General features: G+C 38.4%; 2 protein-coding genes and 1 long non-coding RNA gene across 4 annotated transcripts in view; 2 read left to right on the top strand and 1 right to left on the bottom strand.

Annotated features, from left to right (window-relative positions):
* Window positions 1-1,296: 1,296 nt before the first annotated feature.
* Window positions 1,297-25,499, bottom strand: rab11fip4b (RAB11 family interacting protein 4 (class II) b). 2 transcript variants are annotated; one of them, XM_053333209.1, is made up of 14 exons: window positions 25,113-25,499; window positions 15,210-15,460; window positions 14,587-14,772; window positions 12,924-13,058; window positions 10,155-10,190; window positions 8,828-8,927; window positions 8,292-8,395; window positions 8,023-8,163; window positions 7,604-7,685; window positions 6,858-6,995; window positions 6,492-6,650; window positions 5,071-5,151; window positions 4,491-4,634; window positions 1,297-3,940 (listed from the first exon to the last, which is right to left on the bottom strand). In XM_053333209.1, the coding sequence occupies exons 1-14, from the start codon at window positions 25,188-25,190 to the stop codon at window positions 3,824-3,826; spliced, it is 1,752 nt and encodes a 583-aa protein (XP_053189184.1). In that variant the 5' UTR covers window positions 25,191-25,499; the 3' UTR covers window positions 1,297-3,823. The 2 variants fall into 2 exon arrangements, with proteins under 2 accessions (XP_053189184.1, XP_053189194.1); XM_053333219.1 differs by lacking the exon at window positions 5,071-5,151 and having other exon boundaries at window positions 25,113-25,498.
* A 30,986-nt stretch (window positions 25,500-56,485) lies between these two features.
* LOC128366039 (uncharacterized) lies at window positions 56,486-59,879 on the top strand. Its single transcript, XM_053326690.1, has 8 exons — window positions 56,486-56,555; window positions 56,977-57,125; window positions 57,217-57,373; window positions 58,023-58,403; window positions 58,603-58,884; window positions 58,987-59,010; window positions 59,149-59,250; window positions 59,839-59,879. The coding sequence occupies exons 1-8, from the start codon at window positions 56,486-56,488 to the stop codon at window positions 59,877-59,879; spliced, it is 1,206 nt and encodes a 401-aa protein (XP_053182665.1).
* Window positions 59,880-60,200: 321 nt separating this feature from the next.
* Window positions 60,201-60,948, top strand: part of LOC128378773 (uncharacterized) — a 4,445-nt gene continuing 3,697 nt past the window's right edge. The window contains exons 1-3 of the long non-coding RNA XR_008323371.1: window positions 60,201-60,227; window positions 60,664-60,704; window positions 60,862-60,896. This is a non-coding gene — a long non-coding RNA (uncharacterized LOC128378773). The remainder of the gene's footprint in view (window positions 60,228-60,663; window positions 60,705-60,861; window positions 60,897-60,948) is intronic.

Raw genomic sequence — 60,948 nt, 5'->3', positions numbered from 1 at the left:
ATTTAATGAGTTACCTGGATTTTCACTGCAATATTTTTACCTCTACAGGGGTTGACACTAATCAAAAATTGCAGCTGTGAATGCCCAACAACTTTCCCTCCCACCCCCATAAAAACCTCAGTTCCACGTTAGCTGCTAGGTTAGCCACCTGTTGTAGCATCCTCGGTTAGCGTGGTGATTGACAGCTATGGCTGAGTAGTTGACAGTCTGTGGACAGAGTAGACCGACACGGAGCTAGCAAAATATCAGTTACAGCCGAGGACAAACTACAGCTCCGGTAGATTTTAATTCACATTTAATTCTAAATGAACCTCTCTTTAATTTAACTACATCTCACCTGAGTTGTGGTCTGAAGCACGCCTCCTCCGTGGGGCACTGGCGTTAATTCACGGTGTGAACTAGGCGGCGACCGATAGATGGCGCCACAACACATGTAACTACTGATGTATTTGTATTGCATGCTTTTATAACCGGTTTAAAGCCTAGTGTATTATGTTTTGTGTGTCATACGTCGAGGAAATCATTCATTCGAATAATGATATAGACTAGTGACATAGCAAAAAGATTGAGTTAGGCCCCTACCTTCAAATAAGGGGAGATTATTAATGCTACAGCAGCATACAATTATATTTTTTAAGACTAGTGTGCTTCCAGTTTGGGGAAGGCTCTTTTCTATGTAACGAAGTTTGCAAAGTCGGGTCCATAATGCAGTGGATTACTGGCTTGTGGGAACTAACCTGGCCTGCACAGGACCCTGACTTCATACCTATCTAACACCAATGGATGAATTGCATGACACATTCCTGCTGTCAAGTTCCAAAATACAGTGGAAGGCCTCACAGATGAATCGAGGCTGTTAGGTCAAGATATGCATAATATTCTCATGTTCATATTTTAGTAGCTGACCATAACTATATAATATCTATGCCTCCCTCATATCTTTCCCCCTCTCTGATAAAACCCTAGTACATTTTCACGTTTTACACTATCTCTGTACTGTAGTGATATGCTTCCATACTGCTATCCATCATCATCCCAGCAAATGGCAAAAATATAGCAAAGGAAAACAATGCTTGGTATTTTTCTCTTGTAAGATTGTATCTCTGAAAAAAAGATGACCTTGCTTGAATTATGCTTTTTTCCCCAGGGCGGGGTCTAGATTATTATGTCTGACACATAATACAGAGAACATTCAAAAGAATATTATAAATTTGCTGACATCACTGAAAACCAGTGGAATACACAGTGTGAAATCAGCCATGCAACCAGATAGTAATGGGTTATTTTCATGCCAGGACAAATGTTTTTATTTACAGCACAGTATGTACATTACAATGACAGCTATGACATCAGCAGCATACACTGTAGGCAAAAAATAAGTGGTTTATTATCATAGAAATGATATTATACTGTATAAATGGAAATGAGAAGAAATAAATGTTGATCAAAATGATAGAAATTTCACGAGACAGCATCACTGCCAAAGCCATTTTTATTGCCATGTTCTGCTTATAGTAACTACAACATATTTGATAGCCCTAATAATTCATAACTTAAGAGCTGCAAGTAATGAGTTTGTGACAAATTTTATAGCTCAATGTACCCTTTTATTTTTTCAAATCTAGAGTGGCACAAGTGGCCGAGATGATTTGTGAAGCAAAACAGGACACAAATCAGCAGGTATTGGTAAATAAGTTAATATTGCTCATAATGCTCACCATTTAGTTTAAGTTAGGAAGACAGTTTACAACCATATAAAATTCCAGTTTAGAGCAAATTGAAAAGCAATGGACTTTCTATGAAAAAATTAAGAAATGCAACAAAACATTCGCCCACAGCTTCATACAATTATAAGATTGACAAAATGCTAATCTTGCCTGCGTACCATATAATGCTTTGTGCTATGCTGTTATACTAATAGGACACAATCACAATTTCTTTTCTGATAAAACTGTATAAAATAGATATCTTAGTAACAATATGAAAAAGAGTGGTGAGTGGCACATGAATACAAATTATCACTATATAATTACAACATTTACAAGTCAAGAAAATATGTCAGACGTAGACATAGAACGTACCTTGAAAAACTGTGTAAATCTATAGCAACATCATCTTGAAAAATGTTCTCAAAAGGCACAGACAGAAGAAAATGTGAATCATGCAAAAGGAACCAAACATTTTTTGTGCAATGAAGCAAAACTCAAGTTTAGACTTATTACATAATACAGCAGATTGCAATTGTTTTCCCATTTCTAAGCAATGCTCTCTTCATTACAGTACTGTATACTGTACATATGTGTTACAACATATCTTAACCAATTACAGAGATTTAAATTCAAAAAAGCCTTTTTTTGGCCACACAGAGAGTAAAATATCAAGATGTACATTCATGATATTTACAGTATCAGAGAGTTTCCGAGAGCCATTGGGGCTTCAATTACAATCTGCAACCTACAGGCTTCAATGAGATTGCTAATGTAGACTGTTGTACCAAAAAGTGAGTCTCCTGTGCATGCTCACGTCCAGTATCTGAGGTGATTTCATTGAGACATTGAGCAATGATTCAGTAAACCAAGTTACACTGGCTACTGAAACAATCTCAGTGCAGTCACAACCTAAATCCACGACACATCCTGTACATTCATATCATAACATTTCTGTGCAACATCATTGGGTCTATTGCTAGCAACAGTGCACCTTTCCAAGCTAATGCTCTGCAAGCAAATAGCATTCACGGAAGTTACAGTTAAAAGACACTCCTTGGTTGCAGCTTCTGCTCCATAAAGTGACACTCTACTGTTCATCTGAACCAAACAAGGGCCATTTCTCAGTGAAAAATGTTCACCGTTGAATTGATTGACATGGCATGTTCTGTTGCAAGGTTCCTGGAAGACATGTTCTCAAGGGTCAACAAAAGTCATCACTTTCAATGAACACTCACCAACTTCACTAAAACCCTCCTTAACCAGCATACACGGTCCATTATCTGACTCCCCCACCTCTTTAGAGAAGAGGTGTGTTACTCTTTCTTTCTGTCTTAAAATCTTAAGGGCTTCTTCTTGTTTTCTTTCTCTGACCACGTTAGCCACTTGTCTCAATCTTCTCTTAAAACGTGCCTGTCCAAATGCGCCATCAACATGTGTTCTTCCGAGAACATCTACAGTACATGACAGATAAGACTGGCAGTTTACAGATCAGGCAACACTTGACTGGTCTGCCGTTATGCCTCAGAGAGTTGGGTTTATAGTTGCTTGCCAGCTTCTACATCTGTCTTACTGTACTTTTCTAAAAATGTACACCATATCAAACTGTGTGTCTGTGGATAATACAACTAATACTATGCCAGGATACAGAAAAAAACCCATGTCCAGTTTGTTACATTGTTCCAGTTTTTATTCCAATGTCCAGTGTACCTCCTGAAGCATCCCAGAAGAAATCAGCAGTTTTGTCTTTTGAGATCAAAGTTGTGACAGTATTTTAGTTCACAGCATAGACAAAGATTAAAAACAGAACAGGTTATATCAAGTTGAAGAGTCACAGTAGTATGACCATCAGTCAGTGAGCAATCACTGGCTGAAAAAACTCCCTTTAGTCCATTGTACCTCTTTTACTATCTCTGCAAAATAAGTTATTTTCAGCCAACAAACAGCAGGGGGAGATGTGTGTCCAGTTAAAAATCTTCCACTTTTCAAGACTGCCACTGGTTTCCTCTGTTTTCCTGTACAGATTCCTGACTCAGGTTGCAAGTTCTGGTAAGACAACTGGAATGATCCTCAGTCTCCTGAAGTCAAGAGCGACTCTCATTCCAGTTGAGTCACTGCTAGTTCTTGATCTCCAGGATGGAGGGGTTGTGGTCCAAGATGGACAAAATGATTTTGTCCATGTACTGTCGCAGGCGTAAGTTGATCTCCTCCTGCTCCTTTAGGGCTTCCATTAACTGCAGAGATAGTAGTATGTCAAACACTTTAATTCAGTTGATCAAGGAGGTACAATTTCTTACATATTACCAGTTGTAAAGGGTTATAATGAAAGAGTTACTTAGTTTCACTCTGGGACTTAAATTACAGCTACAATATTCTGTACAAACTTTTAGTTACATATAGTTCTTTTTATGAGGGTGCACCTGCAAAAATCCTGTACAATGAATTGTTTGATAAACAGACATTTTGCTATAGGTGGTTCATAGTGCTTAGTTATTCAGTTTGGGTAATGTACTTCCATGGTAATGGTAAGTGCTTATGTGAAATAAGTCATGGTGATGACCTCCATAGTATGCATAATAGATTCAAATCTAGAATAATTTAATATCTAGAACACTTTCATGCTGTAATGTGTCCTAGAAATATAGTCATGCTTTAACTAATCTAGGTAACTTGTCCAGATGAAATCAATTTAAAAAGCTTCTTAGTCGCATAAAAGACATGATGTGTGATTATGCATCTCATTCTCTCTGTATACATACAGTCTGCACATTATCGTGACCTTACCTGATCTCTGGAGGCATTATCTATCTCAGCAGCAAGAGACTGGGCCTTAGTCTGTGTGGCGAACAGATTCTTTGCTTCATATAGGCTAAGGCTGAGGATCTGACCATTCAGCTCATCGTTTTGCTCCTTGAGTCGCTGGTTCTCCTAAAATACAGAAGCAGGGTGGGAGGTAGAGGAGAGAGTTATGGGAAGAGAGAGAGATAAGCATCTGGACCACACAAGTGAATCAGTAATGATAATGCTTTTCTTAAAATGGCCACTACTCAAGCCTCACTCAATCCATACCACGAAACACTGCACTGCACTGCAAATCTATTCTGGCAACACCTACAGGACATAACATGGGTTATGCGTGTTACAGAACAAACTGCTCCCCTGCATTGTCTGGTGTGTTATGAAAGCTCCATGATGAAGATGCCCTTGCCTGCTGACAAGAGGTGAGTTTGCTCTTCCCTTGCTCTATACTTTACCATTAGTAAGGGAATTGCAGCACTGACCCCAGTTCAGCTTGGGCAAGTTCACTCTACTCCATTGTGATTAGTGGTTAATCAGGAGGTCAAAGTCACAGACGCAATTTTACCATAAGACCAGGACGGAGCAGCGCCCCAGACAACACCAGGTGCTGGAATTCAGAGGGAAGAAAGTCCTGGGACACAAATCGCTGGACACACACACACATACAAACATTTACAGAGGTGCACAGGTAGGCATGAGATAGTGAGTTTATCCTTGTCAAGAATGCCACAGGGAAGTATTCTCTTGATCAAGGCTTTCACCTACGTAAGTCGACATTATTCTCCAACCCGCAAACTATCAAATTAAATTGTTCATAAACTAAAACTGCAGAAAGTAGCTGAGTTAAGATAAAGAAATACGTACATATCTGCAGATTGAAGCTGGTATAAAAACATAATTATGATCCCTCTTCTTGCTTGCCTGTACTGGAAGTATAATTTCTGATGCATATCATTTACAAGACGCGAGTATCAGTAAGACACAGCCTTCAAAGACTTCAAAGAGTGTTTCACTTTTACTTGTCTTATCATAGAGGACATCTGAAACACACTAATCTACTCCCTTATCTACAACGTTTATTTTGCAAAAGGTCTGCACAATTTCCAGGACCTGGAAACAGTAACAAGACATCTAACTGTGGCAGATAAATACCAGGAGCCAAATGTCAATGAAACTAAAAAACACGATTTTCAGAGTTTGTGTGTATACAGCAAAGATGTACGTAGCTAGTTTTCAGTGAGGGTCCAAAGTGCTAACGTCTGCAACCACACTGTATCAGCACTCTTGACAGTGGTGGCACCATATGAAAGTATTATAATTAATATTCCTTTGACAATACATGAACCAAATCCTCAGGATCCACCTATAATGCTTCTTGTTTAGAGCAAGATAAAGCGCAATGACTTCAGCATTAATGAAAATAACTCAAAGTACATGTATAGTATCATGTGAACCCATCCAAATCATTCTGCAAGCAACCCCCCCCCCCCACCCCCTCCAGGAGCTTCACACCTAATTAAAACATAAACAGACAAATGTAAAAGCATTGCGTGCCATTTTTCTGAAATATCATTAAATGCCTTGTTTAATCACAAGGCACTAATTTGGCCATTGTGTGTGAAATGATAATTCTTAAAAAATAATGCTGGGATTAACTGAATTTACATTTATTATGATGATTACAAAACTGCAAGTTCCTGGGGGACTGAGAGAGAGTGAGTCTTATAGTAAGCAGAATGTTACTCAGTCAAACATGAGCATAGTTTTTCATTGGTTAAAAATACATTTAAAAAAGCTCATGTTAAGACAAAGGCAAAGACAAACTTTGGAAATCAGATAATCATTTTAAATCCCATTCTCAGACATTTACATGAAAGAGCCTTCTGGTCATTTATTCTATAACGTTTTAAAGCACACTCTTAAAAAACCACTAGCTACAATATTTACTGAGCTAACCTCACATAATAAAGTATTAAATATCAGTACCTGCTTGAGCCTCTTGACCTCGTGCTCCAGCTCCACCTCCCTGGTCCTGTTGTTAAAGTCTGACAGGCTGGAGGAAGAGCTGCGGCTGCGGCCAGGCCTCTCTGCGTCCAGCTTGAAGAGCTGCAAATGCTCCAGCTCTCGACGCAAGTCCTCTATCAGCTACACAAAGAAAAAGGACAGATGAACAATGTTATGTAAGGTAAGCGCAGTATCTTGTGGGTGTAAGTGTGTCAACTGATCTAACTGCAGCAAGAAAGAAGAGTGAAAGAGAGTGAAAGAGAAAGGGGCAATAGACTGAGCAGTAGAACAAAAAAAACTCTGATATGTGTTTACAAGTGTCTGATTGCATAAAAGAATCCATCCCACCTCCTGCATGGCCTCCTTCTCTTTCTGGAACTGCTGTCTGTTCTGTCTCAGTTTGTCCATCATCTTCCTGTAGAGATCCATCTCATCCTTCAGACGTAAACTGGTGTCTTCCAGCTTGTCTGTCATCCTTTGCTTCTCCTGAGCATCAACAGACACACAGTTTAAAACTGAAGTTTGTTTTGTTTTATTACTGTGTTTCAGTAATCAGACAAAGAAACCCCATAGAGACACACATACTCTATCCACCTACACACAGGTTTTAAAAAACAAAAAAACAAACTCCACATACAAGTATTAACATATAGAGTAAAGTTTTTCATTGTCTGTGATGCCTTGGGTCACACATTTTGTGAGCTAGAGTTGACAACTATCTGGTTTGGTACCATTTATTATTGGTACATTCTCAAAATAGAAATGTGGTTTAACACCCAAAGACCTTTTCTAGCACCTCATCTTGAAAATAACATTACAGTTTCTCATCATTTTTGTCTATGTACACACTTTGATGATTATTTGGCTATTAAGGAAATTGCTGTTTTTGAAAGAAATAGCAGGACTGTGGTGACAAATGAAATGTCATATGGAAAATGAAAAGGCATTTTTGGTTAGAAAAAGAAACAGATAATTGCTCCAGATAAGAGCATCCACTGAGTGTGTTAAATGTACAAATAAAGACAGAATAAAGAAAGGGCAAAAATGAAAGGAAGCGAATATACAAAGAAAAACAAACAGTAAATAAATCTTACCTCATCCAGTTTCTCTGTTTGTGACCTGAGCCGGCACATGTTAACAGACATCTGATTGTTGTCATCCTCCACCTGCTTAACTCTAAAAACATAAAACCATGTCACTGTATTTTTATTTAAAAGCTCAGTGTGTCCCATAGTCAGATTAGGCACGGTTTAAGGCATTCACCATATGTATATGTATGCAGGTCTAGAGGCAACTGACTAATCTCAGCAGGAATCTCTGAGAACTGTTTAGCATACAGTTTTATGGTCTGCATTTTTTCTTAACAGGCAGGTATATCAGTTCCATTACCAGGGGATTTAAGAGCAATGCAGTATAGTAAAGTTATTTATGTTAAAAAGACACCACCACCATCATTTTGATAGAAATGAAGAAATATATAAAACTAATGAAACTGTTTGTTTGTATTTCTCACCGGTTTGTCAGAAGCTCAATCTGTGTGTTTTTGTCTCTCTCCATCTTGCTGTAGGCTTCTCTGTGTCGTCTTAGCTCCTCCTGCATATTTTGCTCTGCGCGTGTCTCCTGGTCTTTCAGCTGCTCCTCCAGCTCATTAACCCTGTCATAGTGAACAAATCACAGTTTTTAATACACTATAATAAGTGAGCTAAGTGTTATTTTAATTTAATTTTAATTGAGATGCTCATTGATTGGTTCTAAAATAAAGAAAGAGTTTTCTGACTGTACCTGTGTACTAGTTGTGTGTTGTCCTGCTTCAGCTTGGACTTGATATCACCATTCAACAAAATCTCATTTTCCAGTTCTGCCACCTTCTTCTCCAGAAAACTCACCTGATTGAAACAGAGAGTTTACTTAACACTGTAAACCTGACTAAATGTAAACATTAAGAGTTTAAAATGATGTTAACTAGAAAATACTGGTGAAAATGACAATTATGATATATCTAATGATAATAATTTGAACAGATTTGTAATGTCTGTATTGACACTAAACAACAACATTTTCCATATTTTGCAAAACTGGTTATGCAGTGTGCATGGTGCATATCATGACATTCATATATAGTGAGAGAAATGCGAACAATTCTGACGGTGAGCAATCTTAAATCTTAGATCTTTACAGTGGTCTCAACTGCCTGAGTCACTATTACTTCCCACAAGCATCTGTTCAGTGCTTAAAAGAGTTAAAATAAAAGGTCTGTTGACACAGATCGATGTATGGACAAACAACCGACACACAAATCAACACAAACACAGCCATACCTTCTCATTGATGTCGATGTCACAGGAGTCGATGCTGTCTCGGAAAAGGTCCTCTGTACTGCCGTTGCTGCTACTCAAGTTGCTATTGTGGAGCAGCTGCCTGCTCAGACACACATAGACACAGCAGAGATACACAAACGTAAGAGAAGGAATCTGCTGGGAATAGATCCAGGTGAGAATCAGCTGGTTCTGAGTGAGTGTTTGCATATGTGGAACAAATTGTGCTCAGTCCTGCGGTGATACTGCTGCAAGGTAGGACAGATGATTTAGGACTAAAGCCCTAGGACAGTGCCAAGCAGAGAAGCTGGCGCTCACAGAATTAAAATAAGCACAGACACTTTCTTACAGCATCCTCACAAAGACACCTACACAGGTGTGTGTATGTATGTATGTATGTGACATGTGACACACACTCAAGTGTGACAGTGATGCCATAATGTGACTATAGCTGCCTCCACTTTTGCTGATGGAGTCACTTGAGAACAGTGAGTTTTTGATCCATTACTGAGAGTAGCAATTGAGAGAAGAGAGGAGACAAATGAAAACAAGAGGAAACAGATAAAGACAGCAATAAAATGGGAGAAGTAATCAAAGCAGACAGAGAAAACACTACTGGGAAAAAGGAGAGCGAGCCAAACCTTATATTGCATACATAGATCAGGTCTGACAGGCCATTTTCACTCTGTCACTATAACTCAGTTACTGTGGGTGGAAATAGGACACAAGCCTAGATACAATAAAGTCCACCCAGTACAGACCAACTGGTCATGTACTGTAGATGGATGCATGGCTGCCACTGAAAACTCACTTTTCTCAAGTCTGGAACAATAAAAATAGCATGCTTGTTTACAGACATGCTGTATTTCCTCTTATTTACCAATCTGTAATTAACTGGCTGTAATGATAGGACAGCTGAGTGATAAGGAAGCAGTAACTACTAATCTCACTGTGTGTGTGTATATCAACAAATAGAGCAAACACGTGCCACAAAGGCTGTATAATGCATAAACACACAGTGTACAAGTGAGTGACCTTCCCTGTGGATACGTGCACACACACACACACACACACACACACACACACACACACACACACACACACACACACACACACACACTCACTCACAGACACACACAAAAACACACACACACAAAACTTCATTCAAACATTAACCTTAAAACTGACTCCTAACCTTTAACCAGTCCTTTTCAGGACTGAGAACCAGCCAACATGTCCTCATTAAGGTGGTGTTCAACTGAAACTGGTTCTCACAAAGATAGAAAGACAAGCACACACTTGGACACACATATAAAGGTGAATGGCATACCTTCCAAAAGCGGTGCTGGAGATTTTTCTGTTGGGGCTAAAAAGAGAAAAACAAAATGACAGAGAATTTAACAAGTGAATTGCCACAGATATGTCTAGACTAGTAGATGAACAATACACTGCAACAAACTGCTGATGGCAATTAAGATTTGGGCTATTCAGTATTTGGGATATGCTGAAAAAGAGGAAGAGAAAGAAATGCTGAAGAACGAGTCAATGATAATACGATTTCAGTCCTGGTTCAGTGAGCGGGTTTTCTGTCAGCTCAGCAACTGTCTCATGGGGACAAAAGCTGAAAGACTCTTTCAATCTCATGTGTCTGTCTGTGCCGGGCATCCAATGGATTAACAAAAAAGAGCAAACATACTTTAGAGTCAGGCAGATGAGAGCTGATGTAGACATAAGGCTAAAAAAGGCTAAATTAATATAGCAGTATTTACAAAATCAGAGCTATACAGTGCAAGAACACACATTTTATACAATCTATTCTGTGCAAATATAAAATGATCAGTCCTGTGTGTGTTTTTCAAAGATTTTGTTATGTCCTAAAAGATTATGAAAGCTGTAATCAATTGTGTCATTCACTATTTTCACTTGTTAAAGAAGGTCCAATGTTGAAAATAATGTATTTAATTCACTGATTAACAGTTACCATTTACATAGTTGTACAAACTGTGAAGAAGCTCAAAACTGACTTACTATATTCAGAGCAGAGAGTGATGGTCAGAGAATCAAGAGATGAAATAGTACTTTTAAGTGACATAGTGGTACATTAGAGAGAGACTTCACAAAAAAAAACAGACAAGGGCTGATCTTCAAGGAGGATCCTCTGCACAGTTAAACTTTTACAGGCACTGTATACCCTGAGAGATAAAACTATTCCCCTGCAGCTAAATCTAACGTCTTCTTTGAAGAGATCCAGAGTGCCAAATTGTACAGCAGAATTTATTCCAGCAGAATAAACTTTTAATCTATGAACTTCTGACTTGTCTTTCACGTATTATTAAATATATCTGTGTGAAAGTGCATGTGCTCTTGTTTTAGCCTTTCATTTACCAGTATGCTTAAAGTTCCCATTATATTAAGAATACATTTTCCCAGTTCTCATCCTGTGACCCTGTGTTAATTGGTCATTTATGTCTTGTTATAAGTCAAATATATGTCAAAAAATATCAGAGTATATTTACATCAACATCCCTTTCTTTTGTCTTCCTGTGAAAGTTTAAGCCTTGCAGCATTGTTTTCTGTGAAACGCGCTGAAGTTTCTAAGAGTGACAGCACAGTCGGACATAATAGACACAAAATATTTAACATGAAGGACTAACCACATGGGTTTAAAATAGAATATTTCCTTTCAATTGGCATGAATACCACACACCACATAGATTTTTTGTCCACCTCATCTATGACCCATTTTCAAATGAACCAAACTCCACCCACTAATTTCACCCATGCTTCTATGTGGCCAATTTAATTCAATTAACTGTGTGTAAAATAGCCTGACATGCACAAGTAATCCTTTAAATACTGTATGCTGCTTAGTGGGAAAAGCTCCTTCCTCTGTCCTTTTTTTATCCATTTTGTCATGCCAAAAATCCTTCACTTTTTGGATCCATATGGTGCCTTGTTTTACTTTTCAGACATTTTCACGTCTGTTCATATGACCTGCTACACATGTTTATCCTTCTTATTCATTTAAATTCCCACCCCCATCCTATTAACACTTCCTACTGTATGTGTTCATTCTACTCAATGTAATTTCCCAAAACGAAACACATTCATTTATTTTTTATCTCCCTAACTCAGTATTTTTGCTCTTTTCCACTCTATGGCTATTTTTTTCTACCCACTGTTACTACATTATTCATGAAGGGAAAGCATGGCTCTAATTAGGAGAACCTCGTTGGATAACAGAGCCATTCTCCTCCAGGGAGAAGTCCTGCACAGTCAGCAGGTAAAGAAGAAGAAATGACTCCACAATCAACACAATATTCAAGATCATTATTTCACAAAATGTAGTGTTTTCAAATGTGTCTGCATGTGTGAAGGTGTGCATTTGTGTTTGCAGGTAGACTGCACAGCTATTAATGGTCATCCTGGATTATGTTTCCAATAATAGGTTCCCTATGACAATGCTTGATGAGGTAAGCTCAGGAGTGACTGCCTTATGTAAGAATCAATTAGTGTTTGTGTGTGTGCCTGTGTGTGTGTGTGCATGTGAATGATGATGTGGTTGTTCATGCACGAAACTGTGGGGAGGAACCCTTTTAACGCCTCTGTTATAATACTGCATCACTCTTGATCAGTTTTACTAAAACACAGCCCACAGAGCAAGTAGTGACGCAGTGAGTCAGCGTTACTAGTCAAATGTAATTGGAACGTTACACTTCAAAGCCTGTATCTGTATTTGCATGTATCTTTAACAGAACAGCATGGTGTATAGTTCTTGTCATGTATAATTATTATGGTACTGTCTTCAGATGCCATGGTTGTATCTAAAATCACCTGCCTACCTGTTTTAAATGAGAAGCTCTTGGTTGTGGAATTGGGTATTGTGTGGCTACTTTATTCAACCATGTACAGTAGATTTAAAGTTTAAATAAGAATAGCAAGTGTATGGTGGTCAGCGGAACAAGGTTTGAGGTCAGGGAGGCGGTAACAGTTATTTAAAATAGAGTAGAGTTGTATTAGTAACTGGCATTTGGGGAGCGATGGTGAAATCCTACTTAACATTGTGTTGTGTGTGTTTGGATGCATATGTTTGTCCTACCTGTTAGCCTTGAGGTTTTTAAGGCGAGCCTCCAGGTCATTCAGCAGGTTGACCTTTTTGCTGCACTGAGAACAGTAGACATCCATCAGCTCACCGGTGTAATGTTGACGCACCTTACGAGGAGTCTGGCCCGCACTGTAAACACACACACATATAAAGTAAAATCATAAAGGTGGTATTTGCTAATATACAAAAAATGAACTTGCTTTGATTACTAGTGCTGTGTGAACAGAGTGTGTAGAGAAGTAAGGCTGATAACAACAGAGCATTGATCTGTTAAAAATGCCAATAAAAACTGAAATAGAAAATCAAAGAGTGAGAAGGAGAGAGAGAGAGAAAATTAGAACTATCTACTAGACTACACTTAAAGAAAGGCAATAAAACAATAAAACAATAGTTCCATTAACAAAACAGTTTCCAAGAAAAGCCATAATGCATTATCACTTTCAAAGTTTGACCTGAAGATACACTTCACTGATTTTGCATCAGTTTTCAATAACTCCCCAAAATCTTGTTAATTTTTCTTTAGGATGTGTGTTTATGCTTTTAAAGTCAACACAGATGAGTTTTAACTCCAACCTTAAAACTTCCCTCACAGCTCAACAATCAGCAAAATGTTTGGTTTGGAGGAACAACACCAAAACTAGTGAATGTACCTTTAACCTACTTTTTACTGTAGTTAAACTTCTTTCCCATGCTGAGTTGTCAAGACTTGTAAATCTGGGCCTCATTTTGAATTTAAATCTCCATGCCAACTCCATCTGGTGAGTTTTGTCTGCTTGGTATGCGTGGAAGGAGCATGGAGCAGTACTGCCAGTCCATCAGCCGGGAAACTTAATCCCATTAAATACAGGCCTTTGATGAATATTAATGTGGCCTTAAGGGCAAAAGCTCCTAAGATACACTCCTACAGTCAAGACTCAGAATAATATGAGTCAGGTAATGATTCTGAAGCTTGCTGATTGGAGCCTTAAGTGCATTAAATGAAAGAGAGTTGAAGATACTGAAAATGGTCAGTGTTGCATACATTTTGCTTCATCATGACTTTGAGAAACAGCACAGACACCTAAAATGAAATGTATAATTATATGCATGAAGTTTCACAATGGTACCCAACCCCAGGCTGTGGAATACTTTCTACTGATCTAGGAGGAAAGTTGATTACATACATTTAATTATATATATAAAATTCATAGGTTAATGGAAGTTATTTGTGTGGTAATTACATTGACCTTTTGCTCTGTTTGTACTGCTTTTTTCCACACCACTCCCTGTCACACCCAAAACAACAGGATTTTGAGGTAAGTCATTGGTACACAATCATCACCCACTCATCTCCTCAGTTGGCATGTGCTTAGTTCCAATAACTGCTGAAACAGGATTAGGTAAATTTAGGTACAGTAAATTAGGGGATGATCGTCTGAACAAAAGTCCCATTCATTCAATATGTGGAATATATTGGGTAAAATTATTCTTTATTTATTTTATTTCTATTAATTATTTTATGATGACCTTGTAATGGAGGTAGAGTAATGGAGGTTTCCATCACAATTGTATCCAACACAATTTTGAGGTTTGTTAGCTTAATCATATTTATAAATATACTGAGAACCAACATAAAGAACAACATTTCACAGTGTTCATCTCTTTAATGCTCTCTTACCTAGAGGGAACAGATGAACCGAGGTCAGAGTACCCGTTGGTTCGAGTCTCGTCGTCTGGACTGGGGCTGCTGGGAGTGTAGTCTGGTTCTTCCCCTTCTCCGTAGTCCTCAAACTGCTCTTCGTTGAGAGAAGCCGAAGAACGTGTTGATAGGTCAGAGGTCACTGAGATGCTAGTTTGTCCACACCTGACCATACCAGAAAAATGTGTAGAGGTTGGTATAATAGTTATTATGCAGCAATCATTCTGTGATCATCACGTTCATTTTGGGGTGGTCAATTGAAACAAAGATACTTAATGATGATATATGATTATAGAAGTAGCCCCATTATATATTTTTAGAGAATACATTTGCTTCAAAATATCACATATAGATACAGGACAGCTGATAGTGGCCGTAGGACTTTACTGGAAGTAAGCTATCTTTATTCTTAGTCTGACAGAGAAAACAGAAGTGAAGACCATAAAGCTGAATAGAAACTATGTAGAGCAACAGTTGTGAAAAACACCCTTAAGAGAAGTTCTCTACTGTACATAGCAGGGGCATCATCTGAATGTAGAATGGAGATTTACAGACAGCGAGAAAGATATAAAATCAGAAGTAAAAGATGGAGCAGTGCTTACTTCTCCCCAGGAAAGAAGAGGTCCCCCAGTGCGTCTTCCTTGTCCCCTGGTCTGGTTAGTCCCTCTGAGGTGTCTGATCCTTGTGTGCTCTCCACAGCACTGTCTCTGTCTGATTCCCTTTCCCTACCCTCGTTGGCCACCTCCTCCTCAGGCTCCTCCACCTCTCCAGGGAACAGCTGGCACTCAGGGACAGGGTCAGGATAGGCCCGCGTGCACATGATGACCGGACAAACCCGCTCCTCCTCACCGCCCTGGACAATGATGAAGGAGAATGAGAAACAGATGATGAACAAGATTAGGAAGAGAGAAAAAGCCATAAGCCAGTAAATGATGAGAATGACAACCAAACAAAAACGCTTCATGGTTCAAAGGTTTTAACATTATGCTTCTGTGTTGAGCATTCCTTATATCCCCAAAACATCCATTAAAACATCTTGCAAAATTATAATTTTAGGTAATTTGGAGCTTGGACTTGTTCTATATAATGTGGTTAACACTTGTAACTTATGTTCTGGGGTGGATTACTCCTTTAGTAATTTCCATCACTGTGGGAATTGTCTAAAGTTCACACAAGTGGTCTGAGGGTTAGAGGGGTGAAGGGGCCACTGGTCAAAGGTCATGTTTCCCCCTCCATCTAGGTGTACTCGTCAATGGGTCAAATGTGGTCTAGTGCAACAGAGAAAAGGGCCTTATCTCATACCTTAACAACCATGCACACATTTACACCATATCAAAAAGTAGTGCCCATCACAGTTTCCATAAATCCAGGATTACAGTATGTCTGTAAAATTCGGATAAATCTAAAAAACCCAAAGATTATCAGTTTATTTTCACACAAGACAAAGAAAAGGCTCACACTTTTATCTTAGCTGCTAGGCTGCAGCACATACACAGATACATACAGGCTTGTATACGTGAACACACAAACACAACTAAATTCAAAAGTACCCTTTCGACACAGATGCTCTGCACTGTTAGAAAGAGCCAACATGTGGCTAGAGAACAAAACAAAAGGATAAAGGTCTCTTTTGCATTCCTTAGACTAGTCTCCTAATTTCCCTGCAGCAGAAAAAAACACAGTGTGAGGCAAGGAAATAGGCAGCCCCCCTCTGTACCCCACCACAATAGTTAAAAAAAACACTGAACAAGCTAACACAACGGGAAAGCTTGACACCTGTTGAGTTTGTTATGTGGAAGGAAGAGGATGGTTTTCATATGTGCTGCTGATAGTTCACATAATGTTGTTGTTAGAACTTGTCAAAATGTAGGTCCATCAATGTGGACTGAAATGTGGAAAATCCTGCTTTTGCAATGAAATTTCTTAATAATATGATTGATTACATTAGATTGTTATATTAACTGGAAATGACCTCACCATTGGCAGGGTAACACATTGTCTAGCTGTAGCTGATAAAGTTGAGTAAACATTAAAAAAACATTGTACATGTTGAGAAGTCACCCATTCTCAGGATTGATTTAGGCTGCCTATTAAAGCTTTCTGAGAGTTCTTATTTCCGGAAAGACAATGGACATGAACATCTCACAGTGTTTGTGGTGGTGTGTGTTTTGAACCAGAATTGCTTTGGACTCCAACAGCCACTCTAATTTTGCACTGATGAGAACAGTAAAATGTGTGTGTGTGTGTGTGTGTGTGTGTGTGTGTGTGTGTGTGTGTGTGTGTGTGTGTGTGTGTGTGTGTGTTTGTGTCTCTATGTGTATGGTACGCCTCCTCCCATAACTGCCTGGGGGGTATAACTGCCAAAACATGAGCTTACAGAGTGTTTTGAGTTGCTTGATTCCCCACAGCAAAAAAAAAAGCTATGCTTTGCCAAACAGCGTCCCACCTGCCAATTAATTGAACTGAGAACACCAAGCTGAAGAAGCCAAGAAGAAGAAGAAGAATTAGAAGAAAAAAAATTACAAGAAGTACTTTATTGATCCAGGTGGGGAAACTGATCTTCTGCATTTGGCCCATCCTGCACACACACACTAGAGCAGTAGACAGTCACAGTGCAGTGCCAGTGGACCATCTCCAGTTTTGCCAGTGCTAGTGGTCAGGGGCACTGTATTATTGAGACTGAGTATTAACTCATAACAAGTCTTTGGTAAGCACAGCAGCGCAGCATGAGGCCTGACACACATTCACATTCCCTATGATCCTGTGATTTTCTATGGCTATTAAATGTTTGCTTCATGGTATCAACAGACCGTTCTTCATATGTTACTTATGTACAATTTTATACTGTACTAGCTTTGGGCTTTATGCCCATATCTTTGGTATTAAATAGTATTTTTTTAAATACAATTAAATCATGTTTGATCCAGTTTTTCAATAAAAATACCACATAACACCACAATACACATATACTCAAATTCAGAATCCACGATTTTCAGTCTTTGAACACCATTTAATACTCATGATGCCTTCTAGCCATAACTCATACCATACCATAAATGCTACACACTAAAGGGCTCCAATGTAGGACATAATATATTGATGAAAGAGCATCTATACAGTGTTGTACTTTGATACACATTAATGTTCATGGATCACCTTTTTTGGATGTAACAGACAAAAAAACTATACAGCTTAATATCAATGCTCACACAGCATGCATGCAGTTGTACGTACTTATTCCAGATTCTAGTTGAAATGAAATAGCAAAAATATTTTCTGATCTCTCTGTGAGCCTGTTGCTGCAGGGTCTGACCTAGTTAAAATACAGGCATTCCTATCCTGTTCTCCTTCCCACTCTCCCAGGTGAGACTACTGTCAGATGGAAAGATGAAGAAGACAAAGAGAAAGCCTTCCCTAATTTCAGGATGCTGTGTATTTGTGGTCAGTTCATGTAATGTTTTTTTATCCACATGTATACAGTATGTGACTATTACTGTTAGCAATATCTTTGTCTGTACTGTATATGAATGTTCTCCGTCTATCTAGACATCATTGCTAAATTACCAACACATGGCTTTATTCCATGTCATTCATCACGTCATATGTGGCTAAGTAATCAAACGTTCCCTGGTAAAATACAAGTTACACACCTACAGTACAGACATACACTTGAAAATCTCAGTCAAAATTTTGTGCAGCATGAATGGTTAAGTATGAGATAAACACAGCCGGGCTCCCAGGGAAGGAGGATGACAGTATATATTGAATAGTATATATTATTTACATCCACTGCAGCTGCAACATAAGCATAACAAGTGATGAATAAAGAGATAAAGGTACAGGAGGAAAAGTGTGAATACACTTGTTACTTCTTTCAGATTAGCTTACGAAAGACCACCACATGTCAGTTAGGCCTGTGCTCTTGACTGATTGAGTAGTTGGTCATGCGCTCTTTAGACCAAATTGTCATTGGTAGAACATCAATATCCTTCCAGGATAGTCCATTATTTCATGTGGAGGGAGGGACAGATTACCTGTGAAAACGGGTGTTGTCAAAACATCCCTATTGTTATCACAACTCTGAAATGTAATAGACGGTGCAACTGAATCAGAGTTTCCCCTATAGTTGGACATGTCTAGCCAGGCAAAATAAAAAGCCAAATATCCATTCATTTGGAAATCAATAGTATTTGGGAGTCTCTGTGTCACTGCCTGGGAAACTCTTGGTATTGTTGCTCTATTAGGGAATGGGGCAGTGTGTAGATGTGGCATATGTGTGCATAGCGAGTGTTTGAATGAGAGAGCAAGTGGCAGAAAAGTGACAGTGAATGTGAGCAGAGCAGAGTAAAGGGTGAGCAGTAAGTGACATTAGTTTATTATCAAAATGTACATAATGTGAATGAAGACTACTGTTACCACCGTGTTGATGCAAAACGTTGAGTAATAAATTTGTCATACAACAGTTGTTGAGCAACACTGTGAGGTTACAGTACAAAAACTGTAAATGTAAATGATGTCATCGAATTGCAGTTACTGCTACAATATTTGTTGCTACGGAGACAAACGGACAATATTTTCCCATTGCATAATTAAGTGTGTGTTCGTGTAACTTGGAGAAAACCAGATGAGCGGGAGAGTAACTGAAATGTTTATCTCAACCCATATCCAACTATTTTATTTCCTCTGGTGTGACCTGTAGTCAAATCATGAACCCTTTTAAATAGGGCAAAAATCAAAATCCAGATTAATTGAACTTCTAACCTCGATTAACATTAATGAACAATTGTGTTTTCACAGTTTCTTTTGTTTTGTATTTTACACTTTTACATATTTTCGCACCTGAGTATCTGTAGGGAGTGAAAATAATGTTTTAAGGTGTGACGCTGTGGTTAATATCTAGTTTACTTTATTAGAACTATGTAAAGATTTGAGTTAAAATGATCACTGGAGACAAGTTTTCAAATTCCTTAAATATATGCAACCTTTACTGTCATGGCAACAGTGAACACCACGATTAATTGACATGAAGTCGATTAGAGTTTCTAAATGTTGGTTTCGATATTTTTTTTATTGCCCAGCCCTACTTTCAAATTACTGATGCAAATTCCTCATGGATGTAAATATAGCAGAAGTGAATCAGTATTCTTAGGAAGTCAAGTCAAACTGACCTGATATTCATTGGAAACTAAAAATAGATGTAATAACAGAGTTTAGAGTAGCAGTAAAAGTTCAAGTGTAAAAAATAACATTAATGATGGCCACAGTAACACCTTTGCTTTTACTAGTCTGCAGTGAAAAGAGACTCTCTTAATCATCAGTTTAACGACATAGAGGAAATAAACATTTTCTTTCTCATCACTGTCTTCACTCTGATAGTTTCTCCTTTTCACAAATACAGACTCAGCTTTTCTGCCCAAATATTTAGAATCCTTTTCAGTAGCCATCAATGTACTTAGACACGGAGCGAAGACCTTACTCTTGTACCCATAAAAGCTTTACACACACACACACACACACACACACACACATACACACGAGAGTGACAAGCGTGAGACTGACAGGAACTAATTACTGAAAGGCCAATTAACTTACGGTTAGTATTCAATCTCTGAGCCATCAAAGGCCCAAACTCTATCAAGTTGAACAACAACACTGCTGCAGCCGTCATTAAAAAGACAGACTCTCAATCCAGCTCTCCTCACATCCCCTTGGTTTATGCTGAGTGCTGAGGGTCAATACTATTTTAGTGCTGAACAAATCATTAATCTGCCCTCACGACAGATTGGCGAATTATGTGGATGACCGTGCATTTCAAGCTGTATTGATCAGAATGTAAAAGAAGGGAGAAGAGGGCTTTGAACTTGTCAGACTATGGCTGGACATGAGCCTGTAGAGTGAGATTTTCATGTGCCCAATTTGAGTTTCACATATCTTTCATGAACTTGTTTTCAAACTGTTTTTCAAATATTTACATAAGCATAAAAAACTCTTTCTAATTAATGAATTAAAATACAGCAGATCATGTAATGCAAGACAAACTGATGCAAGTTTATCTACCTTAGAAATGTAAGAAATCACATTTAAAAGCTTTCAGATGAGTTGAGGGGAACATTTTTGTGATGTGTCATTTCAGCACAGCTAGATTAAAGGAATTATGCAGCTTGTAAGGTTTTAAAAGCTGGTGTACTGTTGTAGGGCTGGGCAATATATCGAAATTATATGGATATTGTGATATGACAAGATATCGTCTTAGATTTTGGATATCGTAATATCGTGATATGTCATCAGAGTTGTCTTTTCCTGGTATTAAATGCTGCATTACAGTGAAATATGTAATTTTCTGAACTTATCAGACTGTTCTAGCTGTTCTGTTATTTACTTTTTACTCACTCTTTCATTATATCCACATTACTGATAATTATTTATCAAAGATTTCATAGTGTAAATATTTTGTGAAAGCATCGACAGTAATCTCTACAATATTGTTATAATATCGATATTGAGTTATTTGGTCTAAAATGTTGTGATATTTGATTTTGTCCATATCGCCCAGCCTTAATTTGTTGTATGGCGAGTTCGAACGTTATCACCTAGTTGCCAAAGAATAAAGCAAAACAAGTGTTAGAGAACACAATACAGAGACAGAGTGCTACACCAGTGTGTGTGGGTGGGACTGGATGAGCAGACATCGACTGGATCGATCCACACTGACGAAGCTTTGATTTAGTGTGAGTCAGCAGTAAAAGGGACTAGAGGATGAGCATAGAGAGAGACATTGGAAAGGGATGGATGGATGGTGAGAGAAAAAAGAAAGAAAGAGAGGGGGATTGAGGAAGGAGAAGAAGAGCACGAGAGAGAGAGAGAGAGAGAGAGAGAGAGAGAGAGAGAGAGAGAGAGAAGGGCAGCACTGAAATAGCAGACGGAGAGCAGTAGTCTCTGCTCGTCTTTGTCAGACTGAGCTCCAGAGATAAGAGGCGTTTCTCTGCAGAGGCTTTTTCTTCATCTCTCTTTCTCTTTGTTCATTTAGCCATTTCTCTCCTCTTGCCTCCATTCCTGTCACTCCTGAGCTCCTCATGTGCTGCCACCACAAAAATATTCACCTATTAAATTAATCGTTTAATGCTTTTGCTTAGATATTCAGCAATTTAACTCACTGAAGACGGCTTCTGTCATGTCACATCCTCACAGCTGGTGCAAGAAGCTTTGGGACAGGGGGGTAGGAAAGGGCTGTATGCTTAAGCTGAGATGAATACTTGATCAATAGTTAATTAAAGGAAAAATAATGAGCAACAATTCCAATTTTCAGGAAAAAGATGATAAAAATTGGTTGATTTTTGAGCTCTGAGATACTGTCTAGACAAAAAAGTTGAAGACATCCTTTTTGTTTTGTTATTTTGCTACATACCATGAAGCAGAAGTATAAACAGTCACCATTTCACGTGTATGTATCTGCCTATGTGTCTGTATTAATCAGCTCATACGGTTAGCAAAACTCTTCCTACGCATGGACACACTGACACATTACATCAAGAGGAAGTACTGACTCATAATTCACTAACATTTTGTGGAGTTAGCGCTATGAGAATGAAAATGCACACACACCCAAGACAAATGAAAAAACAAAAGCACCTGAGACCCAAAAGCTCATGAGAGCTTTTAATCAAATTCTCTTATGCTCACAGCTCATTCATCTTCATCAGAACTGTGTGTAAAACATCAACACAGGAACCTTTTACAACAGTTTGAACACACACACACATCTAAACACTACTACTCTATCTGCACAGGTTTTAATCACACACACAAACACAGCACACACACATTTTTTCCACCTGATTCCCAAGGGGAACAGGTAGCTGCTTGGATTACCAAGAATGTTGTCTTGGACAAAGGACAATGTAGGGAGGGAGTGGAGCAGCACACTGAAGGCTGTGTGTGGAGGTATTCTCAATGAAACCCAGTTTAGATACACACAGGAAAACCCAAGAGGTGATACAGTGTTCGTGTGTGTGTTTGCTCTTGTATTTCTGAAGCTGAAATGTCCTTGAAAATGTAGAGAGATGAGAGGAAAGAACTACCGAGTGACTTTATGTCCTGACTTCATCATGGGATTAGTTAAGGGTTATGATTTGGATTTAATGAATAAATTAACATTAAGATTAGGTTTACGACCTGAGTAAAGGGTTAAAACCAGCAAGGCAGAGGTGACATTTAAGTTTAGCGGTTAGGGAATTAGTGTGGCTGCCAAGGATCCTCAGCAGTGTGTCAATCCAAATGTTTGAATGTGTGGGTGTGTGTGAGTATAGGGCTGTTAAAAACAAGGACAACTTGAAATTCATCCCAAATAGTGTTTGTCTGTTACATTTGTGGTGAGTGTGAGAGAGAGCGAGTGAACTTCATCTTTAATTACAAAGATACGATCCCTGAGATCACGATAGAACAATCTAGTTTATTAATTGTAGATTACAAAGCAGCTGCAAAGCAATCATGGTATCCCACTGACTGCTGCTAGTGTACAATAAACAGTAAATGCTGTACATGTGCAAGTATGAGTATCAGTGTGGCACAATCCAATTCAAACATTAAACTAAGTGGAATGTTTTACTTTGTTATCTTGACTTTATTTCTTGTGTGTGTTACTAATTGTGCAGTTGAGTGGCATCTACTGCATAAAAAACAAGGAAGCTTAATAACTGTGTGTGTTGAACAGTATTAGTGTCATATTGAAGTCTAATTAAGTGCCAAGTAAGGAAGTGTGTGTGTGTGTGTGTGTGTGTGTGTGTGTGGGGTGTGTGTGTTTCTAAGCGCATTTGCCCTCCAGGAGTCAACCACCTGTTTTTAACTCTTAAATGTTTGGCAACTGAACAGAGCGCAACAAGGAAATCAACATTAACCAAAAGTCAAACCAATGTCATGAGTGTGTTTTGTTTTTAGTCCAATAACAGTTGTATAATACACATTCAGTAGGTGTCCTGAACAAATTCAATGTCAATATTTAGCTTTAACTACAATACATTAACTTAATGTCTAAAAACTTGCGGATGTTTATGTATGAAGAATAATTCTTGTTTTTTCTTGAGAATACTGTTTGTCCGCTCTTGTGTTAGGAAGCATAATATAGATAATAAAAATAGGAGTGTCTGTTTTAACTGCTGCAGATTAGCCTCCATTCAACCAGTACAGCTCAGTACTGTACCACATGTTAATCTAGTTATTCTAGTCCTGGTGTACACACTGTGCTGTTTCAAACACGTGTGTGTTTCAATCTTGTTGAGGGAAACAAGACAAAAAGTTACTGTAAACTGCTAAATTCTGCAACAAAATACCCACAAACTAAACATTTAAAGTGAAATGTCTTCCAGGGATATAATGAGCCTGGGATAAATAACAGAGATTGTCCTGCTCCTGCTGAAGAAGAGTTAATCTCATTATGTAATGTCCAGTCACAGACCAGGAGTATTCAAAACGACTATAGAGTCTGATCACATGTTGCTATTGAGATTCCTACAAGACAAATCCAACTCACCTTGCCTTTCTTTTTTTGGAGTAATGAATGCATATTAAAAAGGTAAGTTCAACAAGCATCAGTTGTATTATCAACAGCATGACTGAAAAGGCCAGCGTTTGTGTATGGTCAACAGTACACTGTATTTGCTTTTTAACATCATCTATATGTCAGCATGTCAGTCAACAGTATACCCATGATCCTCTGCAGCACTGTGAGTATGGTTGTTCAAAACAGTGTTATGGTTGAAGGGTACAATTCTGTTCCTGAATGTTACCAGTAAAGCATATATATGACATAATATTTACATAGAGAAAATTTGAAAACACATGACCAAGTGAAATTTCCATATCTAAATCGGAACTGTCGACATTGCCTTGACAAATATTGTTTAAACTTATCGAATAGCAAAACTATTAGCTATTCTTTCTTTTCTGTCTGTATATGGCCAAGCTCTCTGTCCAGTTCCCTGCACACATATTTTAATCACACTCACTGTCATTCTCTGTCCTTCCAGCAACCCTGGTTTCCAATTAATCCCATTACCATCAGAGACACATGTTGAACCAGAACAGAGACGCCACAAACTGAATGAGAGAGATGGAGAGAAGGATTGAAAGTGACACTGGAAAGCATACTGGGATGTAGGAAAGATAGAGAGCGAACAGAAGAGACAAGACAGTGTAGTGAGATGACACAGACACCACCAGCTGAGCGGGACAGACAGGCAAGCTTAGAGGCAGGCTCAGCTACATACAACACACAGACACAGACACACACACACTCTCAAACACAAACCTGGAGGGGGGGTAATGGACTCTGCACTGCAATTGTGCTGCCCCCTCTTTGACTCACCAGTCTTTCCCCAACACATGAACTATCAATGCTTTCTAACACCTGCATCTCTCTATTAGCTCCTTTCTGTGTGGTGTTCTCTTTCTGTCAAGTTGCCTTTCATCACCCCATTTTCCAGCTAGTTGGGTGCAGTCTGTTCGCTTACCCCGTTCACAAGTGAGGGGAGTCCATGGTCAGCAGTCCCCCTCTTTCCACCAGCCAAATCCTCATCCACTGAAGTCATCCACTCGCCCTGTTCACCAGGGCTAAGTCCACTGTCTGTGCTATCACATACACACAAACACACTCACACGACACACACAGGTGTTCCCTTCAAAGGCAAGAGGAGGAGGAAGCGTCGGGATAGTCCAAAGGGTGAGTCCCTGTTAGTGGTATAGTCCAAAGAGAGGCAGAGGAGCACTGGCTGCGTTTCCTTGCACCGACAAAAAAATGCAACTCACACACACACATTCACACGCGCTCACACACAAACACAAGCACAGACTCTGCAACTCACACCCTAACACTTCCTCCCTCACTGGCTGGTTCGCCGGCTGACTCGCATTCACACAGTGAGAGCTCAGATCAGGCAACAGTTGTTGAATTCATGGCACCTCCTCCCCCCTCCCTGTAGGTGGTTGCCTAGCAACTGGCTTCAGTGGGTGGAGCTTGTGAGAGTACTAACATTGCTGCACACTCTGCTTTCAGCTGCCGCCTACTCAGGCTAAATTTGCATATGAAGCCCTGCCTGCCTCTGTCTGTCTCTGCTGTAGAGGAGAGGCCAGTGGCTGTGTGGGCTGTTAAGAGGGGGAGGGAGGTGAAACTGTTTGTCTTCAGTGATGCAGCAGATTCCACAAGATGGGTCAAAAAGAAAAGACATACTGGTTAGTCACAATGGAAAGGGTGGGGGGGCATTTTTGTCACCCAGATAGAACTTTCAAATTAGTTCAGAAAATGACTTGTACCTCAATGTGTGCCTTAAAGGTGCATTGTGTAGAATTTGTAGAAAATGGAATGCAATATTAATATGTAGCCTATGTTTTTATTTGTGTATAATCACCTTCAAAGGAGCCCTTTATATAAACATGGAGAGTGGGTCCTCTTCCATGGAGCCCATCATCTTACCTTCATGTTTCTACAATAGTTCAGAACAAACACACCAAACACTAGCTCCAGAGAGGGCCTTTCATGTTTCTGCAACCTCACCGCTAGCTGCCACTAAATCCTAAACACAAGAAGAGGAAAAGGCATCACATAAGCCATATTATTACATCTTGGAGCTGAAACAATTACTTGATGAATCAATTTCTCAACTGATGCAAAATTGATTTGATAATTGATTGATTCATATCAGTTCTTTTTTTAAAGCAAAACATTTAAAAGATATTCTGGTTCCATCCTATCCAAAGTGACTATAGTGTATGTGGTTAAGTTATGGTGAATTTATACAAAATCAATGGAGAGACTAGATAATGTTTAAATTTGAGCTACATATTTGCAAGTATTCTGGGGATTTATAAATCTGAATCATAAATGAGGGGAGACAACAAGGAAAAGGAGACAGACTGGAGGGAAAAAGCAGATGAAAACGAAGTGAAAATTGACTGCTTTCAGAGCAGAGCTCTAGTCTTCCATGCTGTTAAACTATTCAGACAGAACAACCTCTTTTAATATGACAATGTGGGCTTTGGTAAATGTTTTTTTAAAACATTATCTGACATTATTGGACAATTAATCAATTAACAGTGAAAATAATCAATCAATGCATCAAAAATATTTTGTTGTAGCCCTATCAGCATCAAATCCAATCTCATATAATTATACAATCTGTATCCCATATAAAATCAATACACTGCAGTTACTTCGCAACTCCCAAACAAGTGAACATACAATCTGCTGCTGTGGGCTGAAACTGTGGATAATCCCATGTTAGTGATTTACATGTTTTCATTTAATCCTCAAAATCCTTATGAAATCCTTTGAAAAATGTGGTCAACAGTGATCAATCTGTAAATAACACTGTGGTAATAGCGATGAGCAATTTAATTCCAAAGTTTTCAAAAAGAGAAGTTGAAGTTATATAAAGGTTGATTATTACTTTACACAATAGTAAAACTAAGACAAATGGCATGTATTACAATTTGATGGGTAGAATTGATGAATGGAAAATTACCTCTGCAACTTCTAAAAGGAAAAACTATTTTTGTGAAAGCTCTTACATAATTCATAACTGATAACTTTTCGTGCTATGCCATGTCTGCTTTATTACCATGTATTTTCACTCAATTTTTGTTCTTACAAATATGCTGTTCACCATATAATTTATTCCTCTACAAAGATGGGTTTCTATGTGTGGGCTGTCCATAATATTTACCATTATCTTAACTCCTATCTTAGTTCCACAGAGCACTTCAATCACTCTTTCAGCTGCCACTCCATGCTTCACTCATCAACTGTATCTTTTAAATTGCTCCTCTTCTGTCTGGATGCTGAGCAGACTCTCTTACTGGAGGCAGGATACAGAAGACAATTTTGAGTCAGCAATTCAGATCCTAGACTTGTGATTATCATGTTTGTTTCTTTTGTTAGGTGGCATCAATCCCAACAGTGGAGCATTTTCGCATTAAAAACTACACTTTTACCTATCTATTAAAAGCTGCTTAGCTTGTTAGCCTGTACCTTACAGCAGCATGTACCCTTTTAATTAGTTTGAGTTGACTGTGTGGGATTTACAGTAGCATGAAATCACATGAAATGTATTACTGTATTTAATAACTTTATACCATGTATGGGCCTCCATGCATTGTGTTTGTAATGAGTAGGAATGCACCAGTATTAAGTTAAAACCCACAGCTGTTTTCCTGTGCAGCTGTATATTTTTCAATGAAGAGAATTGAAATGACCTGGTTTCATATCACCAATAGCAATGTAAACCTCTCCCCTGTGCCTGCATATGTGATTCAGAAGTAAAAGATAGAACATTATTGTGTTTCACTACAAATAATGTCATATATATACAGTATCCACAATATTTCTGCATTATTTTGCCAGACTGAACAAACTACTATTATGATCAGCTCTCTGTTAATACTTTCATCTGAAAACTTCGCTGTCTGCCATATTGCTGCTGTCCTACTTACTCTATGTACATGTGAAAGACCTGTTCCCAGCGCTGTGGAAACATAAATCACACAAACTACTGCGATCTCAACAAATCCCCCCGGCCTCTTGAAATAAAGACATAGCTTCTGTATTTTTTTTCTATCTTTCTTTGACTTATTGTTTTCGTGCCTTTGTTTAAGTTCACCTCCTCCTGACTGTCTATCCTCCACAATGTGTTTCATTCCAACCATGGCCGTAGCTACCATTGAGGACACCGAGGTCATGTCAAGTTTTGTTTCATTGTGGAGTGAAAATAGCCTACGAGACAATTATCCTTGCATCAACGGACCATCACGTGACACGTACTTGCAGATACCACGGCCCAAGTGTTATGTCCCAACTGGTTTCCAATTTAACTGGTTTCCTTACCGAACAGCTCCAGCTGTGTTTTAAGTGTCTCAAATTACATGTTTTTCTGTTTTATGTAAAGCACATTGAGTTGCCATTGTGTGATAAGAAATAACTGAACCACAAGAGAGACCATGAGAGAGAAATGCACAGCAAGAAAGTGTTTATCATGGATTACTTGCACATAAATTGTGGTATTTTTTTACCTCAGTATTTGAAAAATCCTGGCTACGGCCTTGATTCCAACGCAAAGAAAATTAATTATATAGTTAATTTAATAATAATAATGAAGTCTCGTAATTTCATATCAATGTGTGTTTCTGTGCTTTTGTTTGTATTGTGTTAGCTCAGGTTTCACCCCTTCGTGTCCTGTTCCAGTAACTGGAACAGTAAACAGTAATGCTGGCAAAGGATCATTGCAGCTGAGCCAAAACCTAATCCTGCTAAAATTACAAGGAAACGTTCGTGAACTTAACAGCTTCTTGCTATCTGTCTTTCTTCCACCTGTAACATATTTTTAGTGTTCCAGTGTTAATTTAGTGACTCATAGTCTTCATGTGGGCCAATCTCTGTGTTTCATACAGTATGTGTCAGAGAGCTGTGGCTGCTTGAGTCCTGATGCTTGGTGCAAGTGTCTTTGTGCTGATGGAGGGATGAGAAAAAGAAGGAGAGGTGGTGAGAAGGATGAAGAGGAGGAAAGAGATCCAAACTGAGGGAGCCAAATAAAACGTAATTATGTGGATAGGAATGCACCCTTCCTACAGTCTCCTTTCTCTTTCTCGCTCTCTTTCTCCTTCACTCCTCAAAGACGTTGGCAAGGGCTCAACCAATGGCCTGTGGCTATTTGTTTATGTGCAATTTGTTAGAGGGCTGGCCCCTTTCCCTCTTTTCAAAAAGACCATTTACAATTCTATTCATGTCTACCTGCCTCATTCAGATGGCAACACATAGTTATGGTCCAAGGGTCTGGATTTCACTACATGCTTTCAGAGAGTGTTAAAACAGTTTTGTTACTGCTATTCAGAGAGGAGAAGTCACAGTAAAGACATCATTAAATCACTTTCAGCGATGTTGTATAATAGAGTGAAGGGAGGTGTAGTATTGAAGTTATTCAGAGTGCATTATAGTCCTCACACATGAAAAGACACAGGGCTCTATACTGTACACCTTTAACTTCATCCACAAAATGTATTTAAAAAAAAACAACAAAAAAATGTGCATGTTGCAGAGTTCAGCTGAAGCAGCTCTGTGGGGACTCTCCACCGGCTGCAATGCAGCAAGACGAATGATAGAGGAAGAGGGTGGGGGTAGAGATGGATAGAGCGAGACAGGGAGGGAGGGAGAGGCCCCACAGACTAGAGGGAAAGGAGAGCACAGGCTTACAAGACATAAACGAGGCAGGGATACTCATTGGGGGCAGTGGGTTGGTAGACTGTTTATTCAGGCCGAGTGCTTTGAATGCCAATAACTCTGCTGGTACTTGGTCTAGATACACACAAAGGTGTAGATATGTTAAAAAAAAAGACACATACATGCACAGATTCACATGCACGTCCAGGTTCTTAGACACAGATTGTATGTGTGCTTAAAGTTTTCTAGTGGTGTTGTTGTAATTCAGTAAATTTCATTTCAGACCTTTAGGCCAGCAGTTCATGTGTGCTTTAATTGCTCAATTCTACCAGCTGCAGGTATTCAGTACTGTGTCCTGCAGGTCACTCTCTAGACAAATGAACTCATCAGGCTACTGGACCACATCACATTTACAGACTGAATTTCTTTATGGTATAATTGCAGTGGAAGTAGTGAAGGGCTGGGGTGGGCTGGGGCAGGCTCGGGGAAGGGGGTCAGATAGCATGTGAGAGACACTGAAACGGCTAAAATCTGTAGTATAGTATGTCTGTTTCTATCATGAGTTTGTTGGGCTTGATAGAAAAAGTGAATAACTGGCTATTGTTTCTTTTGCTTCAAACTTTACAGAAATATAGTTAAAAGTACATAAAATATGTATCATATCCAGTTTCATAGAGAATATATGAATATTGAAGGGAACATGCGGCTCAAATGCGTAGAGAATGGATTGCTTCCTACTGTATTACACATCTGTTGTTGACTATTCAACTGTAGTATTAGGGAAACCAGGCTACTGGGTTAGTGTTGCCTGCAGGGAAAACTCACACATAGTTGCAGAGGTATTGATTACTGTTCACATGGTCAGAATGTAGCTGTTTATGGAAGGACTCAATGTGCAGTGACACAGTTATGAATGACGGACAAGTATCAAATACACACTAAGATTCAGACTCTATTCAGAGAAGATGGCATGCACTTTAGGATCTTTCACTTAAGAATACACAATATCTGTGAAAATGACTGTGAGCTCCACTGCAGTAGAAACAAACACTTTCATATTTTCCCAATTCTCTTAAGTACAAAACCCAATCTCCCTGACACATTACAATCTGTGACCAACAACAACCTTTTTTTCTGACAGGGGTTGCTAAATTGGTCCTGCTGTCACTAGCTGAGCCCTGGTCAGCTGACTGACAACAAATCAAAGCCTGATGATCAATACACAACCTGACCACCCATCTATCAAATCACTACCAGACCACTGGGGCTGCAAATGACAGTGGGACCAATGAGGAAGTGAGGAAGTGGAAGATAAAGAGGTCTTATTAAAAGCTGAAACAGACAGAGGGAAGAGAGAGAAACAGGAGAGATGATGTCAAGTTTGAGGAAGGATGTAAGCAAATACTTGAAGATAAAAGGTGGGAGATTGAATTAAGCATAATTCTGACAGAAATATTATCAAGTAAATATGTCAACCTATCTTTAAATTAGTTATCAATGAACAATGACATGTTGTCTGTACATCCTGACAATTGTCAGAGTTTGCCACAAATCCATTTGCTATAAATTCATTAAATACAATTTGACAGGTAGGACCAGATTTGCCGTGTTTTTAAAAGCACAAACTGCTCACAAACATTTTAATCTTTAATTCTACTCTAAATAGACACATTCATAGGTAGGTGAATTTATATTGCTGGATGACATGAAGATAGCGAACATTCACACATCTTTATGGTAGGTTACTGTTAAGCTGCTTCTTTAAAGTTATTTGCCACAAATGACACAATGCACTGTAAGATTAGCATGCAATGTAGCAACCAAAATAAATATCTACTGTATGTAATGTGCAGAATGGCAACCATCATGTAGCTTATTTGTCTGAAACCCAGAACATAGGGATGTTTTTTGTAATCCATAGGTGCCCTGCTAAAAATCTGATGTTGTAAATGTTACATTAGCTCAGACCACTGCAGTTTTATTCCACTTGCACAAAGATAAATTCTCAAGCAGAGCAGCAGTGTCGTAATTCACACGCGGGTGCTGAAACAGGAAGTTAGCCTTGGTAAACATTTATAGCAAGATGACTCCTTTCTGTCACAAACAGTTCTTAAATGCATCTGTGTGTCACCACGTTATGACACTGTTGAGGACACACTATTGCTAAAAACACCTGTTGAAACTGTTTGAGCAAGCAGGAACTTCCTTTACAGTTACCTGCTGAGGTTGAGGCAACTTGTATGTGTAAAACTGGTCTAAAACCTTCCTACAGACTGTTTATCACAACGTTTCTCTTTGCTACCATCTTCACAGCTGCAGCCATTGAGGTTTTTGAAGTTAAGATAATAGACAATAGAAGCTAAAGAAGATAAGATAATAGACAAAATCTATTATCTTATCTTCTTTAGTCAATATTGCATGTTTAGAATGAGGGAAGTAAATCCCTCCAAATTTAAAAAAAATGCTGTGACTCATTGTGACCCCCATGCTGTAATTTCCACTAGGTTCGATGAAACAACACTTGAGCGTGATACACTGCCATAACCCTGACTATGAGCGTGTGTGACTATCTGCATTTCTATGAAAGCGAGAGAGAGAAGAAAGGAAGAAGCAGTGATCCAGAACTGAGCTCCTGTGACAGCTTCTCTGTTCAGTCAACACAATCAGCGACCTAATTAAACAAACAGAAAGAGAATGAGGCAGAAAAAGAGGAAGAAAGAGAAACTGATAGAGAAAGATGAGGGGAAGAAAAAGAAAGTAATGCTGCAGAAAAATAAAGGATGGGTGGACTGATTACAAGGGAGAAAAAGAAAGTAGAAATAAGCGAGAGAGTGAGGGGAGCTAAAGAGCTAGTGGAGAAAACCAATGAGTAAACCAAAAAAGGTCCAAACAAAACATGAGCTGCAGAGGGGTAAAAAAAAAGCAAAAAGAAAATGTAAGAGGGATGGAGATGGGCTTTGTGAGGAGGGGTGCAGTGGTTTTACACACTGGCCTTGAGCAATGTAAAAAATGCTGGCTCAGATTTTGGGGCTGGGAGTGGGAGCTTTGGGAAACAGTGCTGTTGCAAGCAATTCAGTTTATCCACTTTGATAAGAAGAGGACAGAGTCTGGACACTAATTATGGATAGTAAGACAGCTGGACAGACAACAGAGCTTAGTCCAGACCTCCAGCACTGGTCCAGGGAGATAACAGAGGAGAGAGACATGAAAGGAGTGGTGGTCAGGGGGCAGGAAATAACAAGTTAAGTATTTTATTTAACCAGACTCAGAGTGCACAGGTGGCACTGGGGTAAAGTTCTTGGACACCATTGCAAATACTGGATAGTCATTAGCGGCTTGCTTTAAAAAAATGACTAAAATGCAAATTCCAAGAATGTTTACAAAGATAAACCGACAAATCAAAGCCAGACAAAATGACCATGTAGAAATGAGAACATATCCTGTTGGTCACACTGATTCAGATATCTGACACTTTATTTTAAGGCATCATAATTTAAGGCATTATTTAGACCCAGTTTGACAAACAGTAAAGAGCAGTCTGTGCACATAATACAGTCAAAACTGTTATTACTGAGTTGGTTATTAAGGGTCATTTAGTAGTGGAATGGCTTCTTAATACATGCCATTAGTTTGCTAAATAGAATCTCTCATTGTAGCTTTGATGATGGTAACTTTGTGTGTTATTGAGTACTTGTGGCAATGGGATTAATCTGTATATCCACTGCATACGTGAGCTTGTGAATTATACAGACATGTGCATTAAGAAATGTCTCCAAGGCTCCTCTGGATCGATGTTCAACAATCCACATCAGTGCACTTTTCTGTGTTCTGCTGAGTATGTATGCGAGTGTGTCTCTTCCTTTTTAATTCACTGGAGAAATTACACTTACCAGCTTTGTGAGTTCACATGATCTCTGTTCTGTCTGGTTTGGGATGATGAAAGAAGCACCCAGACAGAAAGAGAAGTTGCTTGGAAATTAACAGCTAGAAGTTTTGGTAAAGTGTTAAGAGGGCTGACATCATAAAAGGAAGGTCTGAAAGATTGCACACACACATACTGAAGGACATGGAGGAAAAAGTGACATACAATATAATATTTAGTCTCCTTCTCTCTTTCAAATGCATGTACATTTTAGATAAAGTTTGTACCACTACAGCCTGAACTACTCGAGTTAATCACAGGGGGTCCCTGCCTATCCAACTCAAAAGAAGCCTTTGTATCATTGGCTGCAAACTTTGTTAAAAAATTCTGACAGGTGATTCTTGACAGAACAAAAAAGTGAGTGTATTTTAAGGTGCGTGACAAACATACAAACTGTACACTGCACCATGCATGTTCTCCAGCCTTTGCCACATTTGTCTCAAAAAAATCCAGGGAAAACACTTGGTTGCAGAGGGGATAAAACACTCATCCACCACTGCAAAAACTGAGATTGTATTAATTCCAGCTTGGCCTTTTCAGACATATTGGCAGTGTTCAAGGGTAGGAAGCTGGAGAGGGAAGAAAGTTGTTCTGGTTTGTAAATCAAGGGACGTCAAGTTAATTTGTTTGTACGTCCCAAAATCACAAATTGCCTCAAAATGCTTTATAATCAGTGCAACACATCCTATCATAAGCTTCTCAATGCTGCTTATTGTAAAATGATTTATTAAAAAGTTACATTTTGGTCACTTGGCATAAATAATAGTAATATTGAAGGTATAACTGGCAGAGATACAAAAAGGGTACTATACTTAGGCTTTATTACCGAAGGTACAATGATGCTATACTTTTTTGAGAGAACTGCATTGTCTCAATCTGGCAAAACACAATAGAGAGAAATGTAAACTTCCTATAGGACTAAAGGGCAAAACACAAAGAACATGGCCCTAAATAGATAAGTTAAAGGTGGAAGTTAATTGCCCTTTTACTGTGAACCTTAGCCTGAATGTATCTACTACTATCTATAGTACTTTTTGTTTTTTACATTACATTTCATCACAGAATCCTCTATATTCTCTCTACAAGCACACTAAATACATGAAGGTATTGAGGTATATGCTTATCTTCCAAGTATGTGTGTCTGTGTGTGTACAAAAGCTTGTGCTTCATGCTATCCACCCAGATGCTCCTGGCAAAGAGGTGACCTCTATCCTCTAACAGACGGTTTGGACCTTTGGCAACACAAACACACACTCATACACACACAGGGAGGGAAAGAGAAATTGAAGCCAGCTCAAAGTCAGATTAAGGTCATGTGAACTTCAAGAACAACTAGTTAAACAGAAATGACAGAGACAACTGTACCACAAAACCACCTTTTTCAGCTTCCTCTGTCTCCAGCCTTCCTCATCACAACCATTGCAGTTCTCTCCCAAATGCTAATTCATCTCAAAAGATTGCCTCCAGCTTGAAATGTAACATAATGTAATATTCTCACATTAGCATTATGAGTGTTGCTAGGAAAAGATTTTAAGCAACTCTAGTGGAGATTGTAACTTGTTAAATAAGCCACAGCACTGGGACACTCTCATCAACATGCTGGAATTGGCTGAGGCCAGTGAAAAGCATCATTTATCAAAAAGTGAAAAGAAAATTACTTGAGTGTGTGTCTGTGTTTACTGCTCTTATCAGAGATTATGAGGGTGATGAGAGGGAAAGAGAAAATATGGGGCAGTCAACAATATACAGTATATGAGAATGTATGAGTATTCACGCAAAAAAAAAAAAAACAAGGTTGATGAAGAGTATGTAAATGGATATGCACAGTAGATACTGTATATGCATAAACATTAAACTGGGGAATACGACAGCAAAACAGAAATCAGAGTCAGAACCAGTTGTGCATAAGATTTAACAACCTGTTCTCACTCCCAGCTCGTCACATACCAGAGTTAGGATCAGTTGGTGTCACTTTTTAATACACTCCTACCCCTTTAGCATCGTTCTTCAACATGCAGTATAGTCTGATAGACTTCTAAAGAACTCCCTGTGAGACCGACGTATAAGGTGACAAAGTATTTTTGAAGGAGGCAAGTTGGTAGATGGCTAGATAGATAGATGACAGCGAGTGGTAGTAACACATATTTCAAGTGATAATTTTAACCCAAACCATGATCTCTGCCTTTGTTGTCACATCATAAAACATCATTGTTTTTAGCACAAACTGCCACGATAATTCATGTTGACGCCAGTCCTGATCGAGCCTCCCTATGTGACAAGTTATGAGTGAGAACATGTTGAATTTATAGCCATTGCATTGAGGTCATGGGAGAAAGACAACTGTGTACTGTATATGTAAATGTGTATGGGTAAGACAAAGAGAGCAAGAGAGAGGGAGGGTCTTAGGGTGAACAAATGATGTTTCTGTTCATTAGCAGTCCTCCCTTGGATAGTTACAGGATAATCATGTCTGCTTGGTGGTGGTGTGTCCTTGATTGTCATTGGTGGGACTGTGGGGCCTTGTCTCTATTCCAGACTCTGTGTGTGTGTGTGTATGTGTGTATGTGTGTGTGGTTGTGTGTGTATGAGAGTCTTTCAAAACTTTAATTAACCAACTAAGCCACAAACACTGATGCCAGAAACTGTGAGGCAGCATTGTGTGGCCTCTTCCGAATCAATAAAAAAATAATCCTCTTCTTTTCCATTCAGCCTACAGTGTAAGCATTTCCAATCCTGTGAGAATGTGATGTATAATGAGACAATAGTAACAGCAATGTGTACCGCATTCTGCAGTAAATATTTTCTCTCTGGCATTTAACCCTTTTTAATATCTGACATTACGATGCACCATGAAATATGAGGAAAAGGGAGAAACATGACAATCATCTTTGAACAGATGCGGTGTTGCACCTATACCCTCTTGTCCCATTTTTACTAGGACTCCTCACTGCATTCCTTATCGACACGTTCCATTTAATCGCTCACTGCTTCAACGGAGTTAACATGATTTTGCAACTCTACAATATTGGTTTGACTGGCTGATTTTCTGAAGAATATTTTACAAACTTGTGCAGCACTATAATCAATGAAAAATGTAGCCTATTTTCCACACAGCTGCATCACAGTAACCATTGTTCTATGTGATAACATGTTTTTTTCCAAATCCAGAAAATGCAGAGGGATAATCTTTTATAAAATAATTATTTCTCTGTCAGATAAAGGTAAGTTTAAGTCCATCAGCTTTAAATAATGTAGAACCGGAAGGCAAAACTGAAGAACAGACCGTATCATCACTCAAGTAACAGGCTCAGTAAAGAGGTGTATGTGACCAAAAATACATTAAACCTATTTACATCTATTTACAGCTTTTTAAGATTTTCAGTTCATCTAATTAAAGATTTTTTCAGGATCTTGATGTCATGTTTATCTTTTTAAGTACAGTAAAGTAGCCACAGTGCAGACCCCTCTTCATTGTTAGTTGTTTTGACCGTATCATCCATTCCTCTTTTCAGACATAGAAAGGTCGGTGACTGATTTGGAAGTGAGGCCTGATGATTGTCACTGGTACTAATGGGCTCTGTCACTCACAACAACAGGCCAAAATGGCTCATCCATTAATACATTAGATAAAGGTGTCGTTTAGTTTCTTTGATTCTGTTGTTCTTCTGTTCTTTCTCTTTGTCCACTTCTTATCTTTTCTTTGTCCCCCCCCCCCCCCCATTTTGTTTCGTTTCAGGCTCACTGCATTTCATCTGCTGCTCTTATCTCTTTCCAAACTCTTATTCCCGTCCATCCATCAATTCACACTCAAAACTCAACACACCACATCCCATTGCTCTCTATTACTCATTATATGTCCTCTCCTCTAAGTGCCTCGTCTCTTCCTCGCTAAATTTCTTCATGTGTCATTCTTTGTCTTTCCACTGTCACCACAACTCCATCATTTGGTCCTTACTCAGGCAGACAAGTCTGCATAGTCAGTATTCACATTCACACTCACTTTCCATAACCTCCTTTAGAAGCACTCAAAGTCAATATACTATCAATAAACATAATGGAATTTATTGATTTTTGCCTGTGGCTATGTGTGCTACAGCTAGTAATCCACAAGCCTTGCTCCTCCTACAGTAAATGACATGCATGCAGCAGTAATAATATGATTGTAATAAACTATACACTATACAGATTTCTATTGCTATTATATATTGCTCTTACCAGATATTTGGGATATATTGTGTATCACTATTCTATACACTTCACACTCTTCTCTGTAGCCTATTTCTTCTTCTATGTTATGCTTGTATGCTGTACTGAATCTTACTGTGATGTCAAAGAAGAAAAATAATGACAGAAGAAAATACTTACACACTATATACAACACACTATATTATACACCTGTACTCTGGCCTAGATATAACCCAGGTCCTGAGTTGCATGAATGCCCCTTTTTAAGGATTTGACCAAACCCTATCAAGAATGTCTCACCCCCACAAATAATTTATAATATTACAGATGTGTGAAAAACCACATAGCAGGTAAGTTGAAATCAGTATGGCCACAAGCAAAGCAAGTGTGGTGCAGCAACTCACTGGTACCATAAAATACATTGTAATCACATTGCGCATATACTGTTCCTTTAAAATGTGTGATCCAATTCATACACAAATAAATAAATAATGATCTCTCTACACTAATCACACATATGTGAACAATTTGACACCAAATTCATGTTTTGAAAGCTGGAGAAGTAGTTTGATCACAGGTTAAGTTAACTGACAGTTACAAAAGCTTCATTATGTGGGTTGCAAACATTTCATAGTATGATCATAGATTAACTTTTGACATGGTGTGTTTTGTTTTACCCATCATATTACAAAAACAACAGCTTCCAAAGGTGAGAGATGGAATCAATTACGTTATGGGAAATTAAACTTGGTTCAGTTGCACTAATTTTTAACATCTTAAAATCTCACCAAAAATGAGCATCATCCATCAATGTATCCCTGAGAAAATAAATAAAAGTTGATGATGATGATGATGATAATGATGATGACGATCATTTCAAATCTCCAGTATCACCAGAAATATTTGGACTAAAATGGACTATTACATTACACTTTGCAAATTAAGTGTAATATGTAATGTACTAAAATATACATAGGATGTAACACTGACTTTAGTCTTCATTATTCTATATGGCAGATGATGACAGCTGTCTTGAATTAAATTCAACCATGGCAGCTGAGAAAGGTTTGGGTCATTAACAGGCATAAAAAATGGCCCCCACTGCCAACAATGTTCTCTGTTCACAAAAGAAAAGGCAAATCTAAAAGACAGCTTGTCATAATGTGCCATCACATCACATCACACCAGATGGTTCACAATGTGGCATCACATCACGTAAGGTTTCCATGGCTGTCAGCAGAGCTATCAGTCAACTGGAAGGCTTTTAATGTGGCCAGAAAGTTTTCCGTGTTGGTTTTGGATTGTCCGATGGTTCACATGCCTGCAGGCTCTCACACATAACAAGCACTCACATGAATGCTGCTCCACATGTGTGTCAGAAACATAAAACATGCACAAAAGCACGCGCAACTGAACCATGTCAACGTCTACAAAAGATACGGGCAGCCTTTCCACTCAAATCTGTTTTTATTGGAGTCAAAAGGTCTGACTTCATTTCATTTAAGTGTGGTGCTTAGGCCCAATAGACTAGAGCGGCAATGATTAAATGGTTAAATTAATTACCAACTATTTTGATAATTATTGAATTCAAAAAATGTCCAAACAGTCTGAATCCAACTTCTCAAATGTGAATATTTTCCTGGTTTCATTTGTCTTCTATGGTAATAAACATCAACAATAAAGATATATTTTAGGTGTGGACTGTCAACACAAAACAAGACATTTAGAGACGTCGCCTTGGACTTTGCAAAACACTAATTGACATTTTTCACTATCCTCTTATATTTCATAGACACACTAATTGATTAATCACGAAAATAATCAACAAAATAATCAATCAAAAAGTAACCAGTCCTAGGTACAGCCAGATCAATAATTCAGCTGAACAAGAAAAATAGGAATACAGTAAACAGTAGCATATACAGTAAGACACATTGAATCATTATCCTTAATAAAATTTTCAATTGGATTGTGTCTCCTGGTCAGCAGATGACGAGAACAGCAACATCCTCAAACATTTCCAACAGGCCTACAGGGAGACTGAATCCCTCCTGGGTGTTGTACATCTGTCCTTGTTCTGCATGGAAACCCTTCAAAATACAAACTACGTGCCTCCTAATTATCTAATAAATATTACTACCTGTTAGGATGGACCTGACTCTGCCCTCCAGTCATACTTTCACTGTCTATAAAGTTAAATAAACTGAAATGAAGTAAAACAAGAAGTCCTCCAAACCCTTATAATTAAATATCCCATTAGTCTTCAAAAATGACAAAGTGTCATCAGATCTAGTTCTCGTATTGCCAAGACAACACCGTCAGCTTCCTCTGTGGTTTGATTAGATTTAAGCTCAAAAACGACTTGGTTAAGGTTAGGGAATCATCATGGTCATGGTTAACAATAAAACAAAGTGGACTGTTGGTTGCAAGCAAAATGTGTTGTCAAACACCAAGCACGACTTCCTTCCTGGGAGGTTTTGAGGTGCTAATGATAATGTCATGCTTCTTCTGCCTGACGACTACAAGAAGTCATTGACAAGTTAACACAAACACAAGTCTTTTAGGAATTTGAAATAATGACTATTACTGTTGTTTTCTTGGTTAAAGTAAAAAACAGATCTGATTTTGCATCAAGTGATCCTGTATACAGTTCATCATGCAGTCCTGTGGGAGAGAGTTGGGGCTTTTAACTATTCAGTTTGTTTTATGGGATAGATTATTCTTGCATAAAATGACTGAATGATGAGTATATGAAGTGAACAATGAGCCATCTGCATCAATGCACTGCTGATTGTAGAAAACAATGCATGGCCTGAAACATAATATAAACTGATGCTGACCTTTTCACAAACTTCTGCTAACTCTGACTAAATAAACAGCCAAACAAATACCACACACACAGCTCTGATATAGCCTTTTTGATAACTGTCATGGGGAGGTGTTCGTGTTGCAGATGGTGACAGGGAGGTTGTTTCCTACACAGTCTGCAAAGCAGCTTGACTGAGTAATTTTCCTATCATGCTGCTGCACAAACAATGGTAAACAAACATCCCCTTTGCACTCTCTCTGATTCATGATGATTCCTTTTTTTTAATTCTCCTTTGTTTTTTCTTTGTTTCAGCTTTCTCCTGTATTACTCCCTCCTGATGTTTGTCTCTATTCCCGCCTCTCTGCATCACTTTCCCCTCCGTCTCACTTCTTTAATCAGACCATGAAATGACTGAAGAGACTGGCAGAGCAATCTCCTCCTTGCTGTTCATCTGAAGTGCTAATGCGGAAGGAGGGAGGAGAGGAGAAAAGCGATAATGGCAGTAGGAAGAGATGGAATAATCAAAGGAAGGGAGAAGACGAGCCATGGGCGAGAAGGAGAGGAAAAGAGTGGAAACCAAGCAATGAATAAAAGAGAATTCTAGAAAGAGATGAGAGAAGAATGATATGAGGGCATCACAGAAAGGGGTTTGCTGGGGGAGTGATGGTTAATAAATAAAAGCAGGAGACGTGCTCAAAACAAGCGCATGTATCAAACAGGGGATGGGGGATAAAATTAGATGGAGCATAAAATAGAGATAGAGATGAAGTGTCAACAAATTTTTGTGCTTGTGTCTGACCCGCAAATCCTCCACTTGTACAGCCGTAAAATACTCTACGATAACCCAGAGACGATGTGTGATCAATGAGAGCACAGAGATCAGACGAAACAAGCAGGAGATGACAAAAACACATGAGCAGACAAGCTTTGAGGGGAAAGCAGATTGTCAGAGAGCTCAGATGATTCTTCTGACCTGCTAGAAACCCCAAGGAGAAAAAAATAATGTAACATCTCTCCATGCAAGGACAAATGAGGTGTGAATTATTGATTATTTTTCTGCAGTGGTAAAGCAAATCTGGGCCACCACAGAGTTTCCACATATTTTCATGATCAGGTTCTCTGAGGTTCCCTGCTGGTTAAGAAGACTGGTGTGACTTATAATTAACCTCTCAGTAAATGTGAGAAAATATGAAACTAAAATGGGAGAGATATTTTTCAAAAATGTTGTACCACACTGTTGTCATAAGAATTTCAGAAAGATATTACTATAATCTGACATGTTGATGTTGTTGCTCGTATATTTATTCAAAATGCCAACCTTCTGGTTTTAAGAAACATTAAAAAAGAAAGAAAAAAACAAAATGTTGTAGTCAGTCACAATTACTTAAAAAATGGAATCACTCAATTCTGAGGAATATTATGGAATCATGAAAAAAACACTACACCATTAGTACGTTGTTATACCACCCGTGGCTTTTATAACAGCTTGAATTCTCTGAGGCATGGACTTAACTATTGACAAACAGTATTCTTCATCAATCCGGCTCAAACTTTCTCTCTTATTGCTGTTATCAGCTTTGCAGGTTGTAGCCTTGTCATGGACCATTTTCTTCAATTTCCATCATAGATTTTCAATTGGATGGAGATCGGGACTATTTGCAGGCCATGCCATTGACATTATATGTCTTTCTTGAAGGAAAGTTTTCACATCTTTTGCCCTATGGCAAGATGCACTATCATCTTGAAAAATGATGTCATCATCACCAAACATCCTTTCAATTGATGGAATGAGAAAAGTGTCCAAAATTCCAATGTAAACATGCAGCCCCATGTCATCAGTGATTGTGGATATTTGTATGTTTTCTTCAGGCAGTCATCTTCATAAATTTCATTGGAATGGCACCAAACATTTTTTAAAGCATCATCACTTTGCCCAATGCAGATTTGCGATTCAACAGTGAATATCACTTTCATCCAGTCATCCACAGTCCATGATTACAGACCACTGTAACCTTGTTCCTCATTTGTTTTGTTGTGCGTTTTCTGTTTTCAAGACATATTGCTTTCAGTTTTCTATCTTGACACTTTGATGTCTTCCTTGGTCTATCAGTATGCTTCCCTTTTATAACCTTCCCATTTTCTTTGCACGTGGTCCTGATTTTAGACACAGCTCACTAGGAACAACCAACATCTTTTGCAACATTCCATTACGATTTACCTTCTTGAAGAAGTTTTATAATCCTCTCCTTCGGTTTAACTGACATCTGTCGTGTTGGAGCCATGATTCATGTCAATCTGCTTGAAGTAACAGCTCTCCAAGGTGTGAGCACTCTTTTTTTAACTACATACTAATAAACAGATTTAATCTGATGCAGGTGTTTGTTTTAGAACTGCAAGTTACAGGGTGATTCCATAATATTTTCCTCTGCTTGATCTAAAAACACAATTGTGACTGGCTACAATTTTTGCCAGAGGTTGTAGCAGGTGAACTACTAACATAATCACTTTGATCAATGTTTTTAATTCCTTTTTAATAGTGACAACTTACTGGTATGTTTGGTTCCAGGTAGCAAAATGACATTAAACAGGGTGAACTACGTTTGCACTCTTTTTGTGTGTGATACACATGTGGGTCTGTGGTATTCACATTGAGAAGCATGTCTTCTGTAGAGAACACAGGATATCCACAACTAGCTGCCGTAACTATCATCAGGGTTGTTTGATTAAATTCAGCTCCCCCACTAGCTGAGCATCTAGGACAAAATATTCTCACACACATAAGGATGCACACACACACACACACACACACACACACACACACACACACACACACACACACACACACACACACACACACACACAGTATGTATCCTCTCAGGTGGTCCAAGTGTATGAACCCAAGCAGCAGGAGAGAGCAAGCTAATAAATCCTCTCCTACGACGCCTCTTGCAATAATGAGACACTTCTCACCTTTCCACCCTCCTTCCTTCACTCCCTCTCACTTTTCTCTTTCTCACACACACACACACACCAGACACACACACACACACACACACACACACACACACACACACACACACACACCCCTCCACAGAGCTACCCTGGGGAGCTCTGGGATTCTTCTCTCTCTTTGCTATGGCAACAGAACTTTACTCCTTAACACTTTTCCCACAATTGGACCCAAGCCCTTGAATTGGGTCATAAACATAATTTATAAAATATTAATATTAATCTAACAAAATAAATAAAGAAGCCTAATGTGAAAATGAGATAAGGAGATGTTTACAAAAGACCCGGAGGAGACTGAGGAGATAGACTGTAATAAAGTGGCTGCTATCAGTGAGAAGGTTAAATAGCAGTTATTAGTTTCATGATATCTCTCTCCATCACATACAGGATGCTCCTTAAAACAGGAAGATACCTCTCTGCCTTCTCTCTGTTTCTGTAATGGAAAACAACACACACTGAATAGCTGCAGCTACCAGCAGTAGTGGCTCATTTCCAATGCAGCAATTTAGAGCTTTAGATGTTTTGCCCAATGAGAAACATTCAATATAACATGGATACAAGGTGGAGAGAAGAGATTTTCTAAATCTGTATTTAGCTGTATCAGTGCTTGTTCTGTAAATTAGCCTCTATAGACCACCTATCAGATCAATTATGTATACAGATGGAGGAAGCTCATATCAACAGCTGTAAGCAGAACTACCATCACAGCACTGAAACAAGATAGCAGAACTACCATCACAGCACTGAAACAAGATTAAGTGTGTCAAATGTCTATGTCTATAATGTATACTGTATATTGTAACTTTAAATCCAGCCTTGTAAGCTTTCTAATTTTTTTCTCCTAAAACAATGACTTGATCCTCAATGTAGACATCAGCAATGCCTTTAACACAATCACAAGCAACATCACCATCCTGGTAATCTTCATCCCATCAAATACAAAATGTTAAGTTTGACTATCAGTGTGATTGTAATAAATGTATAATCAAAAATGATTACTTGATTTTCAGTATTTTACTTGAACAAACATCTATTCAACAGCTGACAGGAAGTGTGGCAACAACATAATGCATCATTTATGCATTTTTCCTACACCGTATCAGTATGCATATTACTGTCCTGCACAATTATTCAACTGGTTGATTTGATGATGTTCGTCCAATCATCACAAAGACATTTCAATGTTAAAACAACTGGCCAATACCTGCAATTGCAAATCACACTTACCCGTCACTGTGTGCAGAAAATGATCAAAGTAATCAAGTAATGAGTCAAATGTAATCTTGGATGAACCAAACTCTTCTCTCGGGCATGTAAGATGAGTAACAGCTAGCAGAAAACCATCTCTGAATCATGTTCATGGGGAAGTGATCAGATGAGACTGCATTTCCAAAAAAGAGAAGTGGTTCGCATTGTCCATCAAAGGCGCAGTAGGTAGGGACTAGTATTGCATTTCACCCAGTGTGAATATTTCAAGAGCACTTCTCCATTGGTGCACTGAAATGTTATACTGTAGAAATGGTAAGACTTCCTTATACCTGTAAAGTTAAAAGATCAACACCGCAGAGCTAGAATAAGGGATACCTTAAAGTCCTCAAAACATTTGGAACTAAAAAAATATTGATGCCAACTCTTGCACAGGACACTCTGCAACGATTATTTCCTAACTATGACGCTGAGCTGCCATTTATCTGACTGTGCTGCTATGCAAAGTACCCATCTTATTAATGTGGGAGGACAAGGTTACGCTAGAGGGAGTGATGTGATACAACATTTCAAATTAAGAGATAGTCAGAGGAATTTATGAAATATGTGTCACATGTAACACCTAGGGATATTTCCTCTCAGTGAGACTATGATGTAATGAACCAGTTATCTCAGCGTCACATGACGTCATTTGGACATTGAGTCAAACAGCAGACGTGGGGCAATACTGTGTGTCAATAAGAACAAATTACTAAATCAATAAACATTCTGAAAGAGATAAATTATGAAAATCAGTCCTTTTAACAATTTTTTTACGTAGTTTCACGTTAGACAATCAAATTAGTAAAAATATTAAGTTCAGCTGTTTCATCATTTAAACCACGAGGTATCATATATCTAGAAGCACAAATCTAACAGCTTAAAAAAGTTCCCAATCATTGAAGGCTCTAGATGTATTGAGGCGTAGATAAACACTACCATCTAGTGGATAATATATTGCTACTACAAGTCACCCCACTACTGCAGCATTTTGCAATTGTCTTGTTTAACAAGACAGTGCTCTAAATATAGCTTTGAAAGTTGTCCAAAATATTCAAATGGCCTAAAGACAATTTAACTAGGTTTATGTTGAGTGCCACAATCAACATATAGCACATTTTCTTCTCCTATTTTGCACTTTATTTACTAAAGAGTGTAGCATATCTGTGCCAAAAAATATATTGTTGTCATTATAGCAGGACTTGAGATTGATGTCAAACCATTATTTATTTACAATTGCTCCGTGTGTATAACTGGAAAAAGTAACAGGATGGCAACCATATATGTTCAGTAGTTTCTGGATGGACTACAGTTAATCTGGTGCTCACTCGTGTGCTGCAGTGCTGATATAAATCCAGATTCATCCAGCAGTGGCAGAGACAAGTGCTATTAATTCAGATTATGATTGTAATTTAGGATAGGGACAGCTCATCATCAGAGTGTGAAAGACCTGTGTGGAGAGAAATGAGTGGCTATAGACACATTTCAGTGAGCCAGCAAAATTGGGAAAAGAACAGGATACACACACACACACACACACACACACACACACACACACACACACACACATATATATATACCCACACACCCACAAACTCTCACAACACATTAAAAACTTGCCTGATAGCAACTCTTTGCTGACTCATATGGCCCTGTGAAGAACTGTGCCCCACTTGTCTTTGTAAGGATCCCAACATAACCTGCAGAGAAAAAAAAGCATGCATGACTCATCTTTGTCTGTTTCAAGTTCTGCAAAAGCAATTGCTTTCCATTTATGATACTAAAACTGCATGTGCTCTAAATGGTAGCATATAGCACAGCTGCAATTGTAGCTACATATAAATGTAAATTCACTAAACACTGACATACTTGTTTTCATAGAGATAAGTGACCTTATTTTTTATTTTGTAAATCTTTTAAAATCTTTTTTAAATCACCTTCAATTCTCCTAAATGACAAATTAAAAGAAAAATGTGAAAATAGCACACACAACTTTGACATGTGAGACTTCTTGATTTGACACTTTCAGTCTCACTAGCTCTGCAGATGAGCATACGTTTTCTCATAAATTACACTTACACTTACAGTACAGTAATCTGCATAATGTTCTAATGCAGGATAGTTATTGCAGTAAATATCAACGAATGTTCCACATTTAACTTTACAGGTAAAAGATCACATATACTGTATAACGGCACTGCTTCAAAAGTATGTGTATAAAAGTATATGTGATTTCCTTACATGCCACACATTACTGTGAATGAAAGCTAACAGTAAACATGTCCAGATGTCCCTGGACAGGATACTGAGCAGCACTCTAAGCACCTTGCATGGTAACTTGCTGTCATCGCAATGAGAGGCACATTTTATATTGCTTTGGATAAAAGGGCTATATAAATGCAGTCCATTTACCATACTACAGACATTTTGAAATCCGTGGCAGCTTGTGCGTAGTTTGGAACACAGTATCTGTCCAAACAGCTTTGAAAAACAGTAGGTCAACATCTAGACATAAACACAAACATACACACTGTACAAAGTAGATGTGGTGTAGTTCATCAAACCAATCCATTGTTAAAAATACCTCAAACCTGTTGAGAGAAACATCAGAAAAACATAAGATGTACTAAGGGGAGGAAAATGGTGCACATGGTGGATTCACTTTAAGAGTTGAGATGATGTAAAACCTGCAGGACCTTCTCTGGCATAACGCACAATAAACTGAATGACAACTTCCCTATTACAATTTTGATCAGGGATTACTGACAGGTGGAGTGTCTATGCCTATGTTGGCATTTTTGGCCTGACTTCATAAATTATTTGATGGTTTGCATACTGTACTTTGTATGTGAACCCCCCCGCCCCAAAAAGTGCTGAAAAAATAACAAAATACTGCAAAGACTACTGTCAAAGATTAATTACATATTATATGGTTACTGTTGTAGACAGCAGTCATATAACTTTGGCTGCAGTGTATATGATGTTGCAACATATTCTTTGTGCACCTTCCAATAAATGTCAACGCAAATGGAAGTCACATGAATCGTCCACACAATTAGAATTAGAAACAGGTCATTAACTACCACTGAAATGTTAAACATCTTACTTATTACTGTCAGGTCAACTCAATGTCACTCTTCAATGCAGAGCTAGAAACCTGATTTGTCCCACAGGGTTAGTACCAGGCACTGTCCCCTCCTATGTCCTGGTTGGCCTTGGTCCACTGTAGTGGATAAGCTGACCTGGTTTTTCAGAGACTCACAGTCTGGGTGGAATACAAAGAAAACAGAACTGCCAAACTAAATATGATGAGTCGGCATAAACACTACTTTATTCCACTTGGTTAAGCATGCAGGCATTAGGGCTTCACTGCAGCCACACATATACAGAACACATTCATCATACTCTAATATTACATTGACAAACAATTAAACTACAGTAATGTGATTGCTGAAAAGTGAGATACTAACATATGTACATAAACTTCAGTTCAGTTAGTGTGCTCCAGAAATGCCTACAGGCAGGCACATGCTTTCTCACCACCGTAGCCAATCTAGCAAACCATTTTACAATGAAAGTACATTTAGTTTGATATGCAATTGGTTGTCATTGGTTGTGTTTTATTCACGAAAACAGACTTCTTTTTTTTTTTTTTTTTTACCAGTGAGAGAGTGGTTCAAGTGACAAACCATTCCTGCATGCAGGTAGACATCAATAACTTGTCCATTTAAGCAATTTGGCTGTGTAGCAATTTACATGCAGAACCCCATGTATTATAAACCACTTTGGTTAAAAGCACATATTAATACACAATAAAAAATGATGCCAGTATTGAAAATGTTCTGCTTAGTGTAGCAAAGATAAAAATCTTTCTTGTAACAGTTGATAGCTTAAAAAGAAACACTAAATCATTCCCAAAGGTAAGCTGATATACCGCAACTTGATTCTTCCCTGTTGATTCGTTCCTGATATAACCTGCTAGTAATGGTGGCATGTTATATACACACATGTACAAACACACACAACCAGAAAAAGCATTAATAAACATGCACACACGTCTGACACACAGAAAATTAAGGTGCCATATTCACGTTCAATCTGACCTTTCATGGTGAGAACACCACAGCAGAAATCTTTGAAGTCAATCCTCCCATGACAGTCGAGGTCCAAACATTTGGCCAGCTGCTTCACCTGTGGGGAAGAACAAAGAAAACTTCACACTCAAATAAAAAAAATATTGGTAGGGGGAATGCAGTGATTAATTTTATAGGCAATGTTATGTTATGGCTGCTGTATACACATATTTAAGAGATGTGCATTATTTTGTTGAGCAAAAACGGTTTTGTTTTTCACATTTTCACATGTAGCAGGAAAAGAACAAGAGTTACTAATAACATCAATGATGGCACTTAAGTGTCAATCAATGTGTTATTAGTCACACCTGTGATTGTCTGGCTATGACAACTTAAAATGTATTATCAGGTTGGTGTCAGAAGGCTGTCCTATTCAAACAATTTTCAGACACCTCAACATGTTTTTGCATGTGTTTGGGTATTAGCACAGCTCAGGTCCTCCCACTGCAACATCGTTTTAACATAGACACCTTTATTTATCAGTAGACCAACAGGAAACATGGGAGAGAGAGGGGGGTGTGACATGCAGCAAGGAACCTCTGATCTGGATTTGAACCGGGGTCGGCTGCGTATATGGCATGCGCTCTAACCATGCGACCACCTGCGCGCCCCACTGCAACATCTTAACTCATCCTCACTTTCAATATTGCACTACAGCTTTTGTGAAGTGATGTAAAGGCTTTCATACCTTGAGAAGAAAAACTGTAGCAATTTAATTGTATTTCTTTATGCTGCATCAATTCTCCCTTTTCATTAGAGATGAAGTCAAATCAATAGCTAAATATCATTCCATGCTATGCTATAATTACAACAATTTATCTTTCACAGACAGACAGACAGACAATGTGTTCTTTTTTCAAGGAACACACACAGCATCTACTGTTTATTATCAGCTTCTTTCTTTTTCAAACAAGTGAATCTTAAGATATGATAACCCTGTAAAATTATAACCCCAGCAATTAATGTACAAATGACAGCAGATTATTGCTTTTATCATACAAGACAATATCACATGCCAGCTGGTGTCCACTGGAGGCTGTCATGTTAATGCTAAAGTGTTGCTTTGAAAACCCCACAACCATCTGTCAGTTACATATTTTCTTAAGTGTGAATGGAAATTTTGTTCTAATAATGGCACTAGATGAAAGTCCAAGAGGTCACAAATAATATACAAAATATTCTCTGTGAGCAATGATAAGAAATAATAAAAACTACTAACATTTGGGAAGTATCTGAAGAGGTACATTCTAAATCTAGACCTGCTTACAAATCAACAGACAAAATTACATCATTTTTATTAGGCAGTTCCACCGAGGCAAAACTGCTGACAATAAAAACAAATAACCTAAAACAAAGACTGTAGGCAGTGGGATTATTTGTTAAAATTAACTAACATACCTAATTTGCACTATGACACATTTGTGGTGTAAAGTTGCTGAAAGTGTATGCTTACCCTCACTCATGATCCTCCCACATTCACACCACTGAAGAGGACCGTTTCCTTTGAGCACTCTGCACCCTGGTTGAATAATGCATCATTCTCTTTGCAAGCTACTCTCAGCTATGTCAAATGTAACAACGCGTTGCTAATATTAGGTTGTGGTTGAAACAGAAACAGGTTTTTTTTTTAAAAGAACCTTAGGATGGACTATGATGCTTCTACTTAAGAGAGGTAGAGAGAGTGCCACTACAGTTAGATATAGGAAAATAATAATAAGCTAGATCACAAAGTCAACATTATCCAGCACAGTATAAGCATTTTAAAGTGTTTTAATGACAACTTAGACCAAGGTTACCTATCTGTTTATATGCAACCAGATTTTCACATTCTGTTAGCTGGTCCTGTTCAAAACCGCCTATGTAGCTGTTTTTAATTTGTCCTCAGATTTTTAAGGTCAGCGTGGTAAAAATGATATGAGAGCAGGGGGAAAATTGGAGGATAAAGTGAGTGTGTTTACATTTGCATGTGACTGCACAAGTGAGAGAGTGTCACCTACCCAGTGTGAACAATAGTAGGTCAGGTTGTCACTAAGCAGCCGGTGGGATTTGTTCATATAGGACAATGACATTTGAGGTCAACACAAGCAGCAAGACAAGGACACAGCTCACCAGTTTAAATAATACAAATTGAATTAGAGTAGATTTAAAGTGCATATGTTTATTTTTCCTGTGTACAATATTAGGGTCACATAATCAGATTTTCAATAAATAGAACAGATTTAGTTTTTATGTAAATTCTGGATTACTTTCAGTGTAAGAGTCTCAATATTGTTCTTGCATCACAAGGATGTTACTATACAGTACTAGCATCAACCAACATGCAGGTCTGTGAGTTATGTTACACACTGTTCATCCTACTGTATGAACCCATTTCCCAGGTCCGTGACAAGTGTCCCCTAGGAGCTAATCAGTGCCTCAACAATGTTCCTGCTGATGATGAACACAACACTGGGGAGCCAATCAACGACAATGATCAATTAGCCTGACATGCAGTGAGACACAGAGGCATGAGAGATGTCCACTGTGACATACGCACTGGTGAAAAACATCTATAATGCAGCCAGTGATTTTGATTATCAAACACAAACTAAGCTCTTTGAGGTTATATACCACAATGTCTCCTTGTTATTTTTGGAATGATGTTTTTATAAATGAACTATGATCTGAATAAAACTCTCCTCAAATGAAACAGCATCTTAATCAAAGCTTAACAGAAAAAAACTAAAGTGAAAAAATGATTAGACTTTAAGGGGTTTTAAGCTTACATAACCCAATAATGACATGCAGATTGCAACAGTTTTCTGCATTTCTAAGCTTCACACTCAATCAGTTCCAAATACTGAAGGCAGGAACCCAATGCACCCACAGTTTTGCCCCTATAGTAAATTGGACTGCTTGATGTTCAGCAGCTTACTCAAGTCTCTCTGTAGCAATTACTGAGAAAGACAAGAATCTGTCATGGATTTCCTCATCACAACACTATTACAGTCCTTCCGCCTATGCACCATTGTCTAAATTTCTCATCTTGTTCAGAGTTGTGGCAAGCTACCTTAGTGCACAATAGGTGAGAGCCATGGTGCACTGACCTCAGTTACCAATCTAGGCTTAAATACACCACTTATTGGCAAACATTTGCATAAAATATGGCTGCAACAAGCTAATATTGGGTAAGATATTTATAACCCCTGGTCTAATTATCCTCATAGTAACACAGTAAGCTATTAAGCTTGATGTAGGCCCCCTATTGGACCAATTTGCACTGTTAATATCTCAACCAATTCAATGCTCAAAAATGTTCTTCCTCAGGTGTTTGTCAGCTCATTTACCCTAAAGTGTCATTACAGTTTTTTCTGAATGCTTAAAGACCAACTGTGATTCTTGAGGCACCATCCATGAAACCACTGATACTTGTAGCCAATGCATATGCCAAACTGAGTGTCTGCTTTAGAATTAGTTTATCATTTTTACAGTGCATTTTTGGCAAAACTGTAAACACAACTCACTGCTATCTTCTCAATTTTCAATGTATTAAATGTAAATATTGGCCTCTACATTGATACATTATTTTACACTTTCAGATAATGAGTTTACTTACAAATCAGAGCCTGATCATTGTAAATGGGACGGAGAAATAAATAAAAACAGAAGAGGAAACTTGAAGGTGTTAATTTTAACCAAACAATCTGGCCAGTGAGTAACTTGCACGCAGTAGAACTTCACTACCTCATTCAACACAACACTTTCAGGTCAGAGAGGAGTGTCATAGCTATTCCCTCTGTCTCCATAGTGCTAAGGGACGAAAAAATCATTCTGCTTGGTTCTAGTCTGGAAAACCTTAATTAGGAAACTTCCACTGCAATAGTATGCGCCCCAGGTCCAGCTGGGCTCTACCCAATTAGCCTCTCGTGTCAAAAATAGAAGAGGAACTTTATAGCAACGAAAAAAGTCTGTAATTACATATTTCATTAGACAAGCTATAGAAGCCTATTAGGCAACTCCTGAGAAAATAATGAGGTTGCGTAATTCGGTTGCCTACTTAATTCACTGTAGTTCTATTTAAAAGACAGACGAAGTCTATCAACTGAAACACAACATACAATTAAGTAAACTTTAAGGTCTTATAAACGTGTTCTCACCTGCTCCACTTGTCCAAACTGAGAACCCAACTGTACCAGGTGTTCAGGGCGGATAAACCCGTCTGAGTCCTCGTCACAAACGTCAAACACTTCTTTGAGTTTCCTCAGACATGTCAGCAAATGTTCCGACTCAGGAAAACAATCTTCATCCATCTCTCTGTCGCTATATTAATTTTCTTTGGGGATATTTTTACCCCGACGTGACACACGCTGGCACCATGTTGTTTGGACACCGCTCAGGCTTCACGCGCGTGCGTTCCAATGGGATTGTGGATGCTGCCGGTGCTACTGCGCGCGACAGGATATGGAGGAGGAGGAGGAGGAGGAAGAAGAAGAGTGATGCTGAAAATCCCAACCAGAAAGCGAGGGGGAGAAAAGTAGTGCTTGTGTGGGAGTTCACTTTTCCTTCATGTAGCTACCCCTCAGTTTGTGGTCACTTTTCAACATTAGTGAAGTGTTAAACTGACAACACAATCAATAGCTAATTGTCATGATAACAGTAGTGGAGGAAATATTCAGATCTTTTAGTTAAGTAAAAGTACTGAAACAATAGTGTAAAACTATACGAGTAGAAGTCCTGGATTAAAAAGAGAAAGAGCATAAGCATAATTAGCAGTAAAATATATTGCAGTTAAAGTAGTGGTTTGATCCCTCTGACTGATATATTATTATTTGTGGTATTATTAGATTATTAATACTGAAGCATCTGTGTGTTAACAGCATGTTACTGTTGTAGCTGCTGGAGGTGGAGCTATAGTTTGACAGTAGTGGCTGTAGTTTTGTTCAGTCCAGTCAGTGGTTAGTCGTCAGTCACTTGATAAATCTGAGGGGTCGTTAGGTGAGATGATGATGCACAAATCTGTTTTCAGTTTTTAGACCTCTTCTCTAAACTGGTGATTTATTTTTGGTGAAATATTGGAGGGGAAAATCACTATTTGGTGGAACTGTTTAACTAATGTGACCCTGACTACACACTGCTTTTTGTTGTCAAAACCCAAAAGGTTGGAAACCACTGGTTTCATCTTTAACAATGTGTTGTAAAAGCTTTTTATATTATCCATTGTGTCAAATCTTCATCTGATAAGTCACTAAAGCTGTCATATAAATGTAGTGGAGTAGAAATAACAACATTTCCTCCTGAAATGAAGTGGAGTCGGAGTATAAAGTAGCATAAAATGGTAACACTCAAAAAAATAGTACAAGTACCTCAAAATTGTACTCAAGTACAGTACTTGAGCTCATATTCTTTATTACTTTCCACTGCATGATTTTCAATATCAATATTTCCAGACATTTTCATCAGTGAAATCAGTATTGACAAAGGTCAGGAATTGGATCTACACTGCCCTGTTTACATAGGCTAGTTAACATGCAATACAAATGTAGTTATGACTCACAGCTTTGTAAAAGAATATGTCATCAGTGTGTCTTAACTAACATAGGTTGCAGAACATCAGCAGTTTCACCATGAGAGCTCAGCAGAGGATGTACTTCCTGCCAAAGTGATCCACATCTCATTCTCTCCAATTTAAATTAAACAGATCCCAGAGTTGCATTAGGAATTGTGAGTATTATAGATTGTTGAGGCAGTGTTTAGTCTGCCATTTTACTTAATAATAGATAGAAACTCATCTCTTCTCTAAAACCAACACGCAAACACACACATGGTTAAATAGGGGAACTTTGGGTTTTATTTGGAATATGATTCAGAGAATGCAAGTCAATTTTTTCCTCAGAAATATACCACCAAGTTCCCACTGTTTGCTTCCCTGTACATTTGGTGGAAATCATACTTTAAACAAGCATATTAATTCTTAAAAGGGATACTAGAATGAAAAAGTTAAAAGTCTCCCTTAAATACGGTTTTCTTCCTAAGTATGAACTCTTTGATGTAGATATTGAGTTGACAAACCATATTTATAGGGTTAAATGAAGAAATGTGAATGATTCACTGTGGCAACTCTGAAAAAGGCAAGAGGCTCTTAAAGGAAAAGTGACACTCAGGAATCTATCTACAGTATCTATCTATCTATTTAGATGAATAGAATTACAACTGCTTTTTAAATGCCTTCACTGTCAGCGAAATACTCGTAGAACAAATCTTTCTTTTGATGAATGCACCAGTAGAAGTTAGCAGGGTAATGTGATTTGAATTTGTACTTACAGTATATCATCTACTCTCAAATACTTAACCGTCGCTTTGATATAAATTCACTTTATGCTGTGCTCTCTACTTCACATTGAGGCTGCCTGCTGAGCTGAGATGAGCTCTCCCTCTATTACGCAAACTTAACCACTTCTCCTCAACTCTACAGCAATTTATAAATATTTTTTTAACGATTACCTACTTCTTGGTCACTGTGGGGAAGTTTTTTCGACATCTGCAGATGTGGTTTCTATGAATCTTTCCCACACATTTAAACTTAGGCCATTTTTCTTCTGTGTGAAACAAACGTAGAAAGAAAGAAAGAAAGAAAGAAGGAAAGAAAGAAAGAAAGAAAGAAAGAAAGAAAGAAAGAAAGAAAGAAAGAAAGAAAGAAAATTGAATATGATTAAAGAAGCAAAGTTACATTTTCTTGAAATCTTCTTGAAACAATAATTAATCATGACAATATTTCCATGATATTCTTCTGAAAAAATACTGAACATCTCTGTCTTCCTTAAATCACAGCATTTCAGATTTTTTTGAGACAGAAACATCATCATCTACTCACTGGCATACTGAACTGCAGCACACCTTTTAATCAGTAAAGATATTGTGGACATGTTTTAAGACTTCTGCTAATTTTCCAGTAAGACGCGAACACAATGTTAATAATGTTAGTGGAGCTCAGGCTTGCTATTTATTCTCATCATAACACACATCCAATCAGTGGACTCAAAAAAGGAAGCATGTGTTTACAGGATGTCAAGCATTACAAAAACACACAGAGGAAGAGAGAGCGCGAGAGAGAGAGAGAGAGAGAGAGAGAGAGAGAGAGAGAGAGAGAGAGAGAGAGAGAGAGAGCGAGAGAGAGAGAGAGAGAGAGAGAAAGAGAGAGAGAGAGAGAGAGAGAGAGAAAGAGAGAGAGAGAGAGAGAGAGAGAGAGAGAAAGAGAGAGAGAGAGAGAGAGAGAGAGAAAGAGGGAGAGAGAGAGAGAGAGAGAGAGAGAGAGAGAAAGAGAGAGAGAGAGAGAGAGCAGCCCATGCTTGTAGGTCCTTCTCCTTCCCTGTCAGTCCCTTCTTCTTCTTGTGTCAAAGATGCAGGTTATTAGTGATGAGCGTTCACTTTGGATGTACACTCTGCTGTTTACTTCTCTACAACTTTGGGGTAAGCATCATATTATACTGAAGGTTATTCTAAATATTCATAATATTCTCATCATTCTCACCGTTGTTTATTTTGTCTGACAACTAAAAAAAACTGTTTGCTCAAAACATATGTCCAGTCCATTAACTTAACATTTCTTGGCATAGAGACAAAGTAAATATTATTGAAATTTCTATTAACTGTATAATAATTGTCTACTGTAAATGTAGAAGAATTTTAGGTTACAGGCTTTATCTCTATTTCAAGTTTAACTTTCAGCAGCAATCCCCAGTATAATGTTAGCGTGACCACATGTAGCAATCACAGCAGTGTTTTTATACATTGTTGCTTCACATTTGCACTGTTGCTCCACCTTAAAGGGGAATTTGGGAAACTTGTGAACACATTTGTGCTTACTGTAACCTTCCTCTCTCCTTCCTAGCAAGACTTTCAGCTTCCACTTCCTCTCCGTCCCTTCCAGCACCTACACTTGACATCCATTCGAGAACAAGAGACTCTGTGGACCTGATTTGCAAGGCTCCAGGGGGCTACACTGGGGTTCAGTTCATGCTGTACCAATACAAGGACAAGGTGAGAGTGTGTCTATGTTTTCTGGAGTGTCTTGAGCTGCCACTGTGCTACTTTGATTTGATCTTTTTCTTTATTTCTCTCATTTGTTGAGGTTGACTCCCAGGAGCCGCTGTCTGGTGCCCAGCAAGCTATCTTCAACATCAGGGTAAAGGAAGGGGACCCACATGAACTTTTCTGCTGTCTGTACATGGACCAGCAGCACCGTTATAGTATGTTCAGTCCCTATTTGCCGATAGAGAACCTACAAGGTTAGTTTGTCTTTGTAAAATTGTATTTTCAATGGGAATTTTGCCTTTGACAAAGTTAAAATTTCCTAAACAATCTGATTTGACTTTCATTTCAGCTTTAACTCTACTTGTGTTTCAAACTATTACACATATGTTATTACTGTACTGAAAAAGATCAAACAAGAACAAAGCCCTCCAGTATCAGAGAAAATGTGGCTTAGACTGTGACTTTAGATTTCATTTAAAGCAGAACAAAATAGTTTATCTGTTCAATCTGCTCCCAGGAGTGGTTCTACATATGGTATAAAATAATAAACACTCTCATCCGTTCCTCTTCATCCCCCAAAATACACTGCTGCATGCAGGTGCCTGCTGTGAACTGTTATTGTCCATTGTGGGTATGCAGAGGTAGTAACATCATGCAACTCATATAGAAACCACACACACCCATGCAGAGACAACGAATTACCAAACGATCAAACACACTGTGTCCTGCCATGAACTATAGACAGTTACAAACTTGGCAACCCTGGGCAAATCAAGGTTTATAATGATAGGTTTTAAAACAAAAGGCTTTACTGTACATATAATGATATCTGTAAAAGAAATAAGCCCATAAAAATATATACATAATTATTTTCTCTCCCTCTCCCTCTCTGTGCTTCTCCAGCTGCAACCCCTACTCGCTCCATACCCTCTGTTCCCCCTCCAAGCCTGTCTGTGGAGCCTTCTGCTGGTGTGGTAAAACGTGGAGACATGCTGTCCTTCAGCTGCTCTGTCCCTGCTACCATACCCCAATCTCAGTCCAGCTCTAAGAACAAACAAGTGTCCTTCTTTTTGCTGAAAACCACTAAGGGAACAGGGACAACATCCATCATCTACCAGTCTCAGGCCGGCCTGGTGTCAAATACCAAACCACAGCCAGGAGTCTTCAATGTAGGGCCAGTGACAGGAGGAGACAGTGGCAAGTATACCTGCATCTACCAGATCACCAAAAAAAGGGGATTGGTCAATTCAACTGTCAGTAACACAGTTCAAGTCACCATCAAAGGTAAGGTTCTCTCATATGACTTTTTGCTGTCAGGGCAAAAATGATCAAAATTGTTGCAAATTAATTTTCTGTCCAAAAACTAATATAGTCATGAAGTCATAACACCTCATTAAATCTAGAAACGTGTGTTTATTTATAATAAGTTATACATGTCAACGGTTTTTGATCTAATATCTCCTCCGACTGTATCTGTTGCCAGACATGCTGCCAGCGCCCACCCTTGTTCTCCAGCAGCACACAGAAGTTTGGCATTTGCTTTGTGTAGGGTCCCCTGCATACCCCGGTGCTGAGTTTTCACTTTACCAGGCAGATAATGACTCTCCTGTTGCAATACACTTAGCTAAATGGCTCCACCATAAGGCCACGTTCCCAGTGCCTGTCCAGGACACTTCAGTGGCTTCGTACCAATGCCAGTACAGTGTCCGTCTAGGAGAGGAATGGAGCTACTCTGAACGCAGTTACCCTTTGGCTTTAACTGGAGGTAACAATATATGCATGAACTTTATCTATATGGTTTGGTCACACTGTCAGACTGTTTAGCCAACATATGACTGTTTGCTTCTTCTTTTTTTTAATCTCTCAGGGGTTCCCCCTCCAACATCAACAGGTAATATGCCATTATGTCATATGTGTTTTGTATCTATTGTTACTCTTAGCTGTATCTAGTACCACTTCATCTGAATGGAAAATAATTTTAATGTCTCACAGTCTCAGTTTTATAATAACGTCAGTGTGATGTCTGCAGCTTTGTCAGGTGTAGATTGGCCTCTTGCACTGGGCTCGTTCTCTGCTGCAGTCTTATTCCTCAGCTCAGTGGCACTTGTGGTTAAGTTGGCATGCAGGAAAGGTATTTCACACACAAACTCCAAAACTCTGCTTTTTATAGATACGTACATGCTTTTGTGATTGCCTTCATTTGTAAAACTTATCATATCCTCTATTTCTATGGAAACATCTGCAAATGGAAATGCATTCTGCAAAATGGCAATTCAATGTTCAATTTAGTCATGCAATTTGAAAATGTGTTTAGCAATTGACAATTCAATATGCAAAGTGCCAATGCAATCCTCACCTCATCCTTACTTTTTATTTATTTTTGTTAAAAAATACAATGTAAGTTCTCTCATCAAGGCAGGTCTTCCTTAACAACGTCACTTGCATGTTTACCAGCCATAGAGAGAGAATTTTCTACTGGTGTTTCGGTTTAACTGGTGACCGTGTTAACTGGTGACTTACTCACATTAACAAGATATGTTATGAGAGGTGAATGAACACAAGGTTTTAAAGGTATAGTTAGCAATCATAATCCAATACACCTTTTTGACAAAATCACTGAATATCTCTTCACTATCTGAAAGCTGTCCCTTCTGAGTGCGCTCAAGAAGAAAAAAAGAAATCAAGCTCTCACACACAACCTAGGTTCTGTCTTCAGCAGGTAACTCTGAAGGTATTGCTCTGCACAGGCTAGATATGTGAGAATTGCATTCTAAAGCATGGCATGCTGAATTGTCAAATTGCATGACTAAACATTACCATTTTGCAAAAAGAATACCATGGCAATATAGGATTAAATTAAATTAAATTTTCATTGAGATAATTAAAACTGAGGATAGCATTGCAACATTACATATTGAATTACATAGTGTACAATATGTTTTATAAATTGCATGACAAAATTGCACTTTGAATTGCCATTTTGCAGAATGCATTGCCATTTTGAAGACTACATTGCCATTTGAATAAAGGTGCAGTTAAGTTTCCATATATGACTTCTCCTCTCACTTTTTGTTAAGCAAAAGCAGCAGCCAAAGAAAAGAAGAAAAGGTATAGTGTTTTTACTTGCTCATTTGGCATAATTTAGACCAGTAGATAATCACTGTGTTTTTCTATCTAGGATGCTTTTGTACTGCATGTGATTTAGTATGCTTTCTGAGGCAGCACTGTGACTGATATACAGGAGCAGTGTTTAGAAACAGTCCTAACTGCAAATCAGTCTTCTTTAAGTTGGCTGTATACTAAACTATTTAAAACAAAATGTCATTAAGATATGGTTGTGTTTGCAAATTTGCACCACACGAAGGGTATACAATGTCTAATGGCCTGTAGAGAGAAGTAGGAGCAATTTATTAATCCATACAATATATACAATATCCATTCATGTCAGAATTTGCAATATCAGGTTAACTTTCAGACTTCTGGTATGTAAAATGCATTGAAACATGGGTATTTGCTATTACATTGTCATGTTGAACTGTTTCAGGCTGCAGGAAGCACACTACTGGGCTGAAGACCGTGTTGTTGGTGAGTATTTCTTTTCAAAATCACAGCTTCCTCTGGATTTAGAGCTACTTAATCCTCTTTTCACTCAGTTTTCTCAAATTTCTTCCAGGCAATGTTAAATTAAATATTCTGAGTAGAGATTTATACTTGTAAAAATGTGCTTGCTTGTGTTTTTCAGACTTTACACTCAGGCGTAGCAGCTTCAACTCTCAGGTAATTATTAAACATTACCTGTATCTCTAGTTGCTCACAGAAATTGTCAATC

This window comes from Scomber japonicus, chromosome 2 (assembly GCF_027409825.1).
Source record: "Scomber japonicus isolate fScoJap1 chromosome 2, fScoJap1.pri, whole genome shotgun sequence".
Lineage (NCBI taxonomy): Eukaryota > Metazoa > Chordata > Actinopteri > Scombriformes > Scombridae > Scomber > Scomber japonicus.
The sequence above is the reverse complement of the archived record's forward strand: the minus strand, read 5'-3'. Positions and strand labels throughout refer to the sequence as shown.

What these genes read in the sequence shown, in the direction of transcription:
- rab11fip4b (XM_053333209.1), bottom strand. Translation starts at nt 25,190, where the DNA reads ATGACTTCAGTGGATGAGGATTTGGCTGGTGGAAAGAGGGGGACTGCT. An exon ending in GGTTCATCTGTTCCCTCTAG is followed by an intron (nt 13,059 to 14,586) that starts GTAAGAGAGCAT and finishes GTGTGTTTACAG; the next exon opens with TGCGGGCCAGACTCCTCGTA. An exon ending in TGCTCCGTCCTGGTCTTATG is followed by an intron (nt 4,635 to 5,070) that starts GTAAAATTGCGT and finishes TCTGTATTTTAG; the next exon opens with GAGAACCAGCGACTCAAGGA.
- LOC128366039 (XM_053326690.1), top strand. Translation starts at nt 56,486, where the DNA reads ATGCAGGTTATTAGTGATGAGCGTTCACTTTGGATGTACACTCTGCTG. An exon ending in AGTTCAAGTCACCATCAAAG is followed by an intron (nt 58,404 to 58,602) that starts GTAAGGTTCTCT and finishes ATCTGTTGCCAG; the next exon opens with ACATGCTGCCAGCGCCCACC. An exon ending in TAAGTTGGCATGCAGGAAAG is followed by an intron (nt 59,251 to 59,838) that starts GTATTTCACACA and finishes TGTCTTCAGCAG; the next exon opens with GTAACTCTGAAGGTATTGCT.